Source organism: Chrysemys picta, chromosome 2 (genome assembly GCF_011386835.1).
Source record: "Chrysemys picta bellii isolate R12L10 chromosome 2, ASM1138683v2, whole genome shotgun sequence".
NCBI classification, from domain to species: domain Eukaryota; kingdom Metazoa; phylum Chordata; order Testudines; family Emydidae; genus Chrysemys; species Chrysemys picta.
In genome coordinates, this window is record NC_088792.1 from 236,124,639 (window position 1) to 236,185,586 (window position 60,948).

The following is a 60,948-nucleotide window of genomic DNA, read 5'->3' on the forward strand; positions in this document are numbered from 1 at the left end:
TTTAGCTGGAGAGAGTTTTTAAAAGGAAAAACTCCCTTCTCTGGTAGTCTTTTTAGATCATACTAAAGATGGTAATAACTATCCTTTTGGGGGAAAACAGACATTAGTTGATGTCATTTGGGTCCCTTTCAGGATGATCAAGTCCCGAGATTCCAGGAGATGGTGGGGGTGGCAGCCATGATGCTGAAACTAGCTCCAGGAGCCAATTTTTCTCCCTGAAGTCTCTTTTTTTCTTCAAAGACCCACAAAGGGAATGAGGGGTGGAATAGCCCAGTGGTTCTCAACCTTTCCAGACTACTGTACCTCTTTCAGGATTCTGAAGCCCAAGCCCTGCCACCCAGGGCTGAAGCATATAACTTAGTTTTGTGGGGCCCCAGGCAATAGCCCTGCTTGCCACCCCCTAATGCCACCCCTGCACTTGTGACCCCCCCCAACCCATCTTGCAACCCCCAGGGTGAGAAACACTTATCTAGATGAGTTGATGTACCCCCTGGAAGACGCCTTGTATACCCCAGCTACTTGTCAGAGAGAAACTGAGTTCTCACTCTCTTTGGTTGGCCATAGATTGCCATACCTAGGATTGCCAATTTTGGTTGGATGTGTTCCTTGAGGTTTCATCACCTGACATAATCTTTAATTAGAGATCAATCTTCAATTTCCTGGAGACTCCAGGATAATCGGGGAGGGTTGGCAACCCTACTCGTACCCCTGCTTGAGAACCACTGGAATAGCCATCCCCTTATTATTTTCTTCATAAATTAGGCTTAATTTAAGCCTAAAATTCAAAAATGCTAATTTTGGTTTAGTAAACAAGAGTAAAACCAAAAATCACTAAGCATGATTTTAACATTGAGTTATTAGGGTTTTTCCTTTAAACTAATTTAATTTGGAGGGTTTGGTTTTGGGGGGATTTTTTGTACTTTTTTCTATTAACATTTGTTATTAGTTATTGGGGCATTTTATGAACTTGTACATTTTACAGTTGAATTTACAGTTAGGGTAAATTTGTAGGCCCAGTTATTACAACATAACAAACTTTTCAGACTTTGGCTTGATTTTTAAGTCACAGTAAGGGGATGGATAGAATGTCATCCACCCAGGAATCATAGTTCACCCTGGCTTGGAAAATTGATAGACTAGAATTGTTAAGTAAGTAGAGTCCCCTATAAAACTATGACCCACAGAGAGATACAGACCAATTGTTTCTTGTTTAACACTTAAGCCAGGACAGAGAACACCTAATTAGCATTTGAAAGGACCATTAGCAAAGCAGGAAGGCAGTCGCCTTGGGAGGGATGGGAAAAGAAACCGAAACAAACTTCCATCTACTTTAAGTAATATTTGTTAAACCAGATCCAGCAGGCAAGAAACACTTCTGTGGGGAAGGCAGCCAACCATATACAACAAGATTACAGGAAAGTTTTAAAGGCTAGGTAAAATTTGGAAGGTAGCCTATCATTCTACTAAATCTCAAGTTGCAACTGTGCCAGGATAGGAATATAGATTAGTTCATTACCCAAAATAGTACTCCTGCATAAACATTATTCTTCATACAATAATGCTAACCATAGCTTTCCTGCTTTTTATGAACAAGTTGATACGTGACCACATAACCTCAGTTACTCCTCCAGGTTCTTTTTATGTCTACACTACTGTAGTAAGTCAACCCAAGTTACGTTACTCCAGCTACATGAATAAAGTAACTGGAGTTGGTGTAGCTTAGGTCGACTTACTACAGTGTCTACGCTGCGCTGGGTCGATGGGAGACACTCTCCTGTTGACTTACCTTACTCTTCTCATTCAGGGTGGAGAACTGGGGTCAACCAGAGAGCGATCCGCCATCAATTTGGTGGGTCTTCACTAGACCTGCTAAATCAACCCCTGGTGCATCGATTGCCAGAGCGTCAATCCGGCTGTACTGTAGACATAGCCTGAGCAGCCTCCAGTGGAAAAGGGAACATGATGCAGGGGGCTGATGTGAGACTTGTCAGGAATAGATGCAGAGAGAAAATGACAGGCACAGAACTCTAGAGAAGTGACTATCAGAGCTCCTGTATGAAACTGGAGAAAAGCCTGTTGAGAGTCTTTGGATTAAGCGTAGAGGTGAGATAAACGAGAGTGGTGTTGTGGTGGGCATCTGCTATAGACCACCAGATCAGGAGAATGAGGTAGACAAGGCTTTCTTTGGACAACTAACAGAAGTTTCCAGATCACAGTCCTGGTTCTCATGGGGGACTTCAATCACCCTGACATCTGCTGGGAGAGCAATACAGCAGTGCACAGACAACCCAGGAAGTTTTTGGAGAGTGTTGGGTACAACTTCCTGGTGCAAGTGCTGGAGGAACCAACTAGGGGCCATGCTCCTCTTGACCTGCTGCTCACAAGCAGGAGACAATTGGTAGGAGAAGTAGAAGTGGGTGGCAACCTGGGCAGCAGTGACCATGAGATAGTCAAGTTTAGGATTCTGACAAAAGGAAGAAAGGAGAGTAGCAGAATACGGACCCTAGACTTCAGGGAAGTGATGGGCAGGATCCCCTGGGAGGCTAATATGAGGGGGAAAGGAGTAGAGTACAGCTGGCTGTATTTTAAAGAAGCCTTATTGGGGATGCAGGAACAAACCATCCTGATGTGCAGAATAGCAAATATGGCAGGCGACCAGCTTGGCTTAACAGTGAAATCTTCGGTGAGCTTAAACACAAAAAAGAAGCTTACAAAAGTGGAAACTTGGACAGATGACTAAGCGGGAGTATAAAATTATTGCTCTTGCATGCAGGGATGTAATCAGGAAGGCCAAAGCACAACTGGAGTTGCAGCTAGCAAGGAATGTGAAGGGTAAAAAGAAGGGTTTCTACAGGTATGTTAGCGACAAGAGGGTGGTCATGGAAAGTCTGGGACCCTTAATGAATGGGGGAGGCAATCTAGTGACAGATGATGTGGAAAAAGCTGAAGTACTCAATGCGTGTGATTTTCTTTTTCTCCCCCCCCCTCAGTCTTCACAGACAAGGTCAGCTCCCAGACTGCTGCACTGAGCAGCACAGTATGGGGAGGAAGTGAGCAGCCCTCAGTGGTGAAAGTGCATTGCATCCGAGGGTGCTGAAGGAGTTGGCTGATGTGATTGCAGAGCCATTGGCAATTATCTTTGAAAACTCATGGTGATTGGGGGAGGTCCTGGACGATTGGAAAAAGGCAAATTTAGTGCCCATATTTTAAAAAGGGAAGAAGGAGAATCCAGGGAACTACAGACCAGTCGGCCTCACCTCTGTACCCAGAAAAATCATGGAGCAGCCAGGTCCTCAAGGAAGAATCCCATGCACTGCTATAGGCTGGGGACCAACTGGCTAAGCAGCAGTTCTGCAGAAAAGGACCTGGGGATTACAATGGACAAGAAGTTGGATATGAGTCAGCAGTGTGCCCTTGTTGCCAAGAAGACTAATGGCATATTGGGCTGCATTAGTAGGAGCATTGCCAGCAGATCAAGGGAAGTGATTATTCCCCTCTATTCGGCACTGGTGAGGCCACAGCTGGAGTATTGCATACAGTTTTGGGCCCCCCACTAAATCAACCCCTGGTGCATCGATTGCCAGAGCGTCAATCCGGCTGTACTGTAGACATAGCCTGAGCAGCCTCCAGTGGAAAAGGGAACATGATGCAGGGGGCTGATGTGAGTTTTGCATACAGTTTTGGGCCCCCATCATGGTATTTTGGTCAAGTTTTTTAGATGATTTCCCTGACAGCATTATGCATTACTGCTTAGTCAAAACAAATTAGACTCCGTACTGCTAGCTTGGATTTGATATATTTTCTGATATAACCGTGTATGCTAACCTGTCAAGTAAACACTAAACATATGCTAGTTTGGCCAATAAGTTATGTATTTTGAATCTGATCCACATGTCACCTCATAATTTCTATTTCAATGTGATTGCTAAGAAACTTGACATGCTCATATGCCACTTTATTATGTGACTGTTGCTAGTTCATCGGTCATTATAACCTAATTAGTGGTAAGTGATAGCAGCAGCCTCTGAGGAGTGTAAAACTATTTCACACACAATTATCTACTTTGCCTGCTTTTAGTAGAAAAAATATCCTTCTATTTTGTGCATTGGCCTCACTAGCCTAGTACAATATGAATTGTGCATGTGTGGAATGCTTCCATTCTGTGGGCTGTAGTACTTTGGTACAGTTTGGTTGTTGGCTTTAGTGTGCGGGTGCTGGGTGGTGTTGGTGGCCTGTAATATACAGGATGTCAAACTAGATGATCTGGTGGCCCCTTCTGGCATTAAACTTGAACTCTATGATTCAGTAAAATATACCAGGCTAAATTCCATGCTGAATCACACCCTTTGCAACCCTATAAAAGGCAGTAAAGGGTAAACCAGGTGTCTGCAACTTTTCAAAAGTGGTGTGCAGAGTGTTCATTTATTCACTCTAATCTAAGGTTTCGCATGCCAGTAATACATTTTAACGTTTTTAGAAGGTCTCTTTCTATAAGTCTATAATATATAACTAAACTATTGTTGTATGTAAAGTAAATAAGGTTTTTAAAACGTTTAAGAAGCTTCATTTAAAATTAAATTAAAATGCAGAGCCCCCCAGACCGGTGGCCAGGATCCGGGCAGCGTGAGTGCCACTGAAAATCAGCTCGCGTGTCACATTTGGCACACGTGCCGTAGGTTGCCTACCCCTGGTGTAAACTATGAAATTTGACCCTCTAGTTTGTATGAGGAGTTAATTTTTTCTGGGGGGGTAGAATAGTGAATTCGAGGTAGGGAATATTCCTGGCTCTGGTTGTATACCAGTTATTTGCTGTGCCACTTTGGGCAAGTGATCCAGGCTGGGATTTTCAAAGCTGATATGGGGATTTTTCTATACAACACCCATCCTCTTGTATTTGGCTTTATAAATCTCAATCCTGCAAATTTTATATTCCTCAATTTATGCATCAATTAGATACATAACCAAAAATAACAGGTGAACCTTAATTTATGTTAATCAAAAAACAGATTCCTGGATGAAAGTGATAAATAAGTGGTAAAGGTGATAAATATTACTATATTGGTAGTCCACTCACATGCCACTGAAACAAGCAAGGTATAGATTAGACTAGGTAGATCACAAGTAGCAAAAAAAGAAAAGGAAAAAAAAAAAGCAAGACTAGATTTTTGACCTCTACTGAAGAAACCCTTGGAAGACTTCATGATAAAGCAAGGCTCATTTTTGGACTTTTTAGCTATATTTATCTTATCATTTTAACAGAAGTGTGACAACAGCGACACTGCTTAATCACTGAACAATCTGGTCCAATCCTACTCTGAAGGTACATCTGATGCATACCAAACAGGAGGCATGTTCCCTATTTTTAAGTCAAAATGTTGATTCACAAAAGGCTCACATAGTTCATTGCAGCTCAAGAAGGTTAAAAGGTATGTCTGTAATTCTTGGAGCTAGTTTGAAATGTACCGTTTCACTGAAGCCAAAACATTTTGCTGAGACACATTGGCTTCAACAAAGTTTTAATCAGGAAAAAAGAGAGAGGAAGAGAGAAAAAAATTGTTCCACATGCTAAATTTGGCTTTGAATGAGGCAGAGCAGGGATTTGAACCTGGATCTTCCACATCACAGGTGCACGCACACACACGTAGGTTTAGGTCCAAAAATGGACATTTCAACACAATTCTGTTTTTGTCACAACATTCAAAGGCGTTGGTTTTGGTGCCGTGTGTAACTAAAACCAATTTGAAGCTGCGAAAGTTGCTGCGAAACAGAATTGTCACATCCTCCCGCCAGCTCTGGTAGTTTTACCCCCTGCTAATTGTTTTTACAAGTTGGTATCTATGGAAAATAAAAACTGGCGAAAAGAAAAGCTTGGATGATGGGTTAAATTTCTACTGAATATTTCCCAGAGCTGAGGTTGAGCAAGTGGATGGGGATGAAATCTGCCGACAAGGCAAGAAAGGGAGATCGGAGGGGGATGAGGAATTGTCTCTGAGTCACAAAGCCTCAAAGGGCTACCTCCTTGGGAGGGTGCAACTTAGACAGCATCTCTTGCTCAGGGCTGTGCATAAAAGCTAAAAGCACAATCTAGCCCAAAGTAATAGAAACTCCAGTTGCAACAACATAGTTAAGGCAGCAGCTCAACTCCTATTTATAAGGCCTACATCAGCCATACTGTATAGCTTTGGCAAGAATTCTCCTTTTGGACTGAAAATTGGCATTCTTGAGTTCAAGGCGATTTTTTCCCTCCAGTTTGAAGGAAATTGGTTAAAAATGTTTGTGGTAGAGCTAAGTAAATATAGCGTAGATTAAAATGTTAACAAGATCCCATCTTTTTTTCAGTGCACCTATAGCTTGAAAATATCTTTTTATTAAAACAAAAACAAAACTTTAATTTTATATAAACTTAAAACTCTTTATATACTCCCTGGCAATGATTATATGACTGATTTAACTCCCACACATAACCACAGGGAGAAGCTGTCAGCACTCCCACACTCCAAGTCACTGGGCCACTGCTACTTCTTTGTACTTCTCCCAGTGAAGGAGGTCAGAAGTTGGATGTCACTTGTAGGCCCTGAAACAAAGGGCCCTGGAGAGACATGCCTACTTTTTTGCACTGGAGAGGGATTCAGAGAAAAGACTCTTCCTCACCCCTTGCCTGTAAGTCCAAGGCAGTGAGCCTAAAGCCACTGCCTTTCAGCAGTAGCTTTGTCTTAAGTCTGATCCTCTTTGCTCCCCTCAGAGGTAGCATAGAGTAAATGGTGTTGTGCTTCTTTTCCAGTGGCAGAATCTGCAATGTAGTTACTTAAAAAAAAAATCAGCACTTTCTAACAGTTAACCACCAAGTGATATCTGATATAACCTAGTTATTCTCTATAGGATGATGTGGTCTCTGTCATCAAACGCTGATTTATTTTTAATGGTGGTAACTGCATGTCAGGGCAGAACCTTTGCACATATATTTTACAAGGGTTAGACACACAGAGACAGAATATTTTTTTTTACCCCTTGTACCAGGAAGGAGAGGGAGGGCAGTGTCTTCCCTGAGCCTGATGGGATTTAAAAGGAAATGGCAAAGAAATCCAAGGAAAAAGATGGAAAATCATGGAAACCTTGTTCACCACAGTTTGAATCTCTGCACCTATAATGAATACAAATACCATGGGTATGACTATCAAATCTTCCTACTTCTGAAATGTTCTCACATCCAAGAAAAAATATCCACTTGTGAGTTCCTTTATATCTTTTAAAATTATACAAAATGTCATTTGTTTTTACAAGGAAGGTATTAAAGGCCTTAAATTGCAAATATTAAAAAAACCAGTCTTGGTTAGAATCCTACCAAGAATCCTCCTCTTCTATGACCTGTGTGGGCACACTCTGGACAGCTGCTACTCCTCTATCATTTAAGGTAAATACAACATAATCTTAGTCAAAAGCAGCAAAAAGCGAAACCCTCACATGTTAATGGCAATCCTGTAAGTCTTTTCACTGTGTGAATCTATTTCTCTGTTATCAGTATTGTTTGTGCCATATATAGTTTACAGTATACGGTCAGTTCAGAAGGAATTATGCCAGTGCAGCTGTACCAGCAGGTGATAGGTCCTCCCCAGTGGAAGGATTAGTGCTTCCAAGTCACAATCCCTCAACTACTTCCAGAGAGTGTAATGAGTGTGCATGCCTCTCTATTGTTACTTGTATTACTGTAGGGCCTTGAAGTTCCAACCAGGTCAGGACTCCATTGTGCTGTACAGACATACAGTAAAAGTTCCTGCTTAAAAAAAGGTGGTGCAATATGTGTTCTCTGTGTGACTGGCATCGGTGGAGGCCTCCGGGGAATGGATTCGTCTGCCCCAAGAGAGGCTGGCCCTTCTGCACTCTCTCTGCCCTCCCTTGTCCTGTGGCAGCACAGCTTCTTCAGGAGTCAAGCTGTTATTGGGCAGTCACCTTTTACGTATTTCCCAACCTCCCTCTCTAAGAGGGCGGGGGAGTGGGATGAGGACAGCACATCACCTGAGTTCTAGAAATTTTAAAGGGTATTAGAAAGCATTTGCTTGAAATAATACTTTACCGTTAATGTTAGCATTGATTTAGGCTGGAAATCATAGAAATGTTTCAAATGCTGTGTGCTTTATGAAGCCTTTCTGTAGGGATTGGGAGGAATTTAAAAAAAAAATCAAACAAGGAAACTTAAAGTTAAAAAGTCTTCTGTTTCCCTAAGACTTCAAAGCAGCGCAGCACACTTGTTATTGCTCATGATTTCATTCTTCTCACTGAATGGTTCATATGGCTATGAGAACTGAGAGTGCTTCTTGGCTACATCTGCTATTTGAGCCATATTGCCCTTAGCTCAGATAAGCAGCAAATCAGCAGGGGGAAAACAACACTAGTCTGTCCCAGTGTCAGCTCTTTCTAATTTAACTTCCTTACACTGAGTATAGATGGCAGGGGACACACCTTGGTTATATGAAATCACATCACAGGGCTATTATTAATTAAATGAATACCGTTACTACTAACACACCTTTTAAGTTTTGAAAGCATTGTTTGTCAATTATATAGGACTTTGCATCCCGAGAAGGCTTCCCAGTGCATTCAGTGAACAGTAAATAACTACATAGTGAATTGATTCTGTATCCCGTTCACACTGTCATGGTTGTGTTGGGTCTACAGGGCTAAGAGGAGAAAAAAATGGATAATTATCACTAAAGATAGCAGATGTGACTTTGCATACACACAGGCAACAGATCTGATGAGTAAGAAAGTGTCATATTCCATAGTCTCCTTACAGAATGGAGCTAGTTAATCATGTCTTCCATTACAACCCCATGCAAATCCCTGTCGTCTCTCAATTTTTGCTTTCCCCTTAGAGTAGTCATGTATATAGATGTAATCAATTACTGTATTTTCTGGCGTATAAGACTACTTTTTAACCCAGGAAAATCTTCTCAAAAGTCGGGGGTCGTCTTATACGCCGGGTGTTGTCTTATAGGGCGGGTGCTGAAACTTCCGAGCCGGACTGGAGAATCTGCGGTCGCCACATATGGTGGGGGGAGCTCAAAAACGGCCGCGGCCGCATCCCCGCCCGATGACGAGGTGAGGGGGCGCCTCACCGGGAAGGTGTAAGTGAAGGGCGGAGCAAGCTGCAGGCGTCCGGGACGCCCGGGGTATGGAAAAAAGAGAGCGGCGCTGTGCCCAGAAAAACACGCCTCTTTCACCCGTCTGGCCCGCCCTTGTATCCTATTACCGTACCTCCTTCACTGTCTCTCAGATCTCGCACCTGAGGACTGCAGTGAAGCGGCGCAGGCGCGCATGTGCAAGATCTGAGAGGCAGAGAAGGAGGTAATAGGATACAAGGGAAGGGCCAGACGGGTGAAAGAGGCGTGTTTGCGCTACCGCTCTGATAGTCTTGGAGACAGGGAGGGCTGGGCAGGCAGGGAGAGCTGACCAATCCAAGCAGGCTTTGTATACAACAACCAGCCAATCGCCGGTAAGGTACATCACTTGCCGTGATTGGCTGGTTGTTGTATACTGGGTACCACATACAGTACAGCACCAGTATCTGTACCTGTTCATACAGTATAGCACCAGTACATACAGTACAGTATACAAATGTCCAATAGTCAAAACCCCATCATGGCTCCACCAGCAAGAAGAAAGAAATATGAAGCCAGTTTCAAACTTAAAGTTGTAAACTTTGCAATGGAACATAATAACTGCGCTGCTGCAAGACAATATGGAGTAACAGAAAAGATGGTTCGGGACTGGAAAGCAAATGAAAAAGCATTAAAGAGTATGCCAAGGGGTAAGTGTGCATTAAGAAGAGGCACTCCACATTGGCCAGAACTCGAAAGACATGTAGCAGACATGGTGAATGAGCATCGCCAAAACGGTTATGTAGTGACACGAAATAAAATACATTTGTTTGCACTTCAGTGGGCCAAATCTAACCCAGATCGCAGCAACAGATTTAAGGCCACTGTATCCTGGTGTACTAGATTCATGGGAAGGCATAATATGGTACTGAGGCAAAAGATGAAAATTGCCCCAAAATTACCTGCAGATCTTGATAGCAAAGTAAATAGTTTCCATCGATACGTAATACAACAGCGCACTAAACATGGCTATGCGTTAAGTAGTATTGGAAATATGGATGAAACTCCAATTAATTTTGATATGGTTGGAAATAAAACTGTCCATCAAAAAGGTGAAAAAACAATTTTAATTAAAACAAGAGGACATGAGAAGTCCAGTTTTACAGTGGTACTAGGATGCACAGCTGATGGCGCCAAACTGAGACCAATGATTATTTTTAAAAGAAAAACAATGCCGAAATTCAAGTTCCCTGTTGGTTATTTTGTACATGTGAATGAAAAAGGCTGGATGGATGAAGAAGGGGTAAAGCTATGGCTTGATAATGTATGGAGCAGGCGACCAGGTGGACTTATTCAAAAATGTAGTCTACTGGTGTGGGATATGTTCAGGGCTCATTTAACTCCCAGCACCAAGCAAATGCTTGCAAGACTAAACACAGATGCGGCAGTTATTCCTGCAGGATTGACATCATTGGTACAGCCACTGGATGTGTGCCTAAACAAGCCATTTAAAGATCGCATTCAAGAACAGTGGAATGAATGGATGGTTAGCGGCGAAAAGTCATTCACAAAAGGAGGAAACATGCGTGCTCCACAGTTGGATGTTTTGTGCAAGTTTGTCATAAAAGCCTGGAATGATATTGATGCAGAAACAGTAATCAAGTATTTCAAGAAGTGTGGCATATCAAATTCATTAGATGGTATGGAGGACGACTACTTGTGGCAAGATGAAGAGGAAGCCGAAGCTGAGACCACACCATCTGATACGGAATTCGATCCATACGATGACTGCCTTACAAATGTATCACAAGATGTCATTGATGTACTTATGATATCAGATGACGAACAGGAGGATTTTGAAGGCTTTTAAAGGGAAACTGTCACGCCAGCAAAACCTGTAAAAATACCGTAGCTTGCAGTTATGATGGGCGTTGCTAACTCGCCAGGGACTTGCCCGGCACTTGCTCTCTCTCTCTTGTTTGTTATCTTCCTCCTATCATCATCAGTTCCAGTTTGGTTGACAGCTTAGAAAACAAACAGCATGGCAGCTCCCATGGGTTTATTGTCTTATCCTTCCTTTCAGCTTTAGAGTGAATTAGGAAAAGTTTAATCCACTTGCACTGTTTTATGTTTACATGTTTGATGACAAACAGCCTTATGTTTATAAGTGACAGTTTTCCTGCTAAGTACCTGTATGTCATAAGCATTTGAATTAAAATTACCATATTGAAATCAAATCTGATGTTTTTTTAATTTTTTTTTTTGGTGTGCGTTGGAAGAGGGGTAGTCTTATACGGCGAGTATATCCCAAACTCTATATTTTAACTGGAAAAGTTGGGGGTCGTCTTATACGCCCAGTCGTCTTATACGCCGGAAAATACGGTATTTTCCATGCTTTCTAAAAATTCTTCTCATCTTTACCATTCATAACTACCTCAACATTCATTCTTGCTATGATAAATAGGACTTTCTTAGTTGATGAATGGTTTGTACAATCGTGACCACTGTAATAAATTGTAACTTACTGGAAAATTAAACATCAAGAAACAAAAACTTGACAGAAACAGAGACATTCATATCCACTATTTGTTGAAATGTATATTCCACATGGAAGAAGGACTAGGCGAGTGTTTATTACTAGAATAATGCTGAGAGGTTGAATAGAAAATAAGCAAGAAGGGTGATTAAAACCTCTTGTTTTCATTTTGCCATTAGATTTGCTCCCTTTCTCACTGATAAAACAACAAAATTTTGTCTTCAAATATTTGTCTGTAATAACAGAGGGAAAAAATCACCAAACAAATTGCCACAACATTTATTATTTAAAATTTCTTCCAAGAAAAAGAAAAGCAAACTTTGTAGAAAATTTTATGAAATAATTTTGAATTCAGAATTAAGGTGGCTTTTGTATAGAACTTGTCACCACCACAGCACTAGGACATTTATCGGCTTGGTGAGCAGTTACTCAGAAGCATAGTTCCATTTACTCCCGTGAGAAACTGCTCACCAGTATAGAAGTAAAACAGGGGTGGTGTTGAAGGTAGATGTACATTGATACAGCTGTGTGATGAAGCTTGTGCAATGGTTGTCTGAAAAGTACCTGGATGTACTTACTATCACAAACCCTGACTTTGCTAAACCTTTAGACCAGATGCTTAGTGCAATTAATATTAACAATAAGGGGGAAGAAACAGAAGCTATATTAGGGAAAGAACAGGTTAAAATATTTAAATAATGCAGATTGTATTCAAGTTGGCAGGGCCTGATGAAATTCACCTTAGAGTACTTAAGGAACTAGCTGAAACAATCTTGGAAATATTAGCAATTATCTTTGAAAACTCATAGAGAATGGGTGAGGTCCCAGCTGACTGGAGAAGGGCAAATATAGTAGCTATGTTTAAAAAGGGGAACAAAGAGGACCCAGGGAATTTATAGGCCAGTCAGCCTAACTCGGATACCTGGAAAGATACTGGAAACAATCAGTTTGAAAGCATTTAAATCATAACAGGGTTATAAGTAATAGCCAACATGGGTTGGTCAAGAATAAATCATGCCAAGTGGATAGGGGGAAGCTGTAGATGTGATATATATTGATTTTAGAAAGACTTTTGACATGGTCCAACATGATATTCTTGTAAGCATCTAGGGAAATATGGTCTAGATGAAATTACTATATGGTGGATGCAAAACAGTTTGGAAGACAATACTCAAAGGGTAGTTACTGATGTCTCCCTGTCAAACTGGGGAGACATATCAAGTGGGATCTGGGAGGACTCTGTCCTGGGTCTGGTATTATTTAATATTGGTGTTGGTCCTGCTTTGAGCAGGGGATTGGATTAGATGACCTCCTGAGGTCTCTTCCAACCCTAAAATTCTATGATTCTATGAATACCTTTATTAATGACTTATGTAATGGAGTGATAAGTGTAAGCAGGGTGATGAGCTATGGAAGAGGACTTCAGAAGCTGATCTCATTTGCATGGGCACACTCACCCTGCCTGCATGCTCAGCATGATGGGATTGCTTGCCCAAATAATCACTTTTGGCTGGTGTTGGACCCCCAGTCTCCTTGTTATTGGGGCAGGAGTTATAAAGGGTTGTTATCCTTGTTGTGTGAACCAAGAGCAACAGAACTGTATTTGGCATACACTTATTGAGGGACTCACCCTCAACTAAATGGCACTTGGCAGTCAGGGAACATGGGTTCCAAAGCCCAGTGAGTTGAGAAAGGGTGGGGATAAGTACTATTTGACCCTTTCATTGTCCACTATATAACATAACAGCTAATTTAGACTCAATTGAGAGTCTTGTTACACACTGCAGAGATGAAATCACTGATACATAGGTCTAAGTGTTGGACCTGCTTTGGGACAGTGTCTCTGATGCGACAGACTGCCTAGTGTGCACAGCACTGAGGCTCCCCACTAACAGCTGAAGTCACTGAGAGCTGTTTTAAGTGGTGGAACCTGAAGACATCCTGCGATTGGCCAGCAGGGTGACTGGTGGAGAGGAGTGGGGTGTGGTGATTGGCCAGCAGGGCAGTTGGTGGAGAGGAGCTGATGAGCGAGTGCCTGGGCAGCAGTGCGAGTAAGATGCCTTTTTACCACCTCCTCCACCCAAGGTGTGGTGTCAGCTGAAGTACTATGTCAGTTTCTGGGCACTACACTGTAAGAAAGATGTGGAAAAATTGGAGAGTCGAGATGAGAGCAACAAAAATGATAAAAGGTTTAGAAAACCTGACCTATGAGGAAAGATTAAAAAAAGAGTACGTTTAGTCTTGAGAAAAGGAGGGACTTGAAAACAATCTTCAAATATTTTACAGGCTGTTATAAAGAGGACTGTGATCAATTGTTCTCCATGTCCACTGAAGGTAGGACAAGAAATAATCTGCAGTAAGGGAGATTTAGGTTTGATATTAGGAAAAACTTTCAAACTATAAGCACTGGAATAGACTCCCAAGGAAGGCTGTGGAATCCCCATCACTGGAGGTTTTAAAGAACAGGTTAGACAAACACCTGCCAGGAATGATCTAGTTATACTTGGTCCTGACTTAGCATAGGGGACTGGACTAGAGCTCTCAAGGTCCCTTCCATCCCCACATTTTTATGATTCTATGATTGCCGAGATCTCCAAGCAGTAGGAGATTTTATGTAATGTATAGGGGAATCTGTAGATATAACAGAGCAAGGAGTGAGTGGTAGCATAACCTTTGACTATCCTCAATTATTTTGATTGTTGTAACTGTCACCACCTTCATGCTGCTGAAATATTTTCTTCATGTACATTATTATCAGGTAGAAAGAAGATAATACTGAATACTCCCAGATACCTGAATTACTGTCTCTGCATTTCACATAGGTTTTTTTGTGGCTATTTGTTTTCATTCTGAATTTCCTGTTCAATTTTGTGCTTTGGCATCTTAGTACATTGAACCCTAGGGTGCCTCCAGGCTATATCCTTAGCCCACTCTGCACAAGAAATTAAATGAAATGAAGAAAATGATTTCTCTCAGCCAGCTTGTGCTATCTGGGAAATGGGATTTCCATCACCCTGCTGGTATGCGAGATGAAAACAAAAGGTTGACCAATATGAAAGCTAAAGCTTGAATATATTTTCAGTTCAAGTCTTTTTATGTTACAAAATATTTTTAGAATTTTTTCTACCTATTGACTTATCAGAGTAAACAGCCCTTAGTTAATAATGCAGAACGCATGGTCCTGTTTTGATAAGCTCATCCCCAGTGATTTATGTCTTTCAGTTTAAACAGTACTGCTAGTCATACATTTCTGCACCAAAACTTGGACAGCTTGTGCTAATTTATAGTATACAAAGACTGTTTTGAGCCCTTTGGTCATCACTGTAGAAATGAACTGAAAAGTACAGTGATTTTAAAGACCATATAAAATCTGTCCTGTCAGTCTATTGGAAAATATTATGCACTGCCATTCAGGAAATTCAGGTCTGGAGCTAGAAATGAGAAAGTCACAAAGGTGGTGCTCTCAATCTCATTTGGAGAAAGGAAGACAATGTGTGGGGAGGGGTGCAGCATGCATTTCAATTTCAAACTTCTTGGCACCAGGTTATAGATCAGAGTGTCTTAACTATGAGATGAGTGTTGTGAGTTCTTTGAACACAAAGTGAAATGGTTGATAAAGTTATAGAACACCTATTTGTACCAGCTAAAACAGTGGAGATTAAGGGTGTGGTTGTCATTAGATAACCCAATGCTATTTAAAGTGTGATAGCAGGGAAAAAAAGACCATTGCTGATACAACCTATTACATCATCCTGCCTGAAATCATTTGAGATTTCGCAGCTGATGGGCAATGCACCTGGGTCACTACCGCTGTGTCATTGCAAATCGTTGCTTTGGAGAGGTGATTAAATAAAGGTTTTTACTCTTCTAAGTTAATATGTGGGGGAAATTCTAAAAGAAAAACTTAAAGCAGAAGGTCTTTAAAGCAAAGGAAATCCTCATATTGTTGCTGCTGGAACTAAAGGCTCCTTAAGAAAAGCATATTTACTGCATCCAATTCTGATACTGAGCTAATACATGTTTCTATACAAATTGTGTTTTATTTCTTTGAGCCTCTGTCTAAGCGATACTGAGCAAAACAGAAGTACAAATCCCTGTAGCTTAACTTTTTGTTATGAGCAACAATTTTTTTTCTTTCTCTCTTTCTGTGAAATTGGAAACAATTATGAGCTGTAGATGAAACGGAATGAAACATAAAAGCAAAGGTGTCAATTTAAAAATAAAAATAAAGTGGGAACACTGAGAGTGACAACAGCAACAATTATTTGTATAACAGATCTCATCTACCTTGCTGTGCAGAAATATGGGTTTTCAGAATCTGTTAAAAGAACAATCTCTCACAATATATGCTAATTTTAGCAGTCTCCATTGAAAATGTAGACCAATATCTGGGTCTTCTTGTGTCTTTTCATTTTCTTTGACTAATATTTGATATTGTTATTTATGATCATATTCTTCCTCCACCTTTACTCAGAGTGAGTAATACCTTTCTCTATGAGTAGGCCCACTGAAATCAATGGACCAGATTCTAATAACCTCGTTCACATTGATCAGGACAGAGTAAGGTGTTACTCAACATGAGTAAAAATCTCAGAATCAAGCCCAGCAAATTACTACTCAATGTGACTACGAGGGACAGAATCTGGCCCACTATGAGCAAAATAAAACAAAAGCAGGATTCTTAGTGGGTATTTGGGGATATGTTTAGTTCACCTTTAGTCTCTTGTAGCACAAATGCATTTTCAATATACAGAATACTGCAATCCCTATTATATAAGCAAAATCAGGATCCATTCATGTTTCTCTGTTACCAAAATTGCAAGGATTTAGAAACAATTGCATAAAAGATTTAAAATATATCATATTATTTGAGATATGCAAAAGGTTTGAAAGAAAGAATCCTCATCTTTACAGCATTAGTACTAGCTGAAAAGTTTAAAATGATGGCAAGGACATCTTGGTTTAAGAATTTGAAGTTTCATGCTAAACCCCTAATTCTTGTTTCACAGCAGTTTTAATAAACAGTTTTCTTCCATATACTGTGCTCTTCTATACCTGCTGTGAGAGACAATAGACATTTGGGACTGAAATGAATACTAAGCTGCAGGTCAGCTTGTATATGCTGATTCTTAGGATTATAACAAGAACTCTTCCTGAATTTCAGATTGAAATGCCCACTGAGATCTCATAAAGAACTATTTAAAGCCTCCACAATAACTTTGCAACAAAAAGGTCAAATAAGAATTGCAAGCAGAGAAGCTGCTGGAGATCAGCGACAAGATTGAAACTAAGGAAACTAAAACAAGCCAGAGACAACCAGCATGTTATCAGCCTCCCATCCAATCTGAGAGATTTGATAACAGCTGTGAATGTCCTTTGGTTAGTATATAATTCTGTCCCTTAACATCTAGAGACAGTTTACTTATAAAAGTAAGGTCATATGCTTATAAAAGTATATGAACAACTTTAAGGTTCAAGTAAGTACTCTGTGAATGAAATAAAATTCACTATAGCTCTCTTAGGCATAAGCATTAGTAACTGTACAAAATGTCATATGGTAAACAAGTTCAATTCAGATAACCACCCCAAACATCTAGGTGTTTAGATGAGCTATTCAAGCCTTTGGATAACCCCCTACATGTAATGGTTCTCCCTTTTTAAGCATATCTCCTCTCCCTAATATGCCTGGCTCCCTCAGCCTGCACTTTCTTAGTGTTTGGTGCAGTGAGGCCCTCATCTCCCCGGCCTCCATTGCCTTTTCATTTGCATGCCTGAGGCTGTGCTTCCCAAGGTACATGGTGTGCACCACAGTACACTATATATTTATTAAACAGTAGCTGAGATGCACCTGAGAGATTACCAGAAGTGTTAAGATACAGTGGAATCTCTTACAGATAAGAGTGTTTGTTTAGATAGAAACAAGGAGTTACTGAGAAGTAATAGTGGATAACACAAGAACCCGTGACCACAAAGGCAAGATGGGTCAAACTGCATCTCAGAAGCAGAGGAAGTTCCTTTCCCTGCTAATATTTAAGCTTGCTCTACCTGAGTGCAAGCTTCACCCTAGGGATGAACTAAGAAATGCTGAAAGTTGAAGGATCCCAAAAAGCACGCACAGAAGAAGAAAGGGAGTCTTCCTAAATCAAAGTCTGATCCTGGCAGATCTCTAACTAACTGATCCTTGAACTAACATCAATCGCTATAATACTCTCTGCTTGTATTTAAGTATCATAGACAGTGAATTTAGTTACAGTCTAGGCCACATAAAAGAGGATTCCTTTAACAATTTCTATTTCCCTCTAATAATGAATTTATTTAGATTATATTGGTCTCACTTTTACTGCTCCCATCCTGAATCTTTGTCTGCAGATCACTCTATCATTCTTAGTTTATTTTTAATAGGCACTGTGACAGAACAATTGAGTTGACCTTTGAGCTCATAGGGTCATCAGAAGGTGCTTTGGTACAGATGCATTACTCAAATCATGCTGTTGTTTATTGAAATAAAATAAGCAAATTTCATTTAAACTACACTTAAGGGTTTTTTTTAAAAGATAAAGTTATTATTGATGGAGCTGGCTTGCTAATTGGGAGTTTGGCAGCTCATTTTTGATTTCATATGAGGATTACATGAAAAATGAATCAAGAGGGGAAAAAAATAACACTTCATATCAGTGTCTATGTACCAAAAATCTTTTAAAAATCAATTACTTCCAGTGCAATTTCTCTAAAATCCAGTAGGCTATGCTCATGGACTGATTTTCCAGCTGACTAACAGCTAGCCATTATTCTCCCTAAATGTAAACATAGATAAGATGCTATTGAGTTTCAAAACAATGGCACAAACTGTTCTACACAGCCTTTCTTTCGATTATTAAAAATGTACTTATTCCAGCAAATTCAGTTCATATTTGTTGCTGACACAAGCCCCTGCCTCCATTCTTCGAGAGACAGACTGAGAAAGTTAACATACACTCACAGTATACTATTATGAACATTATTGTTGGGATCCAGAGAGAAAGCTGGAATCTTCCCTTTAGTCTTGCCAGAAAGGCAAATTCTTCTGAGTATGCTATTGAAGTTGTGCCTCAGTCCTGTCAAATCTCTGATAGGGCCTCTCTCAGTCTCTTATGTCTCCTGATATTTGGCAGGCTAGCTTTGGACACCTGGAAATGGAACACTCAGTACTAGAGAATGGAACACAGCCCGTGGCTCTTATAGTTTTTTCCTGAAGATCCTAATCATTTGTTTGTATAAAGTCTTTTTAGCATAAACTTCAGATTTCTGCAGTAACTTTGTCTCCCTCCATGACTGGCGAATCGGTGGATTTGTGGAATCTCCCCTTGAGGTTTTAGTCTCCAACAATCTGAATCCAGTTGATATGGTATCTTTGAGAGGAATAGTTACTTACCTGCTTCTCTGAAAATACCATTTGATAGAATTCCCATCCACATGCCTTGTTCCCCTTGGAGATGAGAAGTGGATAGTGGTTTCATATATTCGGTGTCTAAGGGCAAAGTTGTTGATTGGCCTGTTCACCTGGAGGGGAGTAAGAGGGGAAAAGGTTCACTGTAGGTCATAGCACAGGCACAAAGGGAAAGCAGCCTCTGTGGGGCCATTACTCCCTGACCCACAGAAGTGGATTTGGAGTGGGCAGCTACGGGGTGGGACCAGGGAGTGCTGAGCCAGAACCAAAGGGGAAGGAATCTGTTACTGGTAAAGATCAGTAGCAGATTACTTCCTCCACTTTCAGATCCACAATTGCTTCCTCACCTTAGTCCACCCTTCAGGCAGTGCCAGAGGTGAAAGTAAGCCGGTGCGGTCTGGTCCAGCTTCCCTAGGCCAGCGATTTAAAGGGCCTGGGGCTCCCGGCAGCGGCCAGAGCCCCGGGCCCTTTAAATCGGTGCCCAAGCCCCACTGCCAGAGCCCCTGGGGTAGCAGCGGCAGGGTTCTGGCGGTGATTTAAAGAGCCAGGGGTTCCAGGCGCTGCTACCGCAGCGGAGCCCCGGGCCCTTTAAATCACCACCGGAGATACCAGCTGCAGAGGTGGCTGGGAGCCCCCGGGGCTCCATCGGTGATTTAAAGGGCCCGGGGCTCCCAGCTGCCGCTACCGCAGCCAAAGCCCCGGGCCCTTTAAATCTTGATTTAAAGAGCCCTGGGATTTAAAGGACCATCTCTTCCGGTTGAGGCCACGCCCCTTCCAGTTGAGGCCCCGCCCCCTGCTCAGGACTTTAAGATGTGCACTGCCTCTTATCCAGTATTTTCTTCAGCTAGTATAGACTATCATAGTTTGGGGGCATTAGTTTACACTTAGAATTTGGGGAGCTATTAATTTTTGCTCATCAAACTGAAACAAATTGTTCCAGACAACACTGAGGCACTGGCAATTGGTCTCCAAATGAGTCTGTCCTGTCTGTGCATTTCAAAGGGCCAAAAATCTTTGAAAGCTGGGGCAGTTCCAGCCTGTCTCACTCTAGTGAAACGAGACAGTCCAACAACATTACATCATCCTGCTGGGTTGCACATAGCTACAAGCAGGACACTGTCTTGCAGAATGTATCTGGTTGCATAGCAGCTTTACATTTCATGCATAATTTGAAGAGAAGAACAAAGCTGAACAAAGAATGCACAGTGACTTAAAGCATTCTCTAATAAAAGAGGCAGCAACTCCATGGAGTGTTTTCATTTGGTAATCAGTGTAAGTCAGTGGCATGGTTCAGTCAATACACTTGCACAGGCAATACAATTTAACAACTAGGTAAAAGGTTTCAATAACATGGAGTTGGCAGAGATATATTATACTGTTTGTCATAGCACCAAGATTCCTTCACAGAAATCAGCCTTCATAGCAAGATAAGTGCAACCCATCTTTAAGGCAGTTTCAGATCTAGGGTATTATGAGAATCTGACACCATGGGGGGAATTCTTGGCTCTGCTATGTTTAAAGATTACTCTGCTTGGGTTCAGACCTCATCCTGGGCCAGGAGAGGACAAACCTAAGCTGATGAAGTAATTTAGATGGCATGTGAAGGAATTGTAATTCAGCTCCTGTTAATTCTGAATGTATTGCATCTGTGGATGAAGAAAGTATTCTTAGTGATGATTCTAAACTTCCCTGGCACTAAATCTCAATAGACTGGTGTGCCATCTAGAGAATGCTCTTTCATTAAATTGTGTTTATACAGGGAAATTTAAGAAGTCCTATTTTATTGTAATTATATTATACATTCTAGTTATCAATGTAATAGCAAAAACTGAAAGATAATTAATTAAATAATGCTACAGCATTAGAAACTTCTCTGGGACCAGACGAGGTAGATGCCAAAAATCTTGCCAATCTATTAGTCATCAGGAGTATAGCCACAACTGGTGCCCATCAGTTCCAAGATGGTGGAGTGGAAATACAGAAACATCACTAAAGCTTTCACAGGTGGAAATCTGCAAGGCTCTGTCCTCCCTCTCGTTATTTATGGGAAACTGCTGTGGGAGACTGTGAAATGCTAGCAACACATGATGGCACTCAGCTCTACATCTACTTCTCAAACAATAATATAGTATCATTTCAGCTGTCTGAGAGCCTGAGAGAGATTCATACTAGGACGAGGAACAGCTGGCTGAGCTAAATTTAGTGAGAACAAAGGTGCTGTTGGTAGGCAAAGGAAAACACTATGATATCAACCTTGATTAACGGACAGACTCCCTCAATTTTCAAGATAGGGTGCAGTTAGGGTCCTTCTGAACTCTTCACTGTATACACATGGCAAAAGCTGTCAAAAATGATGCCTTCTACTTAAGGCTAGCTAAAAGACAGCACCTCATCCTGACAGACTCTGACCTGGTCACAGATACTAACACTTCTGTGATCTTCAGGCTTAATGTGTATCTTGGAATGAATGTGATGTCCCTGAAGAGGTTTCAAACAGTATTGTGGTCTTCCTGGAAAGCAACGCCTGTCTAGGTGAGCACATCAGCACAGTGCTCCACACGCTGCCGTGGCTTCCCAGTGAATATCAGATTCTTTGTTGATCGATTGCACATGTCCATTCCACGGCAGGTGAATGCATGTCCAGTGGATAGTAGTCAGAGATTTTTTTCTCTCCGAGGTACCAGTCAGGATGGTTTGAGTGCAGTCTGCTTCCTTGTCCCATTGTATGCCGATATAAAGGGTGGAGCCACCCCATGCTGCTCCCCCTCAGTTCATTCTTACTGCCTGGAACAGTTGTTGGAGCAATTATAGCCTTGTTACTGCAAGGTCTTTCCTCATTCCTTGTAAAATATACCCAGTTTTACTTAGAGTAGTCTCATAGGTAGAGTTTTAGACAGTCTATAGTTAAGGTAACAGTAGTTATAAGGTTCAGTTTTTAGCTCTCAGACTGGTTCAGCTTTTGGTACAGGAAATGGTACTGGGACCCCATCTTCCCTCCCCACCACAGCAAAAAGGGTGAGAGGAGATATTATGTGTCCCCTAAGGGATTTGAGCACGTATATACACATCCCCCTCTGGGCTCCGGAGCAGTTACCACAGCTAATGAGCAGGAAAGGCATGGGCACCAGGCATTGGCAACAGGACTCAAAGAAGCTGGACCTTTTTGGTAGAAAGCTTTGTTCTACATGGGGACTGTGTTTTTTGATTGCAAATCAGTAGGAACTCATTGGTCATTATGACTTCCCTTTGTGCAATAACATATTGAAGTTCAGGGACAGATTACTGGACTACTGCAGACTGGAATTCACTGTGATGGGGGAGGAGGACAAGCTAGTGGCCAGAACAGCTCTTCAGAACAGCTTGGATGAAGCTGAGTCAGCAGCTCAAGACATAACTATGAGAAGATGTTCACAGCTTATCTCCAAAGATCCAGCAGATCATCCAAGAACTCCCATTTGAAGATGCTTCTCTTATTTCAGACAAGACAATTGATAGTCACCATAGCCTAAAGGATTCCAGGGAAATGCTCAAGTGCTTGGAATCTATACACCATTAATAAAACAGAAGAATTTCCAGGCACAGCAGACCCACGGATACCTGGTTTTAGTACCAATGCTAGTCTTGTCCTCCCTTGAGTGGTGGACAGACCCTCTGAAAGTGTATGGGGGTTCCCTTCACTCCCCTGCAACCAATGTTCATTTTAGTCACAGATGCACCCTCCTTCCCTTGGTTGGGGTGCACTCATGAGGTCACTGCAGACTCAGGATATTTGGTCTTCCCAAGATCTGAAGGCTCATATAAATGTCAGAGAACTGAGAGCTGTCCATATTGTGTGTTCAGCCTTTCTTCCACATATTGAGTAAAAAAAAAAATCTGCTAGTGTTAACAAACAGCACAGCAACTATATTTTATGTAAACAGACAAGGAAGAATGTGTTCCACTCAGTTGTGCCAGGAGACGATTCTCCTGTGGGAGTTCTGCACAGTCAACTCCATTCACCTCAGAGCTGCTTACCTTTCAGGGGCACAAAATATGCAGAAGATCAGTTGAGCAGGTCCTTCACCAATCATCATGAATGGTCACTACATTCTGATATGGCCAGATTAATCTTCCGACTGTGGGGGATTTTCCAAGTGGACCTGTTTGCAACAAGGATGAACAGAAAGTCAGCCCAGGTTCACTGAAAAAAGAATTCCTGCTTCCCTGGAGGAATACCCTACTCTAAGCTTTCCTTCTGATCTTGTTGCTCCCCAGAGTCTTATCCAAGACCATGTTCACCTCATACTTATAGCATCAGCATGGCCTCAGCAGCACTGGATTTCAACCCTCCTAGCCTGTCAGTCAGATCTCCACTGTCTCTCACTGGATCCAGCACCCATCCTTCACATGTTGGACTATCTCCTGTACTGAAAACATCAAGGTATAGCAGTGAGCTGTATCCAGGTTCATTTGGCAGCGCTCTCAGTTTTCCATTCATCAGTGAATAACAGATCTTTTTTGCAACCTCATCACTATCAGGTTTTTGAAGGGGCTGGATAGAATATACTCAGAAGTGCAAGAACCTATACTCCTGTGGGATATCAACCTGGTATTAGCAAAGTTAATGGGGCCACTCTCTGAACCACTCATGACTTGTTCTTTACTCCACCTCTCTGCAAAGGTGGCATTTTTTACAGGGCCACCCAGAGGATTCAGGGGGCCTGGGGCAAAGCAATTTCGGGGGCCCCTTCCATTTAAAAAAAGTTGCGATACTATATTCTCATGGGGGCCCCTGCAGCAAATTGCCCCACTTGCCCCCCACTCTGGGCAGCCCTGATTTTTTATCACAATTACCCAGGTGAGGAGAATGGGTGAGTTGAGAACTCTGGTAAGAGAGGCTCCATATATGGTTTACCTTTGCCCTCAGCCAGAGTTCATGAGAAAAGTGGTTTCCAACTTTCATATTAATCAGGCAGTCTATTTGCTGACTTTCTTCATGAAACCTCATGCTCAAAGAGATGAAGAAAAGTTCCACTCTTTAGTCTGGTTCAGATAAAAGGCTAAACCTCTTCTGACATCTAAATAATTTAGGTCATCATCATAATTGTTTGTTCTGGAGGCAGAGAGAATGAAAGGTCACCTGGTATACCTCCTAGATTTCATGTATTAGTTTGTGTTACCAGTTGGGTAATGGCACTCCATCAGCTAGAGTGCTAGACCATTCAGGTAGTGTACATTCAGCATCTGCAGCTTTCCTGGCACAAATTCCTATTCTGGATATTTGCGAAGCACCCATTTGGTTGTCAGTGCACACATTTGCTTCTCTTTACACTATAGCCCATCAGTCGAGGGATGATGCCAGATTCGGGCATGTTGTTCAAATAGACAAAGGACTCACCTCCAGATCAATCTGCTTCTGAGTCACCTACAGTGGCATGGACATGTGCAATCAATTGAGGAAGAAGAAATGGTTTCCTACCTTTCTGTAACTGTTGTTCTTCGAGGAGTGTTGCACATGTCCATTCCATGACCCTTCCTCCTTCCCCTCTCAGCTGGAGTCTATCCAATAAGAAGGAACTGAAGGAGGTCGGGAGTGGCTACACCCTTTATACCTGCATGCAGTGGGGTGCATGCACTTCTATTACAGGGTATATTCAGCCTTTGTCAGTTCAGCTTGTGGTCAGAGTGAAACTTCATGAATCAGCTTGTAGCACAGTGTCTCTTTTTTAATGTATCATTGGTATAGGGACTTCAACCATACTTTTCCGATGCTGACCTCACTTGGATCCAGGATTCTATATCCTCAAGGCCAGATGACTCCAAAACACCCTCTTTGCAGACTACTCATGAAAAGTATCTAAAAACTTCCACTAGCGCAGAATGTAGTGACTCTTCTCTTCACTGGGGCAATTCACTATAAGTGTAAAACACAAGTGTTCTGTGGTGTACTCTTGGCACCTCTTCATGTCCAACTGCAATACAAGATGCTGGTTATTAAAACCCCCAGTTGCCTGACTGCCAGTTATATAAAAGTTAATCTCTGACTCTGTCCCATTGCAGGAGTTAGGAACCACTGGATCACTATCGTTGCAAGTTCGGGCGGACTTCTCTAGGGCTGGTGGCACAATATTCTCAGTGGAGCAGGACCCATGCCTCTGCTCCCTCCAGCAGTCTGCCGGGACTCACACTTGGCATGCTCCAGGTGTATGTGCTTGTAAAGGCTTTTGAATGTCTTGTAGATCAATTTAATTGTTGGGATAAGAGGTCTGTGTGTGTATAAGATGAGGTGGAGTTATAAAGGCTTATATTCTTCTATTTTAGAACTGATCATATTTAATGATGAAAGGCATGTTGATGCTTTAAATGGGTGCCCATAAAATTTAGTGAATAAATATAAATTAAACATTTTGTACATCTGAACATAAAGTTAGAAAAAGAACTCAAGTTATATAAAGTCATATTTCATAAAACTTGATTAGACACTACATTCATTACCATTATTGTTATTTACAGTTATTCCACTTTGTTCACTCTCCGAGCTCTCAAGTGTGGGTTTTGGAATCCTAGAAAGTTCATACTCTAGAACCCTAGAATTTTTGTGTTTTGCCTTTGGCTTAAATGTCCTTTTTTCAAAACTTGCCATTTTTAAAATGTTGAAATCGTTGTGGATTAATTTAGATGCACTGAGAGGGGGAAAAAGCAGTTTTTGTTTTTTGTTTTTTTGCAAAAATGGGTTTGATATCCTATGCCCAATATATAGAATAATGAAAAGCAGTTTCTTTTCCTCAGTTCAACTGTTGTATTTCACAGCAGTAGGGGGTTAGGACTGAGGATTTCCAGCCACCCACAGAGACAAATTAAGTGTATATGTTGGTTGAGTCATAACTACCCAACCTTTCCACTTTAGCTTCCAGTTCATACTCATGTTGTTCTGAAATCTACCCAATATTAAAAAAGGAAAAGAAAAGCAGCTGGATTAAGTTTTAGCATCTTACAGTGACCTATTCTTTAAGAGGAACACACTATTTCAGCTTAACCAGTTCCTTGAGAAAACCTCTGACTTTGGCATTGTAAGACTTTTATGAAATAAGATAGGCCATCTCATTAACTCACAGATGTTTGCGCCACTACTCTCACCACTTCTATTCAGAGCAAGCATCATTAATCAGCTTTCCATTAATATGTGTGGCTGTATGTTGGCAGCAGAATTCAAATTACTCAGTGCTAACAATTTAGAAATATCCTCACCACTGCATTGAATGGTGATTTATCATTACTGCAAAGGGAGTTAATTAGAGCAGAACCATAGGTGTCACAATATAGTCATATTTTAATGAGTTTAAAAATTCTACAAAAATATCTACAAAAAAGTTTGATGACAGCTTGATGTAATTAAATTGACTCTCACTTTTTCAAACTTTGAAGGGTAGACAGTTCCAGGCAATGTTTCAAAATCAAATCCTGTTTTATAATGCTCTGTACCATAATTACAGTTGAATAATGGAAATCAATACAAAGGCTGGAACAGGAGCTACAGAAAATGATCCTGGTTGAATCATTCATTAGTGTAATCTTTTATGTAGTATGTGAATAAAGCAGCACTAAGTGGTCTTTTGTAGTTGTTTTCTTAAAAGAGTACCATTAATAAAGCTGCAACCTGGAAGATATTTTCACAACTGTGATCTGAAATATTGTATTTCTTTAAAAAACATGTCAATTTCAAACCAAAGCCTACTCTGCAAGATGAATGGAGCTCCCCTAATAAATCATCTAGCCTTTCCACTCATGCATAAAATCATTTTAACATGCATGACAAAAGATAACAGATTATTACACCAAATCAAAAAAGAATAATGTATTCCTATATTTTTTCAGGAAATATGTTTCAGTGGGATTCTTTGTATCTACTTAACTCCTCTACTTTTCATGCCTTACTGCTGGAAGTTTTATGTAATAAAATACAGTTCAAGTGAAAGGAAAGTCTGATCACTGGCAACTTGGCTTTTGCCTCTGACAACATATCTGACATAGAAAAACACAATGGGTGCCACTTTGCATCAGTACTGAATACTGAAAATAAAGAAGACCGGGGATGGCAGGAGAACAATAAGAAAATGGTGCACAGGCATTAAAAGGGAAAAGAAAAACAATTTTAAAAACATTTGCCTAATTACTGCATTGTCACACTTGATATAATTGCTGTGCATGGCCCTATACTGACACCTAGTGTTAGTGGTTAGACTGCAGTGGTACAGTAAAGATGGGCAGGTAGTGAAATTTTAGACCACATACCTAAGAAAACATCAACAAAATATCTTTGGGATGTCTGCCCTATCAACTGCCTGCAAGGGTGTTGGGATGGCCATGCTCACTACCAATAGTGAGTAAGGGAAACCAACAGTCATATTGTGGAAAGTTCACAAAGGTCTGGGAAGTAGAATGACGAAGTTTACAAAAAATTGTGAATACAGTATGGACTGTACAAATAGAACCAGTGGTGAAATAGCTTATACAATAAATGGGCATTTACATTATTTCACTGAAGTTAATCTTTGTTGCAGATACAGCCTCTGAAAATTGTTAAAATGTGCAAGGACGTTGGCAGTCTAAAGTGACAAAAATACAGTGCTATGAAGGAAATAACCTTTGGAAATAAGGTACATTTGTATTTTTAGCAAGGGCCTAGAGGGTGTTACTTTTTCTTGTTAAACAGAAAATTGCAGAGCCTTGTTAGGAGGCTCAGGGGAATAGTATGCCAGGGGAGGATCTTCTCTCACAAAGGGAGTGTTGGCAAAGGCCTTGGAGAGACACTGGGAAGCCGCAGGAGTGGATTGACTTGCTGATTGATTGAGCACAGGAGTGGATTGAGCACCCCTGATAACAGGGTAAAACCACAGGGATGCAGCTCAGGGTTGGGTTCTGGAGGAAAGAGACATGCAGAGAGCCTGGGGAGAGGCAGATAGGGGCTGGGTTTCCAGGGAGAAAGCCCTGAGAGGTGTTACTCAGTTCAAGAGCAGAAAGAAACTCTTTAGCGTCTAGGAAGAGTTAAAGAGTCTGTGGAGGAGTAAGCCTAGGAAGCAGCTGGAGAAAAAGACCTTGAGGCAGGCTGAGGTAGGAAGTATTTCAGGGAGATAGCAAGGAGTCTGAGGGAGTAGACCTTAATTACTTGTTATAGGATCCCTTGTGGTAGAGGGAGGCCTTACCTGCCGCCAAGGAAGGTGTCATGAAAGTGTGAGCATAAGGACCATTTATCCCAGAACTGGGCTGTGGGTGTGGCATTGGGTCACTGGGCTATTGTTTTGTGGGACTCTGTTACCACAGAAGGGGTGGGACTGCACATGACCTGACTGGAAGGCCGAATCATGAGAAGGAGTACAAGCTACAATGCAGTAATTAGGCAAATGTTTTTAAAATTGTTTTTCCTCAGTGCCAAGCCCAGCCATCAGGGGACACACTGGTTGGTGACTCACTTTCACAATTACATAGGGGATAAAATGGAGACTTTAATGAAATGTAAGAACCATTTCTAAATTATATCAGGAAGTAAAATATACATCTCGCCCACCCCATATTATACATGAGACTGATGCACAATTGTCATCCAGTTGCAAAACAAAAAGTATAGGGGGGAAATATCTCTTTTCTGTGTCTTGAGAAGGTTAAAAATTTTACATGTTAATACTTTCAAAAACCAAAAAGGTAAAGTAAGTGGGGGGGGGGGATTCATAAGACTACTTAGAATGAATTTTATTTAGTTCAGTATCACTTTATTTGTCAAAGAATGGCTTGGAGCAACATGTTTGCTTTTTTTCCCTGTTTCTTTCAAGACAAAGTTAATGTTGCTGATGAAGAAGTCGTCATTATCATCATCATCATTCCCATAACTGCATTGGTCGTTGGGGCACCCTCATTGACAAGCAATCAACCAATTGTCTCCAACTCTGATGATCGTGTCAGTGCTTGAGTCTCCGTGAAGTCCATTCCTGTCCTCTTTTATGTTGTCAATCCATCTCTTCTTTTGTCTACCTCTTCTTCTCTTCCCCTGTACTGTCCCTTGGAGGATGATCTTGGATAGGCCAGATGATCTTGTTACATGGCCATACCACTTCAGCTTGCGCTTCTTCATGGTCATCAGGAGGTCTTCATATGACCCAGCGCATTGGGTGATAATGTTGCGGACCTTTTCACTAGTGATGTGGTTGAAGTAGGAGATGCCCAGGATTTTACAGAAGCATCTCCTCTCTACTACCTGTATTTTCCATTCAAGTTCTGCCGTAAGGGCTCATGTCTCTCACGCACACAGAAAAATGGAGATGAGTGCAGCAATTTGTTTGGATTCCAGGGAGATGTTCTCATTCCTCCAAATTGGCTTTAGCTCTGCCAATGCTGCTGCTGTTTGCACAGTTCTTGCCTGAATTTCTGCCTTGGATCCTTCATCAGTGATGATTGCCCCCAAATACTTGAACTGTTTCACTGTCTCCAGCTCTTGTCCCCTGACAGTGATGTGTGAGCTGATCCCATCACGTTTGTTTGTCATCCGCTTGGTTTTGTCTGCACTGATTTCCATGCCATATTTTGATGAAGTAATAGTGCACAATTAGTGACTGTTAACTTTTTGATTCTCTTTTGAATGAATTCTCATATCATGTTGGCACTTGTTTTTGTTTTTTGTTTTGTTTTTTTCTTTTCATTTTCTTTACAGTAACTCTTTGGAGAAAACATTTAGAAGGCCAGAAGAGTAAAATAGGTTATGTTCTTTTATATACAATATTGATCCAGCACTCTCTGGACAGCAGTGGAATGGCTCCTATTGAATTTTCAGTGGGAAATCACCAAAGCAGACCCACCTGGTATGGATATTTCACAGACTTGTGCACAGATAGACCATGCCACCCTGTGCTGTGATGATTCCCCACAGCTCTCACAAGCTAAGGAGGGATGGGACCCCCTTGCTGTTACAAGGGCATCAGGCAGGTGTTCAGTACAGAACCTATAGTTACTTCAGGCAGTGACATTGATAACTGACTGGAAGGCACTCTGCACTCACTCAGCTCTGACCCAATACCCTGGTATGATGTTAGGGGTTATTTTGCTAGTAGAGGCACCATCTTTTGGTTAGGAACTAAAATAGAGAGTCTGAAGCTTGCATTGCATTGCAAATTCATTGACATTTTCATCTAGCTAATTTCATGTGGTGTAAGGCCTTTCCCTACTTCTAGGGTTACCATATTCAAACATTTAAAAAAGAGGACACTCCACGGGGCCCCGGCCCCGCCCCCGGCCCTGCCCCAACTCCGCCCCTTCCCCGGCCCCACCCCAACCCCACCCCTTCTCCGCCCCCATTCCAACCACTTCCCCAAAGTCCCTGCCCCAACTCTGTCCCCTCCTCTGAGCACCCCACATTCCCCCTCCTCCCTCCCGCTCTGATCTTGATTGGGGGTTGCTAAGTGCTTCCCTGCTCCCCACTTGCCCCGCAGCCCCTGCAGCCTCTATGCCCCTGCCTGCCCTGCTCCTCCTCACCCTGCAGCCTCTGCACCTCCCCGCCCCTGCAGCCTCTGCGCCCCCTGCCTGCCCTGCCCCTGCAGCCTCTACACCCCCCCCGCCGCCTGCCCTGCTCCCCCCACTCACCCGGCAGAGGGAGAACTGCAGGCTCCACGTGGACTCAAACACTGCCGCGCTGCTCAGTGGGGGAGAGGGGAGTGGGGGAGGGGGAGGGACTCTGGCTGCTTGAGGCCCCAGTGGCTGCAAGCGGCTTTCAATCAGGCCAGGCGTCCAATCAGCCGCACCGCACTATGCATGAGGGGAAGGGGGAAATCCCGGACATTTTTTCTTGATTAGAAATCTCCCCCCGGACGGCCATTTAAAGCTGAAAAACCCGGACATGTCCGGGGAAACCCAGACGGATGGTAACCCTACCTACTTCAGTGTGTGGAGTTTAGCCAGACCAGGAGGGAGAGGGTCAGCTCTTGGGTGGGAGGAGGGGAGAGTTCATGCTCAGACATGCTGGAGCCTATCTTCTCCTTGTGTCTCAAAAACCACATGGGAGTGTGCCAGGGCAAAGGGCTTCTCTGCCTCCCATTAACTAGTGGAGGTGGGGGCACAGATTAGGAAAGCTGACTCTCTAACAGCTCCCCTCTTCTCAATTTAAAGCCTCCCAGGCATTCAGAAGCCATCTTGCTGCCATTATGCTTCAAAAGCCTCAGCAGCAGCAAAACATAGGAATATTGCTATTATTAGGATAACTTTGCTCCATGCAGCATGGCTATCCACTTCATACTTTGCTAGGTCTGCTTTGACTGATTTTTATCTCTTTTTTTTTTAACCTATTTTTTTGTGGTTGACTCTCTTGTTCCACCGCATGAGTGGAATGATTCTGGAGACATCTGGCCTAATGCAACACTCAGGCTATGTCTACACTACAAAATTATGTTGACCTAAGTTACATCAACATGCAGCCATCGCAGTAGTTAAATTGCTTTTGCATGTCCACACTACGATCCTTGTGTCAGAAGTGCATGTCCTCCCCAGGAGCACTTGCACCAATTTAACTGTTAGTGTGGGGCATTGTGGGAAGGCTCCTGAAAGCCAGCAACAGCCGATGTAATCAATTCAGTGTCTACACTGATACTGCAGTGACCTAACTACATCAACCTAAGTGCTAAGGCCTCTCATGGAGATGGAGTTATTAAGTCGGCAAAGCAGGCGAGTTATGCCATCAGGAGCAAAATTTCAGTGTATTCACTTAGAGTTAGATCGACATAAGCTGCCTTGCATTGACTTAATTCTGTAGTGTAGACAAGGGCCCGGTGAAGTGAAAGTAAAGACTTTTCAATGGACTTTGAGTCAGACTTGTACCAAGCAGGAAGTTCCTCATTTTTCCCTTCCATTTTCTTTCTGTCTTGCTAAACTTGAATTTAACCTCTCTAGTTCACATTTACCAGGACTCAGCCTGTGTCCTGGTGAGATTCTCAGTACCGATCTCAAGTGAAAACTCTGGCCACTGTGCAAGGGGCCTAGACATCAAAATATTTCATCTCTTTGCAGGTAACACATGCTAAAGAGATTAAGTCATACTGAGACTCAAAAGAAAAAATTACGTCTCTGTGCAACCTGATACATGAAAGTGGGAAAAATGCTTTCTGCAGTGGCATGACTAATTGTTTATGACAGCAAAGCTGAGTCAACAGTGCCATATATATTTTATTGCAGGGGGAATTCTGCACCAAAATATTAAAAATTCTGTGCACAATATTTTAAAATTATGTAAAATTCTGCACATTGTATTTGACAAAATAACAAAATATAATCATTCCAGTTTCAATTATTTTGGTAACTTATTTCAAAATACCTGTCAACAAGTATGTCAACAATACAGACAACAACCAAAAGATTCCCCCAGGAGTAAACAGTTAAAGAAACCCCTAATACAAACCAGTTCCAGGTGTGTGGTACTGGAGGTGGCTGATCGGGGCCCCTCAGAGCCCAAACACTCACAACCCCCTCTCATCCAGAGCCCAGTCGGGGGCACTCCCTGACCAGACCTTCCCCACAGAGCTCAGCCATGAGCAGTCCCCAACCCAGACACCCTCAACTCCCTCCCCCCCAGAGCCCAGCCCAGACACCCGCACCCCTTGTTCCTCTTGAGCCCAGCCCTGGAGCACCCCCTGGACCAGAAACCTGCACCCTCCCTTTCCCCAGAATCTTTACTCCCCCCAGCTTCTTTAGAGTCCTGCCAGGGGACATGGTGTGGTGTGGCCCTGCCCTTCCTCACCCTTTGCCAAAGCCAGGTCTTTGGGGCCTCTCCCATCCCTGGGTGGATGAGGATCAATCCAGGCAGCCAGAGCATGCAGAGCCTCCATCCCTGCCAGGCTGGGTGCTTGACTCACTGTGAGCTGGAGAGCTGGGCTCTGAAGAGTCCAGCAGCCCCTGATGGCCATCAGCAGCTCTGCAGCCCAATTCTGTAGGGGAACATGTAATTCTGCACAGAACATTAATTCTGTGCAAATTCTGCATTGCACAGTAGCACAGAATTCCCCCAGGTATAATATTTCAATGAATACCCATTTGAATTTTAAACTGAATATACTTTGACTGTGATCATCACCCTATTGTGTTCAACTCTCCATGAATATCTTAGCAAATGGGTTTGCTGATAATAGTGTTGACCAATTAATTTTGTATTAATTTCCTAATTGCCTGTGCAAATACCTGTGATCTGATGCAGAAAGTTCTGATCGCCCAGTTATAGAATGGAAAGAATCATGGGCCAGATTTTCAAAAGTTCTCAACACCCACAATGGAGATTAAATTCTCAAAAGAGCTTACCTGCTACTTAGGCTTCTAAATGACTTTCAAAAGTGCTCAACACTCAGCAGCTCCAGAGGTTTCAGGTGTAGTACTGGGCACTGAGACCTTCTGAAAATCTGGCCACTTCACTTAGATGTCTAAATGGCAGCTGAGCTCTTAAAAATTAGGCCATTTACTTAGGCACCTAAATGGAAATGCTGAGCTCTTTGAGAAGCTGAACCCATGTGACTTTTGTATTAAAAAGTCAGATTTCAAGTTCTGCTCAGGAATTATCTACAGAAACCATTCAGATAATTTTGAATAACAAACTATTTGTAGACATAAGGTGGCAATTGTCAGTTACAAATTATTTGCCTGGCTCTATGGAAAACTGAATAGCATAACAATGCAATTCTACTTGGATGATAGAATATTTTGTGGTGCCAGACTTTTATGCTGATATTTACACTACAGACTTGAATAATTGTGGTTCTAACTGTATTCTTTTCCTTCAGTCTCTTCAGGCTGTCTCAGAGTCATGATTCAGTTTCTGGCTTATTGAGGTCTAATCAAAAGCCCTCCAAACTTTCAACCTCCTTGATGTAGAATGGCTCCACAGGAATGGATGTTTTCAGTCCTGAATCACAGGAATGACTACATCTTGATATGGTTCAAAATTTGAAAAGGAAACTGGCATTGTTCCAAGGTTTGAATTCGGGAGCGAGTTTGAACTCTTTATCTATATTTGTTGTGCTTCAACATTTCTGCATATGAAACAAATTCTAACTTTTTTTTTCTTTAGGTATGTTCTAATAGTTAGAACTTGAGACATAGGTTGTTCATTTTCATGTTTCTTGTTCGATTAGAGCTGATTGGAAATTGTTTGATGGGATGTTTTTTTTCTTGGAAAACACTATTTCATCAAAAGCAAAACTTTTTGTGAAACATGACTATCCCTATAATTAAAACAAAAATCCGAATAGAGCAGTCTGATAAGGTCAAAATGTTCCATTCACATAGATACATCTCAACTTTTCCACTTCAAAACAACTTTTTTAATTCACTTTTTATTTTGCATCATATATTATTATATAAAACTTTTTAAAAAATTTTATTGAAACAAACCACTTTGATCTAAAATGATTCCTTCCCCCGCCACCTCCAATTTTGTTTCACAGGAAACTCCAAGGTTTTTCTGACACAAAAAAATTAAACCAAAATTGTGGAATTGCCTGGAAAATCTGGATCCCATCTTGTTTGAGCTATGGCCTTTTAAATCATATTTTATTTTTATTTATATATCCCACTTTATATATATATGATCTACACCTTGTACGCCACTAGGCCTGTCCATTCAATGATTGCCTATTGATTACCAAATATTTACAAATAAAGCTTCTCAGTATGAAGTAAATATTATGTCCATTTCACACATGGGAAATCTGAGGCAGAGAGCTATTAAGCCCTACATTTGCAAAACAGTCAGCTAACTTTGCGTGCCTCCATTTCTGTGTACTCAAGATGCACAGGTGTGAGTCCCTTTTGAAAATGTAGGGCTAATTGACTAGCCCCAAGTTGCACAGCAAGGGTGAAATCCTGGTTGCATTCAAGTCAATAGCAACACTGCTGTCTGTGTCTGTGGAAACAAAATCCAGATTTCCTAATCTCTAGTTCTGGGCTTCAATAACCTGACCTTGAGTATGTAGTTTCTGCTGGATAATTCAGAACATTAAAAATAAATATTTTGCATATTTCATATAGATAAGACATCTAATTCCTTGCCATTGCACAAATGGACATTGTGACACCTTGCTCTCTTTTGTTCTCTGCCTGTGGCACACAGTTCAGTCTTATGAGGACTGAAATGCTTTAAGCTCAAAGACTTTTGTTAGACTAAGATTTCATCTAGATACCCCTATATAATGGCCTGTATTACACAGGAGGTCAGACTAGATGATCTAACGGTCCTCCTGGATTTAAACTGATAGCCCAGATCAGAAAATCTGACTGGTTCTACCAGCCCAATATGGCAACTTTTTCTTTATGAAAACTGGTGTATAGATGAATAAGAGTGGGGTTTAATCATAATAACAGCAAATAATTCTGAAATTAAACACATCAAGGCAGAAGTCCTTGAGTGAATTCAATACATCAAGTTCATACACTAACATCTGTCTTTTTTTCTTCATGCACCTCCCCCTGCCCAATCTCTTTAATCTGCACTACCCTTAAAACACCCTACTGCCAGGGCTTGACAGAACTCTCCTAGCTAGCAGTAAATGGTATCCCTTAACTGGCAAGGGAGGCTGCTACTGAATGAGATGAGGCACTCCATCTTCCCCCACGATTTGGGCATGCTGCTTTCATAATACTCCTGCAGCCCCTGCCAGCTAGAAACCAGGCCTGGAAATATAGATTCTCTAAAGGCAGCGAAAAGCCTATCTGAGTTTTGGGGTTTCACTTGAAGCTCATTTGTACTTTATTTTCAACTTATTTTAGTACAAAACTGGCTCCATAACTAACAGCATTCCTGTCCTTCTGCCACCCCTACCTGCAGGACTTTTTTTCCTGTGGGCCCAAATGCCTAGAAATCCCTCTGACATATTCTTCTTTGCTGCCTCCATCTCTTTTCCTGCTGGTCCCCCTGATTCAGAAAAGCACTTTTAAGCATGTGGGTAATCCCATCACTATTCAGCAAAACACGAAAGCTCATGTTTAAGACCCATTGATATCGATAGGACTTGAATATGTGCTTAAAATTAAGTGGGTGCTTAAATGCTTTGCTGAATATGGAGGGATTTAAGCATCTGCTTGGATTCTTTGCTGAATCAGGGGCTTTAAATGTGTCCTTTTCAAAAGGACTCTAAACCTGTGACTGTTGCAGGGACAAGTCAATACATGTTGAAAACCACAAATGTACATGGGGAACAGGGGAATCCAAACTTAACTGTGGAACAAAAGACACATGAACAGTTTCACAATCCAATCATGCTGTTTTTGTTGTAACCCAACCTTTGCTTATTATCCTATAAAGATTATAAACTCTCTGGGTCCGAGACCTTGTCTTCGTAGCTGTATTCAATGCATCTAGCTAAATGGTGGTGCTATACAAATAGTCTTTGTGGCTTTCAGCACTTCTCTTCCTATTTTTGTGATCCTCATTTATTTTCTTTGGACCCACCCTCTATTACTTGCTGTTGCTGTTAATTTTGTTTTATTGAGTATCCCTTACTTGGCACTCTGGTACTGAAGGTGATACATCGTGGCTGGTATAATAGATTCTTCTATAAAAATTAAATGTATAGTATCAATAAGTTGATCTTTTAGGGATCTCTTCTCCCCTGAGCACTCATGCATAGCTCCCGCTGACATGAATATGAGTTATATCTGTATATGGCATCCAGATAAGGATAAACCTGTACTCAGTATTACTATAGCAATGAAGGTAGAAAGATTATGGTTAAAATTGAGTTGATATTCCTGTTCCCAATGCCAGTGACCCTGGTTTTATTATTTTTGCCTTTCAACATATGAAAATGGATTGTCCAGATAGATAGATATTTATAATTTTTTTTAAAAAAAATTCTAGATCCATTAACTTAGCCTTTACTTTCAAACCAAAGTACAACATATCGATACACATTCTAGGCAAAATTAACTCAGGAAAACTAATTGATAAAAGTTGACCTTGAATTTACATGAGTCCTCTTTGTGATTGTGTTTTGAAAAAGGAAATCTCTCTAAGATTTGCAGAAGCTATCTACTATGTTCAGTTGTACAATATTAGTCAGACTGGGTTGTCCTTTGCACCCCAGCTACTACTAATTTGAAATAAAAAAATACTCCCAAGTTGAGGGCAGGATGGCTTTAGCTAAATGTATGAACTGCATGCATGAAACAAAGGCTGTTAAAGATTTCAGGACAGCACAGTGCCCTAAAGACTGTGGTATTTCCATAGTGAGAAAATAAGGTTAGAAAAATAAAGAGAATATAAGAACTTCTGACACTTAACTTATTATACTCCTGCCACAATAATACTTCTGATATTCCTCCCCCCCACCATAGAGATTGGTTTTGTTTTCTGAAATGTAAAAATACACCAAACATTTACAAAATGACTGTTTTGGGCAGAAAAACATGTTTGCATCAGATACTATGTTCCTCTGGGATATGGAAGTACTTGGCTTCAACGTCTTAGAAAATACATGACTGGTTAACTTTTTGCTTGGTGGGGGAACACAAAGCAAAGTAATACACATCATTAAGGATAAGATGTACCCACACACCCATGTAAACTCCCAAACTGAAATAATTTCCTGTTGGGGAGGAAGGGGGGCTGCCAAAGCACCCTTAGTTCCATCCTGTTGTGCCCAGGATTTTCATGACACATGGTCCTCCAGCTGAAGTCCCACAGCACTGGGTAATGTTTAGCACACTATACCACTAGGAAAACATTTATTTCCTCAACCTGCAGTAAGCAGAATACATAGACAAATCACACTGTTTTGCACACCTCTTTGTTTTGAAGAGCTATCTGGGATAAGTAATGTCCTGTGTTGTGGGATCCTCTCGTTATTTTTTTCCACTCAAAAACCACATGCAAACTAGTTGGCCCTTGCTGTCTCTTGTCATCTGATGTAACAAAGCAATCTACATTGTCCATGAGCTACAGAACACATACTGACAAAATAAGTAGTTTCCCTGGTAACAGGGACCATAGGAAAGCTCTCAGAACATCTCCTCCCCAGGAGTTAATTTGTTTCAGATGGGGAAAGGTGATTACTTATGTTGTAAGAAAGAGGAAAAACAGCTGAGATATTAAAAGAGGAAATGGTAAACAATAAATAAATAAAATAAGCAGTACTATTTGTTCTAGTTCCATTGTTTTCATTTACCTACATAGTACTATATATGGCTACCATGTAGATGCTGATGTACACTATAATGGGCCTGACTTTAAAGAACATCTTAGAAAGCCTCATTACCTCCTCACGGTGAAAGGACACTCCCAGAACCAGATAGACAAGGAAGGCTGTCAGGACCTAAACCAGAAAATATTGAAAGCAGTACAGGACAAGTGCATAGTTCCAGGACCAGAAGACGACAGAATACAATGCAGGTGAATAGCTGAGAATCAAGCAAACAGGAGTAATAAAGATTAGTTAAAAAAAAAATCCTATAACTTTAAAAATAAATCACTAATAGGTTGATGTTCCTATCTGAACAAAAAGGGCTAACTAAGATAGCTGGAAAAACTTTGACTTGATTTAATACAATGGTTTTCAAACTGTGGTCTCTGGACCACTGGTGATTCATGGAGCACTTCCTTGTGGTTACAGCAGGTTGTAATGTAGTGGTGGCTCCTTCTTTGTTTCCAGCTGTTAAATTGCATTTAACAATAGTTTAAAATATGCTAAATACTTTCCGAAACCTACTTGCTCATGCTCATGTGAGCAGTTGCTGTAGTGATCACAGGGATACTATGTGATGGTGAATGACAGGGCAAGCCTCCCTCTCTCATTCATGATGGTACAATCTCACAATAAAAATGTGCTCCCCCAAAGAACTTTTGAGAACTACTGGTCTAGAATATTATATAGACTGCAGTTTTCCCATGGAGATCCTTCCCATGATATTTCATTTCAGTAAGGATTCTTGTAGGTTTGCTAAGGGATGCCTGTAAAAAGACAGGATATTGTGACCCAATGAACTCATGTATTCACACCCTACACACTATTGTAACTATCTTTGTGCAAAACATGCCTTGTGAAGTATCATTTGAAAACTAATAACTCAGTCAATAATAGCATAGTGAGATGTATGTAGTAACATTATATGGCAACTCCCCAGGCTGAGGCCTTGATAAAGGCCTAGGCAGGTACTGGGGCTGGGAGGTGCAGCCCAGGAATAGGCAGAGGCATCTGGTCCGACCCCCTTGCCAATGATGAGTGGCCAGTACAGACTGCAGTTGCCCCAGTGAGAGGGGGCTAGATGATGACTGGCAGTAGCCACTGAGGCAAGGTGGGTATAGAGGGTTGGGGATTTCCCTGGGAGGGGAGACCCAGCATGTGGGGGTACTGTGGTGGGCAGAACCCCAAGGTAAGGGGCACCGGGGTCTGGGAGGGACACAGGGGCCTGAGGCAGGCAAGAAACCGGCCACCAGGAGTGCTGGATGAGCTAATTCCCAAATGACCAGCAGCAGGCACTGCACTGGTGAGTCTTGACATTGCTACACTGGTCTAGAATATCTAAACTGTCCAGGAAAAGGCTGGACAGTGCAAAACACACATTTTGGGGAAAATTTGGGACTGGGAGTGTGTTGGTGTCATCCTGCAAGTAGTAACCTAGGCTGCTGTAAGCCAGAGTGTAGCTGGTGTGTTGCTGACAGGGTGCTGGGGTGAGAGTTGCTGGACCAGGGCTGCAGCTATATACAGACACTCAGGGTATGACCTGCATGGTGGTAAGCAGTTTGTGAATAGCCGGGGTTGGGAGCTACATCTGCAAAGTGTTGAGAGACACACAAGGTTGCAGAGCAGGTGGTGACACACTGGTCTGGATTGCACCCTGGAATGTGATAGCTGTCATGAGATAAAAACTGTAGTAATATCACTGGTGAGTGGAACAATCTTGGTGCGCAAATTAAGCTTGGGATCTTTGACATAAGAAGCACTACATAAATAATTACACAGTCTAATTTTATGCTAACCTGCCAGAGCTCTAGAGAAATGTAAAAATACATATTTACTTTATTTTAAGCTTTTCCTAGAATTATGAATACAAAGTATTTTGAGCAGTGGTCATATTAGAAATCTGTAGGTTTTTTTCTCTCTACACTGCCACTAGCATGACTCTTAATTTCAAGAGTAGATTAGACTACTTTCCCAACAGACTTTGGAGGATACCAACCCTCTTGAAAATATTAGCTCTTTATTCAGCTGATTCATAACAACAACACTTCATTGCTGCATCAATTCTTTATCACTCACAACATAATCTGAAGCCATTTTTTCCCTCTTAGCTGAAGGTGATGAGTCTAATAAAGCATGCTACCAAAAATAAAGGTTCGGTGGTAATCAATTCATTCTAAAACCACTTCATTGCAATAAAGCCATAACAGAGGTCTCTCTAGTACTCTTACCCAGCTGAGAAGAAACTAGTTAACTACTTCAACAACTCAGTCATACATTCATATAAATAGTGCTCTCTACATTGGGCCACACTTGAAAACTACTTGGAAATTTGAGCTAAACTACTGCCAAATGCAGTGGCTTACTTGGTTCAGAGTGACAAAGAGTTCTGTGGCACCTTATAGACTAACAGACGTATTGGAGCATAAGCTTTTGTAGGTGAATACCCACTTCATCGAATGCATGCACCCACGAAAGCTTATGCTCCAATACATCTGTTAGTCTATAAGGTGACACAGGACTCTGTCACTTTTTACAGATCCAGATTAACACGGCTACCCCTCTGATACTTGGTTCAGAGTGCTTCTTTTGCCAAAATTTGTTTCTGCTTGCAAAACAAGATTGTTTTTTGTTCAAAAAACGCCCTAAATACTTTGGAGGTAGAACTTTCGAATTGGCTTAAAGGGCTTAAGCCCAGATTTTTTAAAGGTATTTAGCCATTGCTCTGTTCAGCATTGCAAGGGAAAAGACCCAGATCATCAAGGATATTTAAGTGCCTAACTCCTACTGAAATCAAGGTGGGTGGGTGGGGAAAAATCTATTAGCTTTTCAACCTCATCTGTCTAAGTGAAGCACTTCCAGAACTGGAAGACAAGGTCTCTTAAATTCCAATCTTGTCTCTGTGACTTTGGAGATGTAAATAACTTAACCATTATTCTTCATCTTCTCTGTCTGTAAAATAGGGTGAATAATAATTCTCTACAGCAGGGCGGGAGTTGTGAGGATTGCTTTATATTGGAAAAGCATTCTGACAGAGCCCTCTGCTCCCATCCCTCCCTGCAATAAACACTCCCCATTGTTGCTTGCATTTGTATCCTGCTCCCACCTGCAAAAACCTTAGATCCACAAATCCCACAAGAGAGACTAATTCCCCCATGCTACTAAAAAACACACCAGTTGGTTATTATATATAGTAATGGAAATCAGACACAATTTTTACCAATAAAATAAAACAAATCTTGCTTAAACCATGTAAAAATACTTTAACTCCTGTTATAATAGACATGAAATCTTTCTCTCTCTCACACTTAAATTTAAGTATGATTAACTTTATTTAAAAAAAAAAAGTAGTGTTTTCCCACAAATTATCACAGTCTGATTTCCCCCCCCACACCCAATCCTGCCCAAAACAAAGTACATTTCACCCGCTCCTGTTATTATGGCAGGGGCTCCTGCAGGACTGGTGGGATCCCAGTCCTGCTGCAGGGCTCTGTTCTGAAGTAGAAGTGCCAGAGTCCTGCCTGAGTCCCCCTAGTGGACAGTCATCATACTGTTTTGAACAGTCCCAACCTCTGTGTTCCCACATGTATCCAAGCCATCCCGGTCTTGACAAAGTCCAGATATTGCTTCTAGTTGTGGGACTCCTAAGGCACTGTCCTAGGGTCAGACCTCTTGTCTAGCACTCTTTCTGGAATGAGGGATTTGCCATTCCATCTGCTGTAGGCCCCAAAGCTAATGCTGAGACCTCCCAAGCCTCTCCAGCTGCTTTTGTGCATCCTCCCCAAGTCACACCTGATGATAGCTTCTCTGATTAAACAGTTTAGCACCTCAGGGACCTATGTGCCTTACGTTAGCTGTCTTTCTAAAGCAAACGGTGAAAAATTACAAGGGGATCTCACAAAACTGGGTGACTGGGCAACAAAATGGCAGATAACATTCAATGTTGATTAGTGCACGTTGGAAAGCATAATCCCAACTATACATACAAAAGGATGTTACCACTCAAGAAAGAGCTTGGAGTCATTGTGGATAGTTCTCTGAAAACATCTGCTCCATGTGCAGCTGCAATCAAAATAACTAACTATCTGAATACTAGGAAACATTAGGAGAGGGATAGAAAATAAGAGAAAATATTATAATGCCACTATATAAATCCATGGTATTCCCACACCTGGAATACTGTGTGCAGTTCTGGTTGCCTCATCTCAAAAAAGATATATTAGACTTTGAAAAGGTATATTGAAGGGCAACAAAAATGATTAGGGGTATGGGACAACTTCCATTTGAGGAGAGACCTAAAAAGATTGGTATTGTTCATCTTAGAAAAGAGAAGACTACAGGGATATCATAGAGGTCTATGAAATCATGAATGGTGTGGAAAAAGTGAATAAGGAAGTGTAATTTACCTCTTCGTATACCACAAGAACCACGGGTCACCTAATGAAATTAAACAAACAAGGAAGTACTTCTTCACATGATAAAGTCAACCTGTGAAACAAATTGTCAGGGGATGTTCTGAAAGCCAAAATGATAACTGGGTTCAAAAAGGAACTTGATATGTTCATGGAGGATAGGCCCATCAATGACTATTAGCTAAGATGGTCAGGAAGGTAACCCCATGCTCTGGACCTCCCTAAGCCTCTCACTGCCAGTTGCTGCGACTGGTTGACCGGGAGTGGATTATTAGATAATTGTCCTGTTCTGTTCATTCCCTCTGAAGCGTGTGGCATTGGTCACTGTCAAAGCAAGATTCTGGGCTAGATGGACCACTGGTCTGAACCAGTATGGTGGTTCTTATGTCACATGGCTTTGCAAAGGAACTTCTTAAACACATACTTTATTCTTCGACAGCACAAGCATGTTACAAAAATATATAAAACAAAGTCCTTCAGCAGTGTCTTATGGTTCTGATGATTGATTGCCTCTTCCTTTTAGAGCATATTACTTTTAAAAGCAGTCTAACACATTTTCTGTTTCTTGTTTTCCATTAGGGATTTTCCATGCACCAACCCCCCCATCAGCTGTTGAGCAGAGTGTTTTAAGTTAATGGTTCTGCTGGTAGCACCCCCACTGTCCCTCCAAGGTAGAACTATTCAATGTAGATGGCCCCATTTCAGCTTCAGCTTTCAGCTTTCAGTTCCTGCTCCATAATGGAAATGTTAATAAAAATTAGGGTTACAATCATAAATTATATTTCATAAAACAAAAATTCATAAACTAACAGGTGTCCCAAACAGTCAAAAGGACCCAGCCAGCCAATGTTTGCACAGTTAGGGGTCCAAAGTTATACCCTTGTGTACAATAATAAACATCAGGTTGAAGAAACTCTTCATGTTGATATCCAACATTAGTAAATCATTAGTAAATTGTAAAATCAATTCAAGATGCATTTTTTTTTTGTTTTTTTGTTTTGAGGGGGAGAACAAGAAGATATATCTGCTGAATAGTTCTTGATACCATAAAGCCATCAAATGAAGAACACAATTTCAAACTAAACAACGGAGTCCTGTCACAAACTGAACACGGTCTGCCGCCATTTAACTGAAATAGCTTCTTAAAGGCACCACTCTCACGAAACATTCAAACTTCAAATAACATTGTTTTACTAGGAATAGGGGCTATAAAACTTGATTGGGAGTCAGTGGGAAAGGAAACCATAAAGTCCTCAGGTTTCTTCTAAGCATGAGCTAGAAACCAGATCTTCCTGAATTCAGTTGCTTTCAACATGTTACAACAGATCTTCAAATGACTTACAGAGTCCCAGAAGATATACTGTCTTTTTATTTTCATAATTCATTCTCAGTGTGGCTGGGAGCAAGGTAGTCACTTCCAGTTTTGGCAGGAAAAAAATCTTTACTGGAATAAAGGTCTGCCCCTTCAACTGGATGTTTGGCCAGAGCACGGGAAAAAAATATCTGATTTCCTCTTACACTTGACTGACTTTTTTCTTTTGAGCTTTAGAAAGAACTGTCTTTATCCTTCAGATCTGACAGTCGAAACATAATAGCTCTGCTAGCTCCTTTCTGATCCTTTCAAATAACCAATCTATAATCACATTGGAATGCACCAGCTTTGGAAGCCATTCTTTCTTCCCTTGGCCTCACAAATTGTATGGCTTTGCAACTTCTTCACCCTGTAGAAGGACTACTCTGCCTACATATAAGCCTGAATCTGTTTTTTTCCCAGGACTTCCAGTCTGTCTTGATGATTTTTTCTTTTCTTTTAGTATGCATTTAACATTTGTCAAGGCCTTCTCAATTTTTGCCTCCTTGGCCTGTAATTCCTTTCCTTGCCACTCCCTCAGTTCATATCTGTTTCTCTAACCTATCAGTATATAATTCTGTGCCTTCAACCTTATCTGCCAGCTGTCCAAATTCTATCCTCATTGGAGCTAATATGGTATTCCTTCAGCACTGAAGTACCATGAATTAAATGCAAGTTTAACTGCACAAGGAATGCCGGTCTGATCCTGACACTAATTCAACTCTTAAACTAAAAAATTATGTGTGCTCTTACTATTACTCAGACCAGTGAAAGATTAAGAAACAGTAAGACATCCACCTGGGAAAGGTCCACAACTCGAGAATGTTAGACCACTACATCTGAAGGGCTATATACCCAGGCTATTTATAATGTTTCCATCACTGTACAGTGGGAATAGTTGATGAGAAAAATTCTCTGCCTCATTTCACTCCACTTGAAATGAAAGCCACCCTCAAGGCCCTGCTGGGGGTTTCCCCAGCCTAGAGGAATCCCCATATAGAGTCAGTATATACCTCCTTCCCAATTGCCAATCTGCTCCCAATGTTTTCTTTTGCATTTTACTTGGTAGGTAAGAGGTATTTCCCTTTATAAGCAATCCTTATCTGAGCAAAGAAAACATTTTATCTACATAGCTAGGCATGATGATAGTCATCTGTCCTCTCTAACACCTTTCCTCCAAGGGCTTCAAAGCATCTTTGACATTAATAAGTCAAGTCTCTCAACATGCCTATTAGGTACCTCTTATCTGCTGCTTATAAATGAGGCAGACATTAAGATTCCTAATTTAAAGTGCCTCAGAATTGGGCAGCATAACTCTAGCTCCCATTCAATACCTGCCAGTTACTCCCTTGTATTTTCTCTTACTTGTGCATGCGCACTCACAATGTATCACTGCAACATGCAAAAAATATACAAATTCTTCTCAAGCTTCCCAGGAAACCTCACTTTTAGGTTGTGTTGGGAGCAGCTGTTATTGTGTAAGGGTGTAGGGCATGGCTGCAGAGGTTAAAATTATTTATTTGAGATATGACAGGTAGTGGCTAGAAGCCTCAGTCATAAACCAAGACCCTATTTTGCAACGCACTGCACAAACACAAAACACAGTGCCTACTGCAAGAGCTGCTCAGAGAAATTCTGACTAAACATTGTCAAAATGTGCTGATCTGTTTAAAATCTAAAGTTTTTGCAGAGGTGATTCATTTTCAACAAAGTTCCTCTGGAATCCTCGTGGTTATCATTGGAAACCTGCCTGGTTTCCTGCCAGCTCATCTATCCAGGCCATGGAAGCCCTCGGACTGCCTTGGATTCAGAGACCCCAGGGCTTCCAGCTCTTATGCAGTCCAGTATTTGGACTGTCCCAGAGTTAGGAATTCCAGAGCTTCCAAGGGCTGTGACTTTTGGGTAGCTCACTAAGTGGACCATTCTGGAGCCAGAGCTCCATTCTCTTTCCTGGAAAAGTTGAAATTTTGGGTTTTCATTCAGATGCTGAACAAAACCAAATTTCAAAAATATCAAAATCTGAAACAACATTTCCTTTCTCTGCACAGCTCTGTTTACAATCCAAGTTTGAGACAAGACAACAGGAGGATACAGACAGGTAGCAGAGCACAAGGAGACAATGCTGGTCAGAATGATCTGCAGTGGTCTCAGCACATCCATTGCCTAACCACTGTCAAACCTTTGTATAGGCATCACAGCCATGGAGAGTTGTAAGGAGGGATTTATAGGAGGACAGTGAGGTGGCCCTATGTAAATGTCCTGGAACTTCCCCCATGCATGAGAGAAAGCACAAGGGTGCTTGTGGGAAAATGCAATAAGTGGATAATGAAAGCTGGCATAATTGACCAATCAGAGGCACATGTCAGCATCTCCACAGTGAGAGATAACAGGTAACATGGGGACAGCCATGAAGGGCCTTGAACATGAAGACAGAAAGGTCACCCTCCATATTAGAAGAGGGAGCTGCATGCAGCAGAGGCAGAATAGAGAGCTGCAACTCCCAGGTAGCTCTGGTTTTCATGGGGTTAAAGTTATATGATGTTTGACTAAAAAGACTATCTATTAAATACAAGCACTGTTTGCTCTTAATGTGAACAACACCGGCCAGAAAGGAAACTTTCTAAGAAAGTAACAAGCAATTGAATATAGGTTGAGAATATATTACTATTCTCAGCCTTATCCCCTCCCTGTGCACTGTAGAATGGCAAATTTATTATTAAGCAACTCCATGGTGCTACAGGGCAATTACATAACTCAAACTAATAGAAATTTTACATTGAGGATGCAGCAAGGACAATTTTAAATTACTTATGACTTTCTTTTAAATTCAGTGGTCCATGCTTGGATACATTCAAGGCTTTAACAGAATGGTGGGCTGAAGGGAGCTTGCAGGGTTTCCTGGAAGCAACTTGTTAAAATTCTGCCACTAAATTGAAGAAAAAAATGGGGACAATTTTACTGCCTTCAGTAGAATTTATACTTCTTGAGAGTAAAAACCATTCTTACCAGCACTTGGTCCCTGATACTCATAAAAACTCTTCTAAAAAAATTTTTTTTTTGGCCTTTGGAATGCACTGGATTTTACTGAATGATATGATCAAAAAGGTCTTAGGGAAAGAGTACAGTCTGATCCCCTAAAAGATCTACACCTCCACCCTCCATTTCAAATTACAAGAGCTGACCATTGTGCTGTCCTATCAATAAACTCTATATTTTTAAGGAACTTTCTTCCTGGGTCAGAATTATGAGAGTGCTTTTTGTTTAAATAGGAAAGCAAATTGATAGATTGACTGAGTAGTCTTGTACTCCACTTTTCTGAGAATGTGAAGATGGTACATGAGTTTTTATATAAGCTAAGGGAAAAAAATGTTGATATCTGCTGGCAGCACAATGTTGAGAACAAAGTACTTTAACCACATCCCCCAGATACACCTGCATTTAGAAGGTCTCTGGTATCTAGAGACTCTGGTATTGAAGCATTTTGGAGCATTCATTCCACTTTACTGTGTGTCATAGCCTCCCTTTTTGACAACAAAGAGAGCTCTTGTGTGCAAATGTAGGCTCCAATACTGTGAACACTTACATAGGTACTTAACTTTAAGCACACAAGTTGCCCCACTGAAGTCAATAGGACTTTTAGAGTACTTAAAGTTGACTTCAGGGAGAACACACATGCTTAAAGTTAAGCACTTGTTTTAGAGTTAGCAGGATCAGGCCTTATCTGAGAGTATGACCATCCACTTGAAAGGTCATACAACAGAGTACCTGCTTCCCCTGAAAACAATGGCAAAACTCCCATTGCCTTCCACTGGGTGTTGCAGGATCAGGCCCTATTGGAATCAATGGATGGATTTTTCAAAGTTTGCATATGATTATTCCTCACTGCTGGCAGGCCACATACAAAGTTTGAGATGTTAAATTCAGGTGTTTTAGTGTTATTTATGTGGACTAATTTTAAACCTTGTGGAAGGAAAAAAATTAGCTGGGACAGTACATTTTCCCAAATAACTACAACTAGCTAACTCAGTTTTGTTCAAACTTGCAAATGTTCGTCTTTGGGCTAACATCAACCATGGAAACTTTTTTCTAAAAAGGAAAATTTTGAAGAAAATTATGAGAAAGTGAGAACAAGTTTTTGGGATGGACCTGGATTTGCAACCTTTCCTAACATGAAAGCGATAATAAATCTTCTCCTGACATATGGTGTCCTTATAATGAAGTTCTTGACACAAGACACATATTGTTAGTATAAAACTTGGTTAGCTGTACCCCACAGTGTAGCTCATTACCTAATATTTATTTTACATGGGATAGGTTGTACAATAATATTGTGAGGATTTTTTTTAAAACTATGTTGGAGAAAGATAAATATTAGTTTGGTACCCTATAATTCTGTGTTCTATTGGACACCAAGAATGATTCCACTAAATGAGGGTAGCTAAAAAATAAAATGTGAATTGTCCCAAATAGTGCCTCCTAAAAATGTGTAGGCACCAACTTTGAAAATAAATGACATGTCATCTAAGAAAAACAGCAATCTTTTTGTTTAATATTTGGGTGTTGAAATATAAACAGATTTCTGTCTAATATATACACAGCACTGAAAATGCTAGGCATGATGATTCTATCTACTTGCACATTGCATAGTACTAATTCATTTGATTACTGTGGCCAACACTCAAACCCACTAGGCCAAATCTTCCCTTCAGTTAAATCCACTGACTCTCCTGGAAATCAATGGATAAGGTTTCGGTTGGCTTTAATAGCAGCAAGATCAGAGCCCAATGACAACATAAAATTAAGGTTGTACAGTTGAACGTACAAAAGTCAAACACGGATTTCAGCATGAATATTTGTTCAGTCTTTACACTGGCCCCTTGCATGTGCGCATTACAGTGTGATCTTTAACAGGATGATTCAATATTTCCTCAAAATATACTACCCTTTTTTTTGACAAAATATCTCCTTCCGGTTGAGTTCAGGCATGGGAAATTTCAGCCCCAAATTAAAAAACTGAAAATAGTGGATTGCTATTTGCAGACTTATCTCTTAGTTACATGAGAGTGAAGATGGAAAATGAGTAACCAACTGAATTGTGGGCAACTAGCCACTAAATAACTAAAAATGTAATAATTAGGAAAGCAGAAAGCTTGAATTTATAAAGTAACTATAGTAATTATTCCTAAACATAGGGATTTCAAAAGTACTCAGCCTTGATCCTAACTGTGCTCTCATTGAAATCAAGCAGAATTTGACCATTGCCATCAATGAGATCAGAGTTAAGCCAACATCATGTGCCTTTGAAAATTCACCCTTAATTTGTAAATATTTAAGTTGCATAACTGGTTTATTATATTTCACTCAATCTACATTTCTTTTAAACACTGCAGTCATGCTCTGTAGCACTGACATCACCCTTTCCAAATAAATTAATATGTATAAGGGAATGAAACTCTATGACCTTTGATTCAATTAAAATTTCAATTGATAACACTGTGCCACACATCACCACAATGCCTCTCTGTTTCTCTTGGGTTTAAGTAGGTTAAACTGTGAAACCTCTGTAAACAGATGATTCAGATGTGCACCATATGTAAAAACCCTTTTAAACAAACTATGTAGGGCAATGGTCACACACTTAAGGATAACACAACCCTTAAACATCAGGTGGACAAAGCAAGCTTTTAGCTTTAGTTGCAAATGTAGCTATAGCAACAAATACAAAATGAAGTTTGGTAGTTAAACTAGAATAAAAAATCCTGCTTGGACTTCAAAGACATAAGAGATTTTGCCTTAGTACACATGATCCTAGAAAACATTAGAAGGAATTATAAAGAGACTTAGTCCTGCTAAATGCAAGTGATGAACACAGTTGATCCAAGCAGTCTTTTTTGGCTCTATAATTTATTATTTTACACTTTGATATAAATGTAGTACTTCCATTCTATCAAAAAACTCATACCTTCTGTATCCTCCCCTTTGCATCCAGAAAATACACAGGACTTGATGATTGCTTAAGTATATTTCACAAACAGACATTCAAAAGAACTGATTAAACCAATACCAGCAGTTACACTGTAGGATAAAATTAATAAATATTAAATCACACTAAAAATGTCCTGTTACAAAATAAAATCAAATGCAGCATTCTAATTGGAACATTTACAGAAAGCATCTCGCAGCAAGAAACATGGTTCACAGCAGGAAAGATGTTTGCCACTGACATCCCACACCACAGGAAGTGGAGAAGTAGGCTGCTGGTGGCTTCCACAAGAGTGTGTCTTCCACTCCAGGGAGGGGGAATGGTCGAAAAGCACCTTAATAAAACAAATCTTATTTGACAATCAAGAGAAGACAGCAATGAAATCAATGATAAACACTATCCAAATATACATTCAAAAATGGTTCAGATAGCCTAGCCTCCTGAAATGTAAACATCTCTACAGGGATGAGGCCAGTTCCCCTTCCACCAGAGAGCAGAGCTAGATTGTGATCTCAGTTACATGACCACAAATCTGAAGCAGCTGTGTTGATTTGAGTCATCCCAGATTTACAGCTGTGTAAGTGAAATCAGAATCTGGCCTTAATATGAAAGTTTTATATAGGGGGTTACAATGAAAAACCGTTCTGTAACCTGAAATGTAACAGGCACTACTGGGTGCCGGCTACAATACTTTGATCAGTCTTCAGTCTCGTAGAATGAAGCTTGCAAACTGTTAAATCCCAAATTTAGACCCTAATCCAACAGTTACTCACATGATTTAATCTTTACACAAGTAGCTTTGTTGACTTCAGTTAGACTACTCAGATGAGTAAGGGTTAGTTCGTTTGGCCCCATTAATTTGGGCAGGGAAAATCCTCTTCATCTGTCATGACAACACAGATGTAAACTCGCCATGTTGTTACACCATTGTGGTGCAATGTCATGCTATTTCCTTTTATTCCACTTTTTAAGGACAAAGATTCATCCTGAAACTGCTATTTTCGTTTTGGGTTTCAGTCAAGCAATTATTGTAGTTTTGTTCTTAAAATGAAATTGACTGTAACACAGCAGGCATTCAGTACTACAGTAATGACAGTCAAAAACAATTAAAGTGGCCCCAGGTTTATTAATAGCTAGGGAACAATCTGATTTCTAAACTAGATGCCTTAGTCATACCACAGAAACTTAATACATGATAGCTGTTATGGCATAGACCCAGGTATATAGTTTATAACAGTGGTAATCACTGATCATTAATTCTCTTCTTAATAAAACTGGCTTTATTTGACTGCTCACCTGCAGGTTTTCAAAGATGATATTAATTATTAAAACCAGTGGAGGTTTATAACTTATTATTCCATACGAAAAGTAAAAGGAATAGATTTATCTAATTGGAAGAATGTTTTAATTCATGTACCAGAGTGAAAAATGGCCTTAAACTAGATTAAGCCACAGTTCAGTTTTTCAAGGCATTTGGGGATAGAGCTTATTATAACTTTATGAGCCAGTCCATGATGGGAGCCAATAAAAACAACCCCCTGCCATTTTTCTAACATTACCTAAGTAATGTTGTGGCTGTGGGTTAGATGTCTTGGCATTATTTTATTGTACAGGGTACACAATACAAATACTTTACTTCCTTGTTGACACAGAAACCATATTTCATCTGATAACTATCCTGTACTTATATTATACTGTCATGATTCTTCAAATAACTTGATCATTTCTAGAGACTATCAAAATCAGAGAATTTTGGTAACACCTACAAGGATTACTCTCTCTTTCTTCTCTCTCCCCCATAAACTTCCCTTCAAGTCTATCCAGAATCCAGTGACTAAATCAGATCTCTCATCCAACACAAAGACTATGGCCTGGATTCACTTAAACCTCAGACTTGGGTGGCTAAGCCCCAGTTTTAGGTTACCCTGTGATTCACAGAACTCCTGCTGCACTCTGTACTATTTGAAGTACTGGGTCAGGTGGATCTAGGCCTACCCAAGACTAAAGACCTGCCCCCTCAATTAAGAGAAAGGAACCACTAATCCCAGATTGTTTACTGGGCACAACAGAGGAGAAAATAGGAATGGGAGTGAGGTCAAAGGTTGAAAATCAGGGAACACCAAGCAAGAACCCCAAACAGAGCCACTGCTCCTCTTTGCTGAACACTGTAGGTGCCTAAACTCTCTCCTAAATTTTTGTAGATGCTTATGTTTCTGTCTCTGGGCATGTGCAATGCTGCCTCACTCCAGGCGTCTAAACACCTATCACCCACCTAACATGAACCAGAGAAAGATAGGTGTTTAGCCACCTAACTGGTGGTGGGAAATCCAGAAGGTGTGTTCAGAGACCATTTACCATATCAGGCCCCTCGGTTCACACAAAACAGCTGAGGGAAGTGGGAAGGAGACAGCGGCCCTCCATCAGAACTTTTAGTCCAAACATTTGGGTACTCACTTGGGATGTGCGAAGCCTCTGGTCCAACTCCCCCCTCTTCTTGAGGGGGATTTGAACAGAGTTCTGCTCCCTCGCTAGTGAGTGCACTAGCTACTGAGCTATGGGATATTTTGATGTGGGGCTCCCTTCACTCTCTCCTGTTAAAGCTGTTCCACTGTGGACAAATACTGGCCCTTTAGGCCAGAGAGAGAACAAGCATGAGAATGACCCTGTAGCCTGATGGTTTGAGCACTCACCTGGGACCAGGATTCAGTCTCCCTGCTCCGTTTATTTATTACAATGATTTACCCACAGTGGAACAGCTTCAGCAGGAGAGACTGAGAAAATCCCACATCAGAATATCCCAAAGCCTGACGGCAAGGGCTCTTACTTGAGAGATGGCAGAGCACACTTCTAATCAGGTGGAGGGGTGACTTTAACTGGAGGGGCTCCCACCTCCCAAGTGATGATGGAGTTTCTCCTCCCCACTGACTTCTTGCAAAATATACTTTAGGTGCCCACTACAAAGAGGGTTTACAGCTGAGAATTGCTAGCAGAAATAGGTGCCTCTCTGCAGCCCAGATTTAGGCACCTAGCTCTGACAGGAGTGGGGCTTAGGTAATACCCTTCCCACTAGCTAGCTTAGGTGGCTCCCTAAGCATGATGGCATCTGTGAATCACAATTTAAGATGTCTATCTCTCCACATTCATTTTGGGTGCCCAATTCAGGCTTTGTGAATCACAGTATGTTCCTGAGTGTCACAACCCTAAGTGTCTTTGTGAATCTAGGCCCTTGTCACTCCCCCCCTTGGATTCCAGTCACTGACTTCCTCTTGTCTTTCACATCAAGTTCAAGCTTCTCAGCCTCTTCTTCAACCCTGTTCTCCATTGTTGTTCCCTTGTAACTCATCTCAGCTCCTTTGTTTCACCAGTGAATCCTAACCACCCTTGCATCAGTGGTGTGCTGTTGTCATATGCAAAGCATGCATTCATGCCCCAGGACTAGCTGTGCCCATGCAATGCTGTTGTTTGGCCCCTGAATGCACAAACAAAAGGCGTCCTCCACACAGCATGATCTTGCATATAAGGTCACGCTGTACAGAGGATGCCATTTTGCATGCAAGGGTACAATTGCAGACTTGACTTAATATCTCTGTGCAAGGCAGTGGCTTGCATAATCTTCTTTGCTTTGCACCCTCCATGCAGCCATCTGCCACTAGAACTAGTCCTGTGTGCCATTTCACTTCTCTTCATTCAGTGACCTCCTTAAAACGCACATCAGGAAGTCCATTAATGCTAATTCATGTAATTAAAAATCCTGTCATCCACTCAAATAATAACTAGCATACGTTGATAGATCTTTCTTGTGGATATCCCAGTGCATTTGGGGATTGATTGATCTTGTCTGCGTGTTTAGACTGTAAGCTCTTCATGTCTCCTTTTTGTTTGTTCTATCAAAAGCATAGTGTTGGCATCTAACAAATAAGAATAATAAACTATATTTTGCCAGGCCTGAGATGACAGTGTCCTTCCTAAGGTTATATGACATGTATAACTGATAGTGTACTTTTTTTCCTGAATAAGGATTGCTTTTCAGAAATATTCTCATTTTAAATTGCTAAAAGCTTCTATTTTTGTGTTTATTAATAAAACAATTTTCTCTGACTAAAGCTGTTAAAACAATATACTTAACCTGACCCTCACCTCAGATAGCTGGCCTATAAGACTACAAATCTGGGACCTTTCTTCTGTTTTCCAGGAAAGTCATGCATGGGCTGCTGCAACCTTGAGATGGGATTGGACCATAAAAATAACAAACAAAAGCTAGAGATGTCGGTGTTAAAGATATAGCCATTTTTCAATTATGTCTTTGCAATAATACTAACTAAAGGCCAGATTCTTCCTCCTTAATACACAGTCTCTACAGATTACATGGGTAAAGGGACTGTTCACAATAGGCAAGTTAAGTATATATGTAAGTGTTTGCAGGATTGGGGCCTAAGATGGTGCTTTGTTTTATGGTCCATAGTAAATTTTCAAAGTTCTACTTGCCCCCCACTAATTCTCTTTTCCATAAGTTTTTACAAAAAAGAACTACAGAAAGTTTATTTTCCACCTCCACCACCCTTGCTGTAAAGCATAAACCAAACTTAGAGCAATGCTACAAGGAATCTCTGAAATACACCTAGAGAACTATTCCTCCGACCATATTTCATTGAGAGGTATAGATTTCCATATCAGTCCTATCACAGGTACTATGTCAGGCATTCACCCCACTTTCTCTTTGAGAACAAGATCTCCCTTAGATTCTTCTGACAGCATCTCACAAGAATCTTGAGTTCTTGAGGGTTCACAATCCAAATAGAATTATCCATTCTACCAACCAGAGAATCCAATTGCCAGGAGTTATGCTAGGAGAATTTTCCAATGCTCCTGAAACCACGTGTAAAAAGCGGTTATGCTGATGGCAAAGTGGGAGGAGGAGAGAAATGGAAAAGTGTCCCAATTGTCTTGCTTGGAGTTTTGTCAGTTTTTCCTTCAGTTGAAGAGCCTTTGTACTATTTGTAGTCACATACTGACAGCACACACCAGCTCAACGAGACAGTACATCGGCCTGCCCATTTTTAAAATACCTAATTGTACCCAAGTCCAGTAAATATAATGCAGCTAATGTAAATACTTCTGGAATAAAGAAATGAAGAGTACGGAGGTGGAGATTTGTGGGTTAGTGAGGTGAATTTTACCTTTGCTTTGCAAAGAATTCCCAGGTCAATGCTGTGGCACAGCAGCATTCTTTTTCTAAATATTTTATGTAACAATATTTAACAGTAATTTAACAAGAATCCTGCAGCTTTCAACCACTGTGATTATCTCAGCAATGTGGCTAGTTTCACAATGCTGGTTTTAATCAAATTGAATCCATCAGAATTACTCTTAAGGAATTCATTAGGCTGTCACGCTGTTTTCGGGATAGCATTTCCATCTACAAACTATTTCTTCTTGATCATCAAAACTTTTTATACTGCTAAGTTGTGTCTCAGCTTCTATATATTTCCATGATTTGAAAATATATTTCTACACATTAAAGTAAGGAACTGCACTTCATTCAAGAAGTTGTGAGGATGTTAAGTGAAACACTGAAATAGTAGGCAGGACAATTATAACATGGGGCTTCCTGAAGCTCCCTGATGACAATGGAAAGTCTCCCATTCATTCCAATCTGCTTTGGATGAGGGCCTTAACCATTGAAACACTTTGCCCTTGAATCTATAGCTACAGGGGTAGCAAAGTAAAAGTCAGCCAAGCTTGCAAAATGTGAGTTGATTGAGTGATATTGTAATGCGATTAATTTTAGGGAGGCTAGAGAATGCTTCAGCATGGTCTGTTTATTACAGTGATCCTTTATTGGTCTGTATCCAAAATTTTAGATGGACAGGGAAAGCATGGCAGTGGCTAAGAACAATATCATCATGGTGAAGGAGCGCATAGAAAAGGAGAGAGATGCAGAGGCAGCTCATGGATGCCATCCTCAGTCAGAATGCCCTCCTGCAAAACATGCTCCTGCAAGGCCAGAAGGCCCTGTAATTTGAGGCCCAGATGTCTTTCAGCCCCTGAACAATGTTGGCTACTGGAACCAGCAACAACCCCTAACTGCCACATCACCCAGCAGTGCTATCAGTGGCTCCCATTCACCTCTCAGATCCAACCTCTGGGCACTGAGGATACTTGCATTTGGGAGTCCAGCTCTTTTGAGCTCTGCAGTGCCCCTGACAATTTTGAGCCACGGACACTCTATCCCAGAACCCATGTGGACAAGAAGAGGCAGAGGCAGGGTGTAAACTCACCTGTAACTTTATGCCCCACTCTCTCCCCACAAAATTGTGTATTTAAAATGTTCTTACTGTTGTACTTTGAGTTCTGTTTACACGGTTGCGTTCATTAAAAGTTTGTATATAGTTGGTTATTTTATAGATTGGTGTTGTGCACTGGATATACCCCAACGCCCCCGTGGGGCATTATGGCACTTCAGCCGACTCCAAATAACTGCTCTTCTCCTCAGCGTGGTATGACCTAATGGTCAAAGACAGAGGGCCTGTCCTTAGATTCAAGGCAGTGCGGCCTAGTGGCCTACATCTTTCAGGAGCCCCTCTAGCTCAGGGTAGTATGGAACAATTATAAGAGTCAGTGGGGCTGTCCTTAGAGTCAGGGTAGTGAGGCTTAATGGCCTACATCTGTATGGTGGCCCTTTAGCACCGGGCATTATGGCCTAGCCGCCAGAGTCAATAGGCCCACTGTAGCAGGGTGGACACCTGCTTCTGCCTGGAAGGGCCTGAGATAGCCCAGGAGTAGACAGCGTGAAGGCTGACCTGATCGGGGGAAGTGGCTGCAGCTGGGGCCACGCCCCAAACAGCCTCAGCAGGCCCTATAAAGGCAGGGAGCCAGGAGCTCAGGCCAGAGTCTCTCTCTGAGTGCAGAGAGAGAAGGGCCTGGCTGCAGGGAACTAGACACATGGTACCTGTAATGGAGCAGGGCTGGGAAAAGGCTGAGGAGCTCCAGCCTGGAAAGCCCCAGGCTGCAGCCTAATATTAGGCCGGGGGTACTGGGGGTTGCAGAGGGCAGCCCAGGGCTAGGCCAAGGCAGCGTCCAAACCCCCCTTGCCAGTGATGAGTGGCCTATACTGTAGTCTGCCACAGGGAGCCGGGGCTAGTTGGTGACTGGCAGTGGCCTTATGCTGAGGCAAGGTGGGGATAGTGGGTGGGGGTTCCCCAGAGAGGGGAGACCCAGATCTGTGGGGTACTGCCAGGGGGCAGCATCCCAGTAATAGGGGCACCAGGGTCCTGGGAGGGACACAGGGGCCAGTGGAAGAAGATAAGGCGGATCACCGGCCTGCAGAGGGCACTCCAGGGGCTGGTGAGCTAATTCCCTGGACAACCAGCAGGAGGTACTGCAGGGGTGTGTCCAGACCTCTACACCCACCCTTCAGCACAGGCTGGTATGGCACATTGGCCAGATTCAGACCAGACCAGCCCTTCGGCACTGGACAGCATGGCCTAGTGGCCAAAAAGGGAGTGAACTACCACTGGGTCAGCAGGGATCCCTCCGAAACACACTGACTCTGTACCCAGTACCACAACTGGATCAATGTCTGGTTCCCCTGGGCAACTTCCTACCTTGCCTTCCTGCTCCATAGTCTACAGGTCCTCTAGTTCTCTGGGGTAGTTGCAAGGCAAAGTTCCTGATGACTCCTTCCCCTCATGGGTTTCCACGGACAGCCGGGTATTCACCTGGGTCTCAGCGTGCCTGGTCTTTGTGGTCTAGGGCTCCAACAGCTCCCAGACAGTAGCCTGCAACATACGTTCTCTCTCCCCTCCAGTCAGGGCAGACTGAGGTGAGCTGCTCCCTTTTATACTGTGATTCCATCTGGAGCATGCCCACAGGGGAGAAGGGGTGTGACCTCCTCAGTCTTATCCATCACAATTGGTTAGTTAAATGTATTTCCAGTTATAAAGATAATTATTTTTCATTGGTTTCATTAAAACATTATCACTGACTTTTTATTGTGTTTTTTTCATAATAAAAACCATTCACAGTACAACACAGAAAATTCTTTAAATAAAGATGAAATAATTCATGGGTTTTGCAAGACTACATGGGGAAGACCACAGTGCTCACAATGTCTTTATCCCAACAGGCTAACATGTTCAGCCATGAAACTTAAAATATGAACAATAGACATCCCGTACAGAATTTGCCAAGCTGTTTGTGTTCTCTGTGGGGTGCTTTGCTGGCTGCTCAAAACTCTGAGCTAGTCTCCACATTTCAGCCTCCCCCTCTGCCACAGGTTTCTTATGTGGTGTTAGGTAAGTCACCTAATCTCTCTGGGCTTCAGTTGCCCACCTGTAAAATGGGGTAGTACAACCTTCCTTCCTTCCATCCATTGTCTGTCTTGCCTATTTAAATTATAAGGTCTTTGAGACAGGGATTCTCTCTTACTGTGTGTTTGTACAGTACCTACACAATGGGAACTTGATCTTGGCTGGACCCTGCGGGCACTCTTGTAAAACAAATAAATTGCTAAAAAGAAACTAAGGTTCTAAACTGGTCACAATTGCCAAATTCAAAAGGGCTGTGAATGAATCCTGAATGTCAGATACTTACACGGTATATTCCAGATGAATTAATTAATGGTAAACGCCATTGATTCCATGTGTTATCAAGAACATCCTCTACTGTGAATAACTCAACAACAGAACATAAGGGTCCATTATTTTTATTCACTATCACTATCTGGAACTATTGTTAATCCTAAATCTTACAGTTTTATTATTGCCAGCTTTTTAGACTTTAGCCAGCTCAGCATTTCTCAGCATAATTATTGGTTGTGCAATTGGAATGTTAACGTGCAGTATTTCTGTGTAATTGCATTCTATGCTTTACCTCAGAGCTCCCTTTTCAGCTGCTAAATTGAACTACAACCCTCTGTGGTATTGTCTGTGGAAAATTCCATATGGTGTTTTTTTTTTTTTAAAGACTTTTGACCTAGATTCCTTAATGTTTTCCTAAAGAGACCTTTCCAGACTTTACCTAGAGACTTGTTAGGCAAAACACACAGGAAATAAAGGAAAATTACATTGCGAAGTTTTGTTTTCTGAAGTAAAAGATCCCACAATCAGAAGAAAAAGCAACTCTGACAAAAAGTGGCCACTGTACAGTATAGCCATAGGCATCTACATACTCAATAGCCATAGTTGTTATCACTATCAACAGAAACAATACACAAACCTGTATAAACAGCAACCACAAGGAGAAGGAAATGAGTATTTTTTTTAACTGAATAGAGCTGCATGAGAAATGTCCTTGAGAATTATTTACTTCATAACTGTCAGTGCAGAAGAGTGATCGGAAGCAGGGCCTAGCTAGCAATTTATAGGTTTCTCTCTCTAATCCTGAAATTGATTTTTCTTTAGGGTTTTGACAAAGATAACTCCAAGACCACATTTAAAATATCTATTAATTTATAAGAAACCCTTCATCAGCCAATGGTTTTACCTGTGTTTGCAGCCAACTTTGTCATTTTAAAAAAGTGATAGGTTTCTTTCTCAAAGTCTCATTGAATACATACATTAATATGTAATTGTATTAAATTTAAAAAGAAATTCAAGTCTCTGATCTCAAGTTACATTAGGATTTTTTTAAAGACTCATTTGACCTTATGGTTGGCATGTCAGCAAATTAGATTTAGGTATTAAAGCTCCCAAGAGTTCTAATTATGGCTTATATGTATATTCTGCAATTCATAAAAAAACATGCTTTATAACAGCATCAGTATATACTTATTTGCATGTCCATCAAAATGTGATCTGAATAATCTAACTTTTACAGAATAGCTTTAATTTTTCTGATGTATTTAGATGTTTCATAAATATTCATAACTATTATTCACTGTTGACAAGCATTTCTTGAACAGTCTGGACAAGAATAATTTACATTCATTTTTGAAGTAGCTGGAACTGATAACTGGACTGCTCAAGAGCATCTAGAAATATGAAATATGATCCTTTTAAAAAAATAACTGAGCTGATTGCCCCAGGTATGACATCTATGGAGGACAACGAGATTACAGACTTGGGACAGTAATGAGAATGGCTTATGTTTGCTATTCCTCATTCACATTGCAAACTTGTCATGAAAATGGATTACCTGCAGTTCTGTGCTATTTTCAATTTTTGTCTTGTCATGATAATAAGACATCAGAAGTTCAATGTGCAGTATAGCCTGTGAAATACAATAGTATATAAAGATGTGTGGATATTAAAATACTTGCTGCTGCAACCTTTTCCCTTATACCCATGTACTCACCAGGCTGCCAAATCAACATCACTGGCACTATTGCCTACTGCATTTTTGTTTCTGGGAATTACATTACAGCTCTGAAAGAGAAATAGACATCTTCTTCAGAAAGGTGAGAAGTAAAAAAATATTATGAGTTGTGGGCTACCTCTAAGTCTGGGTTTACCCAAACCTTCGCAGTGTATCCCCTACGTGCCAAATTAGAAATGATGTACTATTTGACATTGGCAATAATCTGTTTTAGTGGTATGACCATTGCTCTCCTTAATTAACCTAGGGTTCAGTCTTGCAAGGTACTGAGTGCCTCTTAAAAGATGATGAGTGTCCTTGACTTCCATTGACCTCAAGGAGGCTGTCAGTCCCTTGACTGGACCCTGACACTTTTGCTAACTTGTAAGGACAAAGAATATAATATCCAGCTAACTGAGACATAGAATATTGAGGATATCAAATGTAAACATTCAAGAGAGATGTTGGCCATGACATCTTCCTATCCCACTCTCATCAATCTTTTCCATCTCTAAATTCTGGAGTTAGTCCATTCCCCTAACGATGAAGGTTTGTTCCTTACAAAACAGTGCTTTGCCCAATATAATTTTAAATATCCTCCGGAATGGTGCTTCCATAACTTCAGCTGGGAAACTATTCCACTGTCTTATTGATCTCACTCTCAGGAGGTTTTTCCTGAT

At 41.2% G+C, this 60,948-nt stretch overlaps 1 long non-coding RNA gene across 1 annotated transcript; it reads right to left on the bottom strand.

The window, feature by feature from the left end:
• Positions 1–15,464: 15,464 nt before the first annotated feature.
• LOC103305888 (uncharacterized) lies at positions 15,465–57,801 on the bottom strand. The gene is made up of 3 exons (XR_508396.4): positions 57,580–57,801; positions 23,072–23,196; positions 15,465–19,170 (listed from the first exon to the last, which is right to left on the bottom strand). It is a non-coding gene; the product is annotated as an uncharacterized LOC103305888 (long non-coding RNA).
• Positions 57,802–60,948: the final 3,147 nt, after the last annotated feature.